Raw genomic sequence first — 72,089 nt, 5'->3', positions numbered from 1 at the left:
ATGCCTTATAGAAGAATTCCAGGGGAGGGTATTTTTACATAACTACTACATGGGTCTACTATACTTGTAGGAGGACTCAAGAAGCTGGAAATCACTGTAATAGACAATGATAGTACACTGCTACTACACCACTACTACAGAGCAACTACACTGCTACTATACCACTACTATACCACTACTAGAGCATAACTACACTGTTACTACACTGCTACTATACCACTTCTACACCACTACTATACCACTACTACAGCGCACACGGCGCGCTCCCGCACAGTGGCCAAATTCAAAGGCACGTAAGTCCCTTTGTAAATGTACATGAGGCGGGCGACAAATGGTTAAATTTGTTATTATTGTAATTTGGAAACTCGAATACATCCAACATTTCCGAATAATGATAAATGTGTCTGAATTACAATTCGGAACGAACCACCGAACACGTCTACCTTTTTTATGTTTTGATGAACCCTGGAAAATATTCAGGTGATTTAAACTTAAAGTTCAACTGAGCTTTAGCAAAGGTGATGTCACATGTGGGAAAAAAATTATGTCATGGGGGGGAGGGGGGGACAATCATTTCCTGGGACAAGATTTGTGGATGACGCTAAAAACTGGAACTGTTGGCAAAAATTGACATTTTAGGGGTTCCTGGTGATGTCTTGAAGGAGACTACTCCCTCCTACTCCCTCCTACTTCTTTCTTATATTTAAAAGTATTCGATTTTTTTATTTCTTTTTTGGTATTAGTATTAGATAATAATGCCTTGTACACACGATTGGAATTTCCGATGAAACAAGTCAGACGGAATTTTTTCATCGGAAATTCCGACCGTGTGTGGGCCCCATCGGACTTTTTTCCGTCGGAGTTAAGAAATAGAATGTGTTTTATTTTTTCCCGATGGAAATCGGAAATTACGATCGTCTGGGTCATCCTCACCCTAGCCCTAACCCCAACCCTCTAACCCTCACCATCACCCTAACCCCCTAACCCTCACCCTATCCTAACCCTCACCCTAGCCCTAACCCTAACCCTCTAACCTAAACCCTAACCCTAGCCCTCTAACCCTAACTCTCTAACCCTAACCCTCACCATCACCCTAACCCTCTAACACTAACCCTCTAACATAAACCCGAACCCTCACCCTAACCCTCTAACTCTAACCCTAACCCTAACCCTCACCCTTACCCTCACCCTAGCCCTAACCCTAACCTTCTAACCCTAACCCTCTAACCCTAACCCTCACCCTCGCCCTAACCCTAACCATCATCCTAACCCTAACCCCCAACCCTAACCCCCTAACCCTAGCCCTCACCCTAGCCCTAGCCCTAACCCCCTAACCCTCTAACCTAAACCCTCACCCTAGCCCTCTAACTAACCCTCACCATCACCCTAACCCTCTAACCCTAACCCTCTAACCTAAACCCTAACCCTAGCCCTAACCTTCTAATTTTAACCCTCACCCTACCCTAACCCTCTAACCCTTACCCTAACCCTTACCCTAACCCTAACCCTCTAACCCTAACCCTAACCCTTACCCTAACCCTAGCTCTAGCCCTAACCCTCTAACCTAAACCCTAACCCTATCCCTAACCCTCTAACCCTAACCCTCTAACCTAAACCCTAACCCTTACCCTAACCCTAGCTCTAGCCCTAACCCTCTAACCCTAACCCTCTAACCTAAACCCTAACCCTAACCCCCTAACCCTTACCACTTTTGGACTGGCATCTTAAGAATCCTTAAACGTGTATAAGTGAGTACATTGAGAGGTTTCCTCCCCTGGTGCAGTGAGACCCAGAGAGGGGCACCAGGAGGTGGAAAGTGTCCTAATTTTTAGTTAGGCTTATATAAAGGAACTTCTTTTTTTCTTATGAATTCATTCTATTAATTTGCTCAACTTCTGATGACTAAAGAAAATCTTATTTTTGTTATTTTTTTTTCAGCAGACTTCTACCGGGTTTAATATGTATCGGAATGTACCGAATTATATATTTTTTTTTCTGAAGAGAAAAACTTACACATTGTAGATCTGTAGAAGGGAAGACTGTGATGGGAACAGAGGCCAAAAATAAATAACATGATAAATAAAAGGGAGATGAAGCGCGTCTATACTGTGATAGGAAAAGCTGATATTTTCCAGCCTGGGGGAGGGGTAAACACCTTCATGTCAATAGGTGAGCGCGTTTGATTGAAACAGGCAAATGAGGCCGATGGAACGTACAGGCAGCGGGCGGCTTTCTAATTAATTGTTATTTAAATTGGTTAACTTAATAGCTGGAAAATGCAAACGATCGGCTTCAGAGATCGCATTTGATGCCGAAGGCAGGACTCATTAGGGAAAGTATGGAGAGAGCAAACACCCGCTAGGCACCTGGACGCTCTTCTGGTTGATGTTTATCTAAAAGCCATAAATGTTTTCGTTTCAGAAAGGGTTAAAACCCATCAGATTTTTTTTTTTTATACCCCATAGGGAAGATGTCCTGTTCCAAAGACACATCAAGAAGTGAGCGGAAATCTTCTCTAAGACAGTTGTCACCAAAACTAATGAAAGGATTCTTCTCCAGTGGTAGAGCTGGGCCGAAGAAAAATAATTTTAATGCCTATGTGATACAAACGGGTTCTCCTTTGGTGGAGGAAAATCCTTGCAGATCTGGTATGTCTGCTACCTCTATAGTAGATGTATCACTCACTTGGTGCTTCTTTAAAAATATATTGGATGTTCTTAATCAATATTTTTTTTTTTATATCTGACAAGTTTGAGGGAAAAGGCCTCCCACTTCTTTAGATCTAACAATTAAAGGGCAGACAAAAAGTATAGAAGTGCCCCCTTAGGTTAGAGGTCAGTATAAACATTCCCCCTTGAGTTGGTGGTCAGTGTAGACGTGCCCCCTTGGGTTGGAGGTCAATGTAGGCATTCCCCCCCTGGGTTGGAGGTCAATGAAGGCATGCCCCCTTGGGTTAGTGGTCAGTGTATATATGGTTGATGCTAAGTGTAGACGTGCCCTCTTGGGTTGGTGCATAGTGTAGACGTGCCCTCTTGGGTTGATGGTATGTGAAGACATGCCCTCTTGGGTTGATGGTCAGTGGAGACATGCCCTCTTGGGTTGATGGTAAGTGTAAAAGTGCCCCCTTGGGTTGGTGGTCAATGTAGACATGCCCCCTTGGGCTGGAGGTCAGAGTATACATGGTTAAAGCTAAGCATAGACGTGCCCCCTTGGGTTGGTGCTTAGTGTAGACGTGCCCCCTTGGGTTGGTGGTCAGTGTAGACGTGCCCTCTTGTGTTGATGGTAATTGTAGCTGTGCCCCCTTGGGTTGGTGGTCAGTGTAGATGTGCCCCTTGGGTTGGTGGTCATTGTAGACGTGCCCCTTTGGGTTGGTGGTCAGTGTATACCTGGTTGATGCGAAGTGTAGAGCCGCCCCTTGGGTTGGTGCTTAGTGTAGACGTGCCCTCTTGGATTGATGGTAAGTGTAAACGTGGTCAGTGTGGATGTGCCCCCTTGGGTTATGGTTAGTGCAGACATTCCCCCTTGGGTTGGTGCTTAGTGTAGACATGCCTTCTTGGGGTTGGTGGTCAATGTAGACGTGCCTCCTTGGGTTGGTGGTCAATGTAGACGTGCCCCTTTGGGTTGGTGGTCAGTGTATACCTGGTTGATGCTTAGTGTAGACGTGCCCTCTTGGGTTGATGGTAAGTGTAGACGTGCCCCCTTGAGTTGGTGGTCAATGTAGACATGCCCCTTTGGGTTGGTGGTCAGTGTATACCTGGTTGATGCTTAGTGTAGACGTGCCCTCTTGGGTTGGTGCATAGTGTAGACGTGCCCTCTTGTGCTGATGGTCAGTGTGGATGTGCCCCCTTGGTTTGGTGGTCAGTGTAGACATTCCCCCTTGGGTTGGTGCTTAGTGTAGACATACCTTCTTGGGTTGGTGGTCAATGTAGACGTGCCCCCATTAGATTGGTTGTCAGGGTAGACATGCCCTCTTGCATTTGTGGTCAGTATAAAATTGCCACCTTAGGTTGATGAAGCTGAGATTTATGTAAAGGATTGCTCCGGGGCACTAAATCTGAACCAATGTGCAGCTAGAACATTCAAGTGACAATTAGGCAACGTAATGGTTAAATGCCTGTCCGGCCCGGGTTCTTAGTGCCTATACAGCCCTATTTAAAGCTCAGCACAATAAAGGAGAACTGCTGAGTGGTCGTCAGCTCTTGTGACCTGACCCACATCTGGCTTGCTCCTTGACCTTGCTATATCCTCATCTCCTGTTACTGACCTTGGCTTGTTTCCTGACTTCATCCTCCACCTGCTGTCTTCATACTTCTGCTGCCCACTGATAGTGAACCCGGCCTGGCTTCTGACCCCGCTGTCAGGAACAGCAGTCAAGCTAATGGTTGGCCAAGTAAATATGTGCCCTGTCTGGCCAAGGCACGTGCACATTGCTGCATGCGTAGAAGACAGACTGAATGTACAGTACATCATTGATCAGAGATATGAGCGCGCACATGTGCATACTTGCACCAGGGTGACCACATTTCCGCGCTAGCCCCAAAAAAGATGATTTTTTATTGCCCCCCCCATTTGTCAGTCTCATTTTTTATTGCCCCCCCCCATTTGTCAGCCTCATTTTTTTATTCCCCCACTTGCGAGGCCTCATTTTTTTATTGCCCCCCATTTGTCAGCCTCATTTTTTTATTGCCCCCCATTTGTTAGCCTCATTTTTTTATTGCCCCCCATTTGTCAGCCTCATTTTTTTATTGCCCTTCACTTGTCAGCCTCATTTTTTATTGCCCCATTTATTACTGTACTGTCCCCAGCCCCAGTGCCCCGACTTGTCACCTTGACCTGCTCCAATCAGGTTCCATTTACTCACCTTCTATTCTGGACTTGTGGTGTGGTGAGCAGTTGAGCGCCGGTCTTTGTTCCCTGGTCCAGGTGTGGGGTGCCCCCATCAGGCAGTCGGGTGGCTCAGGCCGCGGGCGGGAGGAGGAGAAGACGGGCAATGCGCTGAGGGAGTCGGGACGGGCAGCCGAGCCGTGGATCTAAGCCAGCGCTGCAGAAATCTCGGAAACCCGCCGGGAGGTCGCTGAAGACTGGAGGAGTCAGGAGGAGACACACTGAAGACGCTCTGGCTGCTCTCTCTGGGTGCTGTTGCCACGGCCAGAGAAGGAGAGGAGGTGGGTGGACTTGGAGCGCAGGGCAGCACCGGGTAAAGGCCTTGCTCCTCTCGGCCTCGCTCTGACACTCTGCGAATGTGACATCACTGGTTGCTAGACGCCAGGCGAGGCGGCCCTAGCAACCAGTTTGGCAATCCTCTATTAGGGTGGCTGTGTGTCCTCATTTCACTCCGGGACACTGTATTGTCCCGGGATAAAAGTGCCCGGGACACGGGACACAAATACAAATTGCGGGACAATCCCGGGCAATCCGGGACACGTGGTCACCCTACCTGTGTAACAGGGTGACAACGCAGGAGTGCCATTGGGAAACAGGGAGGGAGCGTTGTCACCCTACACCAGGAAGTGCCTGAACAAGGACCATCTATGGCAGGATTGCCAGGGATTATTTTAATGAAAGCTGCAGATTTAATAATAATAAAATCTGTTATTATATTATTATTTATATTATTTTTATAATATTAATTTGAAGCTACAATTACATGAAATTAATGATATGATCGTTTACTGATCGAGTTTTAGTGCAAACCAGCTTTCTTTTCCCCCGGGCCCCCGAAGCCAGGGAACAACCTGTACTTCCTGCCATCCCGGCACGCCGAGCCCCTGCTTTTCTATTGGTGATGGAGAATCCAGATAAGCGGACCGATCGGATATCAGAACTAGGAGGGAGCAGAGGAGTCAATGTAGCGAGTTGTATCTTCGTCTAATTATAATGCTGCCTTTCCCGAGGGTTGCCAGGGGAACGCGGCAGCGGGTTGTTAATAAGTAAACCATCTCGTCATTTCTGCGGCGGCGGCGTCCTCCCCTCCTCCTACTGTTCTTTTCATGATTTAAATTTCAGCATCAGCTGTTTTTTTTTTTTTTTTTTATTCTGCTCACCGGCTCTTCGTAAATAGCATAACACCTGCGTCTCCCTGGGGGGTCCAGGGCCTTGAGCTTGTTCCCGTGCAGCCGGTGCTTCTCTGCTCACATCTGTGGTGGTCCAATCAAGAGGCTCAATGTGCCCACTGTGCCCATCAATTGCAGCCACTGTGCCCATCAATTGCAACCACTGTGCCCATCAATTGCAACCACTGTGCCCATCATTTGTAGCCACTGTGCCATCAATTGCAGCCACGGTGCCCATCAAATGCAACCACTGTGCCATCAAATGCAGCCACTGTGTCCATCAAATGCAGCCACTGTGTCCATCAAATGCAGCCACTGTGTCCATCAAATGCAGCTACCATGCCCATCAAATGCAGCCACTGTGCCCATCAATTTCAGCCACTGTGCCCATCAAATGCAGCTACCATGCCCATCAAATGCAGCCACTGTGCCCATCAATTTCAGCCACTGTGCCCATCAATTGCAGCCACTGTGCCCATCAAATGCAGCCACTGTGCGCATCAAATGCAGCTACCATGCCCATCAATTTCAGCCACTGTGCCCATCAAATGCAGCCACTGTGCTCATCAATTGCAGCCACTGTGCCCATCAAATGCAGCCACTGTGCCCATCAAATGCAGCCACTGTGCCCATCAATTGCAGCCACTGTGCCCATCAAATACAGCCACTGTGCTCATCAATTGCAGCCACTGTGCCCATCAATTGCAGCCACTGTGCCCATCAAATGCAGCCACTGTGCTCATCAATTGCAGCCACTGTGCCCATCAAATGCAGCCACTGTGCGCATCAAATGCAGCTACCATGCCCATCAATTTCAGCCACTGTGCCCATCAATTTCAGCCACTGTGCCCATCAAATGCAACCACTGTGCCATCAATTGCAGCCACTGTGCCCATCAAATGCAGCCACTGTGCCCATCAAATGCAGCTACCGTGCCCATCAAATGCAGCCACTGTGCGCATCAAATGCAGCCACTGTGCCCATCAAATGCAGCCACTGTGCGCATCAAATGCAGCTACCATGCCCATCAATTTCAGCCACTGTGCCCATCAATTTCAGCCACTGTGCCCATCAAATGCAACCACTGTGCCATCAATTGCAGCCACGGTGCCCATCATTTGCAGCCACTGTGTCCATCAAATGCAGCCACTGTGTCCATCAAATGCAGCCACTGTGCCCATCAAATGCAGCCACTGTGCTCATCAAACGCAGCCACTGTGCCCATCAATTGCAACCACTGTGCCATCAATTGCAGCCACGGTGCCATCAATTGCAGCCACTGTGCCCATCAATTGCAGCCACTGTGCCCATCATTTGCAGCCACTGTCCCATCAATTCCCGGTATTGAAGGGGTTAAACAGTCCTTGAAAATTTAATGAAAGAATTTTCCTTTTTTTAAGCGGAAAGCTACAAGTCTCGTATGAAATGGGGACATGTCACCCTCGCCTGCTGTCACCCTCGCCTGTTGTCACCCTCGCCTGCTGTCACCCTTGCCTGTTGTCACCCTCGGCTGTTGTGACCCTTGCCTGCTGTCACCCTCGCCTGCTGTCACCCTCGCCTGCTGTCACCCTCACCTGCTGTCACCCTCGCCTGTTGTCACCCTCGCCTGTTGTCACCCTCGCCTGTTGTCACCCTCGGCTGTTGTGACCCTCGCCTGCTGTCACCCTCGCCTGTTGTCACCCTAGCCTGCTGTCACCCTTGCCTGCTGTCACCTTCACCTGCTGTCACCCTCGCCTGTTGTCACCCTAGCCTGCTGTCACCCTTGCCTGCTGTCACCTTCACCTGTTGTCACCCTCGCCTGTTGTCACCCTCGCCCGTTGTCACCCTCGCCCGTTGTCACCCTCGCCTGTTGTCACCCTCGCCTGTTGTCACCCTCGCCTGTTGTCACCCTCGCCTGCTGTCACCCTCGCCTGCTGTCACCCTCGCCTGTTACCTCGCCTGTTGTCACCCTCGCCTGCTGTCACCTTCGCCTGCTGTCACCCTCGCCTGTTCCCTCGCCTGTTGTCACCCTTGCCTGTTCCCTCGCCTGTTGTCACCCTCCCCTGCTGTCACCCTCACCTGCTGTCACCCTCGCCTGCTGTCACCCCACTGTGCCATCAATTGCAGCCACGGTGCCCATCATTTGCAGCCACTGTGCCATCAATTGCAGCCACTGTGTCCATCAAATGCAGCCACTGTGTCCATCAAATGCAGCCACTGTGCCCATCAAATGCAGCCACTGTGCCCATCAAATGCAGCCACTGTGCTCATCAAACGCAGCCACTGTGCCATCAATTGCAGCCACGGTGCCATCAATTGCAGCCACTGTGCCCATCAATTGCAGCCACTGTGCCCATCATTTGCAGCCACTGTCCCATCAATTCCCGGTATTGAAGGGGTTAAACAGTCCTTGAAAATTTAATGAAAGAATTTTCCTTTTTTTAAGCGGAAAGCTACAAGTGTCGTATGAAATGGGGACATGTCACCCTCGCCTGTTGTCACCCTCGCCTGTTGTCACCCTCGCCTGCTGTCACCCTCGCCTGTTGTCACCTTCGCCTGTTGTCACCCTTGCCTGCTGTGACCCTCGCCTGTTGTCACCCTCGCCTGTTGTCACCCTAGCCTGCTGTCACCCTTGCCTGCTGTCACCTTCACCTGTTGTCACCCTCGCCTGTTGTCACCCTCGCCTGTTGTCACCCTCGCCTGTTGTCACCCTCGCCTGTTGTCACCCTCGCCTGTTGTCACCCTCGCCTGTTGTCACCCTCGCCTGCTGTCACCCTCGCCTGCTGTCACCCTCGCCTGTTACCTCGCCTGTTGTCACCCTCGCCTGCTGTCACCTTCGCCTGCTGTCACCCTCGCCTGTTCCCTCACCTGTTGTCACCCTTGCCTGTTCCCTCGCCTGCTGTCACCCTCCCCTGCTGTCACCCTCACCTGCTGTCACCCTCGCCTGCTGTCACCCTCGCCTGTTCCCTCGCCGGTTGTAACCCTCGCCTGTTGTCACCCTCGCCTGCTGTCACCCTTGCCTGTTCCCTCGCCTGTTGTCACCCTCCCCTGCTGTCACCATCGCCTGTTGTCTCCCTCGCCTGTTGTCACCCTCGCCTGCTGTCACCCTCGCCTGCTGTCACCCTCGCCTGCTGTCACCCTCGCCTGTTCCCTTGCCTGTTGTCACCCTCGCCTGTTGTCACCCTCGCCTGTTGTCACCTTCGCCTGTTGTCACCTTCCCTTCGGGTTAATGAGAAGGTCCTAAACGAGTTGCCAGGAGACTCGGGTTATTTCCTGCGGACGGAATATGATATACGGGAACATCTGGTGCTGGGCGGTTGTGAAGGTGATCAATGGGGTTTCTATTGGTTTATTGATGGAGAGCCTCGGCCCAGCTGAGCACTCCTCGCCTCCCCTGCAGCAGCTTCTGTTTGATGTGTTTTCTTTCTCTACCTATGGGGGGTGTGCGGATAAAAGAGACACGTGGAAATAACAGAGAGTGATCATTCCAGACCTCTATAAATACAGCATGGCCATGAGAACATCAATGGCCGACGTCGGCGGGTTCAAAGTCCAGCGCTGTCCCCCGTCCTGCTGTCATTACCACCTTAGCAGAAGAGTCGCCGCCCCTCCCCCGCTGAACCCTCCGGTGGGAATTCCCTGGGAACGGGTTGTAATGACGGGTTGAGACTGGACGGAATTAATGTTTACAGCCGGTGGAACTCAACTCTGGAACCAGCAGGATCAATAATGAGGCTGAGGCTTAATTAGTGCTTTTGAACTTCATCCGACGCGGAATTTTTCGATGCCGGGCGGAAATATCATTTAGATGGAAAGATCTATGAAGTCATAGAGAGAGAGGAGTTGACTTTGACCTGTTTTTTTGGCTGGGATCCTTGACACGGGTACCCTTTGGTTCCGTTGGCACCATAGTCAGTGGCGGCTGGTGCTCAAATTTTGTTTTTGGGGGGGGGCGGGGGGCGCAGATTCTGAAAAATAACACCCATCAATTGCATTCTCACTGTGCCTATCAATTACAGCCACTGTACCAAACGCTGCCACTGTGCCTATCAAATGCAGCCACTGTGCCCATAAAACGCAGCCACTGTGCCCATAAAACGCAGCCACTGTGCCCATAAAACGCAGCCACTGTGCCCATAAAACGCAGCCACTGTGCCATCAAACGCAGCCACTGTGCCATCAAACGCAGCCACTGTGCCATCAAACGCAGCCACTGTGCCATCAAATGCAGTCACTGTGCCATCAAACGCAGCCACTGTGCCCATCAAACACAGCCACTGTACCAAATGCAGCCACTGTGCCCATCAAATGCAGCCACTGTGCCCATCAAATGCAGCCACTGTGCCTATCAAATGCAGACAATTTTCCCATCAAATGCAGTCACTGTACCAAACGCAGCCACTGTGCCATCAAACGCAGCCACTGTGCCATCAAACGCAGCCACTGTGCCATCAAACGCAGCCACTGTGCCATCAAACGCAGCCACTGTGCCCATCAAATGCAGCCACTGTGCCCATCAAATGCAGCCTCTGTGGCCATCAAATGCAGACACTGTGCCCATCAAATGCAGACACTGTGCCCATCAAATGCAGACACTGTGCCCATCAAACGGAGCCACTGTGCCCATCAAACGGAGCCACTGTGCCCATCAAACGGAGCCACTGTGCCATCAAACGCAGCCACTGTGCCATCAAACGCAGCCACTGTGCCATCAAACGCAGCCACTGTGCCATCAAACGCAGCCACTGTGCCCATCAAATGCAGACACTGTGCCCATCAAATGCAGACACTGTGCCCATCAAACGCAGACACTGTGCCCATCAAACACAGCCACTGTGCATATCAAATGCAGTCACTGTGCCCATCAAATGCAGCCACTGTGCCCATCAAACGCAGCCACTGTACCCATCAAACGCAGCCACTTTGCCATCAAATGCAGCCACTGTGCCATCAAACGCAGACACTGTGCCCATCAAACACAGACACTGTGCCCATCAATCGCCTCTACTGTGCCATCAAATGCCGCTAGTGTGCCATCAAAGGCAGCCACTGTGCCCATCAAACGCAGCCAGTGTGCAAATAAAACGCAGCCACTGTGCCATCAAACGCAGCCACTGTGCCATTAAATGCAGACACTGTGCCCATCAAATGCAGACACTGTGCCCATCAAACAGCTCTACTGTGCCATCAAACGCAGCCACTGTGCCATCAAACGCAGCCACTGTGTCATCAAACGACACTGCTGTGCCATCAAGTGCCGCTACGGTGCCATCAAACGCAGCCACTGTGCCCATCAAATAAAGCCACTTGGCCCATCAAACGCTGCCACTGTGCCCCAAATGCTGCCACTTTGCCCATTAAACGTTGCCACTGTGCCCCAAATGCTGCCACTGTGCCCCCCCTGTCTGCCCAACACTTACCTTGTCTCAGGTGGGCAGCGGGTGACAGCGGCGAGCGGTATCCTCCATTTCTTCCCCAACCCTCTGCTATAATTGGGCGCCTGATGGTTGACCTCGGCAAACATCGGAAAGGCTTGGGAACGGATTATTTGCGATCGACGGCGTTCGGCTCCGCTCGACTATGGCGCCACCCCACCTCAGGCCAAAAGCGGTACTGCACACCGCTTGGGCCCGAATCCTGCTGGTATTGCGAGACAACACTCGCAAACCAAGTTATGATTTTTTAATCACTGGGATGCCATTAAAATTCATGTGCGTGTAAAGGCAGGCGTCCCAATACTTTTGGCAATATAGTGCAGCTTAGGAGGTCAGGTCTGGTATTATGGTTAAAAAAAATGTGCCAAAGTCTGAATCGTCACACAGAGAGGAAGTGTAAAGAAAATGCGTCAGCGCACTTCAGCGCACACCATGCGGCCTGAATGCACCTTACGCCATTCCCAGGATTAATATTGCGCCACTTCCTTGTCCCATTTGAGGTTTTTGTACACGAGTGCAAAATGTCCAATCAGCACCTGCGCCGTGATGAACTATGACGGCTCCATAATTGATCTAACTGGGTTACACGCTGGTATCAGCTGCGCCACCCCGAGCCCCCATTATGTTCACCACAAGTTATGACTTCGATGTTCAGCTTCACCGGGCTAATGAGTTCAACCCCCGCTATAGTTCTTCCCAGTCAGCGCTCTTGTTTCGTTTTTTTGATGTATAACGCAGGTGATGGTGGCCAGTTTGTAGGCTTGTACATAGGGTTCCTACAACCCCGACGCGTGCTGCCCTACATAGAAAGAATAATACATACATTACAAACAAGGGGGTAGATTCTGGTAGGGGCGCGCACTGATACGGCGGCGCAGCGTATCGCCTTTACGCTACTCCGCCGTAAATTACAGGAGCAAGTGGCGAAGAGTAAAAGGGGCCGGCGTAAGCGCGCGGAATTCAAATGATCCAGTAGGGGGCGTGGATCATTTAAATTAGGCACGTTCCCGCGCGGAACGTACTGCGCATGCGCCGTCCCTAAAATTTCCCGACGCGCATTGCGGTAAATGACGTCGCAAGGACGTCTTTGGTTTCGACGTGAACGTAAATGGTGTCCAGCGCCATTCACGGACGACTTACGCAAACTACGTAAAATTTTCAAATTGCGACGCGGGAACGACGTCCATACTTAACATTGGCTGCGCCTCCTAATAGCAGGAGCAGCCTTACGCCGAAAACGAGTTACGCAAACAACGTAAAAAAACTACTGCCGGGCGCATGTACGTTTGTGAATCGGCGTAAGTATGTAATTTGCATACTCTACGCTGACAACTACGGAAGCGCCACCTAGCGGCCAGTGTGAGAATGCACCCTAAGATACGACGGCGTAAGAGACTTACAGAAAATAGATACGCCGGCATAGCTTTGAATTTACGCGGCGTATCTATGGATACGCCGGCGTAAATCGTTCCTGAATCTACCCCAGGGATAAATGCTATATTACATTAATAGCACGGTGGCTCAGTGGTTAGCACTTCTTCAGGCCGCCGGCAAATAATGATATCTGAATGATGCCTCTAGCCGCACCCATCATTCAGATATCCCCCCACAAAGTCCAGGACGTCATATGACGTCCACCCAGGATGGTAGATCCCATCTGTGGACGTCATATTACTATGGGCGGGTATTGAAGTGGTTAAGGGCTCTTTAAACACTTGCCGGCCGCCACACACACATTTACGTCGGCAGAAGGGTTCGTAGAGGCAAATGGACTTACCTGTACGTCCCTTTGAATTTCCCGCCGTGCGGGCGCACGCGTGCCCGACGCACGTGCACCCGCCGCACAAGCAGAATTCCTCCCAGTGATGGGGCAGAATTCCTCCCAGTGATGGGGCAGAATTCCTCCCAGTGATGGGGCAGAAGTCCTTCCAATGATGGGGCAGAATTCCTCCCAATGAAGGAGCAGAATTCCTCCCAATGAAGGAGCAGAAGTCCTCCCAGTGACGGGGCAGAAATCCTCCCAGTGACGGGGCAGAAGTCCTCCCAGTGATGGGGCAGAATTCCTCCCAGTGATGGGGCAGAATTCCTCCCAGTGATGGGGCAGAAGTCCTTCCAATGATGGGGCAGAATTCCTCCCAATGAAGGAGCAGAATTCCTCCCAATGAAGGAGCAGAATTCCTCCCAATGAAGGGGCAGAAGTCCTCCCAGTGACGGGGCAGAAATCCTCCCAGTGACGGGGCAGAATTCCTCCCAGTGATGGGGCAGAATTCCTCCCAATGAAGGGGGAGAAGTCCTCCCAGTGACGGGGCAGAAGTCCTCCCAATGAAGGGGCAGAATTCCTCCCAATAAAGGGGCAGAAGTCCTCCCAGTGACAGGGCAGAAGTCCTCCCAGTGACGGGGCAGAAGTCCTCCCAGTGACGGGGCAGAATTCCTCCCAGTGACGGGGCAGAATTCCTCCCAGTGACGGGGCAGAATTCCTCCTAATGATGGGGCAGAATTCCTCCCAATGATGGGGCAGAATTCCTCCCAATGATGGGGCAGAATTCCTCCCAATGATGGGGCAGAATTCCTCCCAATGAAGGGGCAGAATTCCTCCCAATGAAGGGGCAGAATTCCTCCCAGTGACGGGGCAGAATTCCTCCCAGTGACGGGGCAGAATTCCTCCCAGTGATGGGGCAGAATTCCTCCCAATGAAGGGGCAGAAGTCCTCCCAGTGACTGGGCAGAATTCCTCCCAGTGACGGGGCAGAATTCCTCCCAGTGATGAGGCAGAATTCCTCCCAGTGATGGGGCAGAAGTCCTCCCAATGAAGGGGCAGAAGTCCTCCCAGTGACGGGGCAGAAGTCCTCCCAGTGACGGGGCAGAATTCCTCCCAGTGACGGGGCAGAATTCCTCCCAGTGATGGGGCAGAAGTCCTCCCAATGATGGGGCAGAATTCCTCCCAGTGATGGGGCAGAAGTCCTCCCAGTGACGGGGCAGAATTCCTCCAAGTGAAGGGGCAGAATTCCTTCCAATGAATGGGCAGAATTCCTCCCAGTGACGGGGCAGAATTCCTCCCAGTGACGGGGCAGAATTCCTCCCAGTGAAGGGGCAGAATTCCTCCCAGTGATGGGGCAGAATTCCTCCCAGTGACGGGGCAGAATTCCTCCAAGTGATGGGGCAGAATTCCTCCCAGTGACGGGGCAGAATTCCTCCCAATGACGGGGCAGAATTCCTCCCAATGAAGGGGCAGAAGTCCTCCCAATGACGGGGCAGAATTCCTCCCAATGACACCAATAATGGGGGATTTTGTACTCCTGATGGCCACAGTCCGGCCCCCTTGAAGTCTGGAGGACAGTAATCCGGCCCTTTGTTTAGAAAGTTTGGAGACCCCTGGTCCATCACATAAAATCCCAAAACACATTTACGTTTTTGGTTGTAACATGACAAGATGTGGAGAATTTCAAGGGGTATGAATACTTTTCCAAGGCCCTGTATATATGTTTGTGTGTATTATTATCCTACATAATAAGGATTACTGAGTATGTCAGAGGCACAATATAAGGAAAGGTTGGCAAGGACGATGACACGGGAGAGATGTGAGTGAAAACCTCCGGATCCCGCGCTTCTCTCGGCTCGAGTCACATTATCATGCAAACCCAATTTTTCTTTTACAGACAATTAAACAATCATTGATTTCCCTTCCTCCGCAGAGACTGAGAGCTTCTCAGTAAACACGCCGAGCCTGTTAATGTCTCTTAGACAAACAGACAAAGTGGAGAATCTACAAACCTCGTTTGTGTGGAATTAACTATCGTTCTCTGATACCATTGTTTTCTTTGGAACAATAAATAATCTCTTTTTTTTTAATTTATTTTTTTGTTTTGTTTTGTTACAGATATCTTTATTGACATAAAAAATATATCAAATGAGTTTCGGCTTCCTCTAGTCAGACCGCGTGTGTACGTCGAAACGTAATTGATTGTCTAGGACAGGGGTCTCCAAACTTTTTCAAACAAAGGGGCCAGTTTATCCTCTTTCAGACTTTAGGGGGGCCGGATTGTGGCCAACAGGGGGCAGAAAATGTCGGGGGGCGATATGGGGAATATATAGGGGGAAATATGAGGAGAGATATGGGGAAGATATGAGGGGAGATATGGGGGATATATAGGGGAAGATATGGGGGATATATAGGGGGAGATATGGGGGATATATAGGGGGAGATATGAGGGAAGATATGAGGGGAGATATGGGGAATATATAGGGGAAGATATGAGGGGAGATATGGGGGATATATAGGGGAAGATATGAGGGGAGATATGGGGGAATATATAGGGGGAGATATGAGGGGAATATATAGGGGAAGATATGAGGGAAGATATGGGGGATATATAGGGGAAGATATGAGGGGAGATATGGGGGATATATAGGGGGAGATATGGGGGATATATAGGGGGAGATATGAGGGAAGATATGGGGAAGATATGAGGGGAGATATGGGGAAGATGAGGGGAAGGTATGGGGGATATATAGGGGGAGATATGGGGGAGATATGAAGGGAGATATGGGGAAGATATGAGGGTAGATATGGGGAATATATAGGGGAAGATATGAGGGGAGATATGGGGAATATATAGGGGAAGATATGAGGGGAGATATGGGGAATATATAGGGGAAGATATGGGGGATATATAGGGGAAGATATGAGGGGAGATATGGGGAATATATAGGGGAAGATATGAGGGGAGATATGGGGGATATATAGGGGAAGATATGAGGGGAGATATGAGGGGAGATATGGGGAATATATAGGGGGAGATATGAGGGGAATATATAGGGGAAGATATTAGGGAAGATATGGGGGGAGATATGGGGGATATATAGGGGGAGATATGAGGGATATATAGGGGGAGATATGAGGGAAGATATGGGGAAGATATGAGGGGAGATATGGGGAAGATGAGGGGAAGGTATGGGGGATATATAGGGGGAGATATGGGGGAGATATGAAGGGAGATATGGGGAAGATATGAGGGTAGATATGGGGAATATATAGGGGAAGATATGAGGGTAGATATGGGGAATATATAGGGGAAGATATGAGGGGAGATATGGGGAATATATAGGGGAAGATATGAGGGGAGATATGGGGGAATATATAGGGGGAGATATGAGGGGAATATATAGGGGAAGATATGAGGGAAGATATGGGGGATATATAGGGGGAGATATGGGGGATATATAGGGGGAGATATGAGGGAAGATATGGGGAAGATATGAGGGGAGATATGGAGAATATATTGGGGAAGATATGAGGGGAGATATGGGGAGGATATAAGGGAAGGTATGGGGAATATATAGGGGAAGATATGAGGGGAGATATGGGGAAGATATGAGGGGATATATGGGGAATATATAGTAGAAGATGAGGGGGATATATAGGGGAAGATATGAGGGGAAATATGAGGAATATATAGGGGGAGATATGAGGGGAGGTATGGGGGATATATAGGGGGAGATATGAGGGGAGGTATGGGGGATATATAGGGGGAGATATGAGGGGAGGTATGGGGGATATATAGGGGGAGATATGAGGGGAGGTATGGGGGATATATAGGGGAAATATGAGGGATATATAGGGGGAGATATGAGGGGAGGTATGGGGGATATATAGGGGGAGATATGAGGGGAGGTATGGGGGATATATAGGGGGAGATATGAGGGGAGGTATGGGGGATATATAGGGGAAGATATGAGGGGAAATATGAGGAATATATAGGGGGAGATATGAGGGGAGGTATGGGGGATATATAGGGGGAGATATGAGGGGAGGTATGGGGGATATATAGGGGGAGATATGAGGGGAGATATGAGGGGAGGTATGGGGGATATATAGGGGGAGATATGAGGGGAGGTATGGGGGATATATAGGGGGAGATATGAGGGGAGATATGAGGGGAGGTATGGGGGATATATAGGGGGAGATATGAGGGGAGATATGAGGGGAGGTATGGGGGATATATAGGGGGAGATATGAGGGGAGGTATGGGGGATATATAGGGGGAGATATGAGGGGAGGTATGGGGGATATATAGGGGGAGATATGAGGGGAGATATGAGGGGAGGTATGGGGGGATATATAGGGGGATATATAGGGGAAGATATGGGGGATATATAGGGGGATATATGAGGGGAATATATAGGGGAAGATGAGGGGAAGATGAGGGAAGATATGTTGGTAAATTCATGAATTTTGTTCTATCGCAGGGCAGATTTTGAGGCTTCAGAAAACAGCACAACAATATAACCTTATAATAAAACTTCATTTTTTTTCTTTCGGCCAGATGATGACATCACTTCCTGGATGCGGAGATTACAGGTCATTAAATCTGCTGTGTTCATGTAAAAATAGCTCTTTAATAACTCCGTCCATTTCTTTAAATACAGCATCTGCTATAACCTGATTAACAGAAGATTTGTGATCTGTTGGGAGGCCGGGGTTTGGTTACAGAGGATTGGCTGGGTGATGCTCGGACTTCTGCTCACATGGAGGGAAGAGGAGATCATGTCGGGGAAATTGTGATCATTTCTGCAGAAAAATAGAAGAAGAATCTACAGATATCATTGCTTTTATTGTCACCCGCTGCTGTCTGAGCATGCGCACTCACCCCCTTCTTGTATTTTATGCCCAACGTGCAGGAGATAACTTTTTTTTTAATTTGCATTTATTTTTGTCCATCAGCAGAGTACTTTAGTACAATGTATCCATCTGTCTCTGTTTGGGGGCTTCTTCTAAGGTCACCAGAATCTGAAAATTAAGTCTGAGGACACCCTGACCATTCCCATAACATCACACCTTCATTTGTAGCAACATCAAATACACAGAGCTCCCCCGCCTCCCAGAACCCCCCCCCAATACACAGATCTCCCCCGCCTCCCAGAACCCCCCCCCAATACACAGATCTCCCCCGCCTCCCAGCGCCCCCCCCCAATACACAGATTTCTCCAACTCCTAGCACCCCCAATACACAGATCTCCCCAACTCCTAGCACCCCCAATACACAGAGCTCCCACCCCCCCCCCCCCAATACACAGATCTGCCCAACTCCTATCACCCCCCAATATACAGATCGCCCCCGCCTCCCAGCACCCCCCCCCCCCAATACAAAGATCTCCCCAACTCCTATCACCCCCTATATACAGATCACCCCCAATACACAGATCTCCCCCAACTCCTAGCAGCCCCCAATACACAGATCTCCCCCAACTCCTATCACCCCCTATATACAGAGCTCTCCTTCACCTCCTAGCCCCCATATACACAGAGCTCCCCCCACACCTCCTAGCATTCAAAGTACACAGAGCTCCCCCTATCACCCCCCAATATACAGATCGCCCCCGCCTCCCAGCACCCCCCCCCCCAATACACAGATCTGCCCAACTCCTATCACCCCTCAATATACAGATCGCCCCCTCCTCCCAGCACCCCCCCCCCAATACAAAGATCTCCCCAACTCCTATCACCCCCTATATACAGATCTCCCCCAACTCCTAGCAGCCCCCAATACACAGATCTCCCCCAACTCCTATCACCCCCTATATACAGATCTCCCCCAACTCCTATCACCCCCTATATACAGATCTCCCCCAACTCCTAGCAGCCCCCAATACACAGATCTCCCCCAACTCCTAGCACCCCCAATATACAGATCTCCCCCAACTCCTAGCACCCCCAAGATACAGATCTCCCCCAACTCCTAGCACCGCACAATATACAGATCTCCCCCAACTCCTAGCACCCCCAATACACAGATCTCCCCCAACTCCCAGCACCCCCCTAATACACAGATCTCCCCCAACTCCTAGCACCCCCCAATATACAGATCTCCCCCAACTCCTAGCACCCCCAATATACAGATCTTCCCCAACTCCTAGCACCCCCAATATACAGATCTCCCCCAACTTCTAGCACGCCCCAATATACAGATCTTCCCCAACTCCTAGCACCCCCAATACACAGATCTCCCCCAACTCCTAGCACCCCCAATATACAGATCTCCCCCAACTCCTAGCACCCCCAAGATACAGATCTCCCCCAACTCCTAGCACCGCACAATATACAGATCTCCCCCAACTCCTAGCACCCCCAATACACAGATCTCCCCCAACTCCCAGCACCCCCCTAATACACAGATCTCCCCCAACTCCTAGCACCCCCCAATATACAGATCTCCCCCAACTCCTAGCACCCCCAATATACAGATCTTCCCCAACTCCTAGCACCCCCAATATACAGATCTCCCCCAACTTCTAGCACGCCCCAATATACAGATCTTCCCCAACTCCTAGCACCCCCAATACACAGATCTCCCCCAACTTCTAGCACCCCCAATACAAAAAATCTCCCCCGTTTCCTATCGCTTCCAATACGCAGAGCTCCCCAAAACTTCCTAGACCCCTGGCACACAGACCTCCTCCCACCTCCTAGCAACCCCAATACACAGAGCTCTCCTTCACCTCCTAGCCCCCCATATACACAGAGCTCCCCCCACACCTCCTAGCATTCCAAGTACACAAAGCTCCCCCTAGCACCCCCTCAATACACAGAGCTCCCCCAACCTCCTACCACCTCCAAAAATACAAAGCTCTTCCCCACTTCCTAGCCCCCAAATACACCCCAAATAACTAGCACCCCAATAAACAGAGCTCCCCAACCTTCTAGCAACCCCAATATACAGAGCTCCCCACATCTCCTAGCTGCTAGAACCCCCAATACCTAACTCCCCAATACAGAAAGCTCCCCCCAGCTCCTAGCACCCCCCCAACCTCCTAGCACCCCCAAAATACAGAGTTCTTCCCCACCTCCTAGCCCCCAAATACGCAGAGCTCCCCCACCTTCTATCACCCCAGAAAACTGAGCTCCCCAATCTCCTAGTAACCCCAATATACAGAGCTCCCCCCATCTCCTAGCTGCTAGCACCCCCAATACCTAACTCAATACACAGAGATCCCCCCCACTGCCTAGCACCCCCCCCCCAATACACAGAGCTCCCCCCACTGCCTAGCACCACCCCCAATACACAGAGCTCCCCCCCACCGCCTAGCACCCCCCCAATACACATAGCTCCCCCACCCTCCTAGCACCCCCAATACACAGAGCTCCCCTCATCTCCTAGAACTCCGAGTACACAGAGCTTCCCCCCCACCTCCCACATCCACCCAGTTCAGCGCTACTGCAGAACGCTCCATGCCTAGCCTCCTGGCAGCTGCTTCACCTGAACTGAGGAGGCGCTGTCACTGGAGGTGCACTGTGTCTTATGTAAACACAGTGATAGCAGCCGGTGATCTGCCGATATGGTTCCTCCTATCTGTATGGATCCCCCTTGACTGCGCAGGCGCAATCCGAGCCAACGGAAATCACCGAACATGATCAGCTGTAGCAACAGGTCCAGGGCGACGTGGAATTCGCTGTAAGTGGCCAGTCGGCCTCACGTCCTCGCTTCGCTCGGGCGGCTCGCTTCGCTCGCTCGGCCTCCTGGCTCTTATTTTTACATCCTCCAAGTCCACGGGGATGTTAAGGAATGAGCCTGGATGCCGCGCATGCGCCGTGTACAGCTGATCAAGTTCTGAGATTTCCGTGGGCTTCGACTGTCAAGCAGGGAACCATATCGATAGGGGAACTAGCTCGACAAGACACCGGCGAGGGGCACAGGGTTAGTGTTGGAGGTGGCGGTACTGTGCTCCGGACGGAAAAGATCCCTTTTTACACTGCAGTCACTCCTGCAAGTGAGGGGCAGAAAGAGAGGAGCTCCCAGTGCACCTCCCACTGCACATACAGCCAGCGCCCGGGGCAGGTGTTCCCTTTGCCCCCCCCCTCCCCCCTTTGTCCCGGGCCCTCACAGTAATGGTTGGCTGACCCATGCATGAAAACTCTTTTCTCATCCATCCAGACGTCATCTAAGGTCTATCGCCAGCCTCAGGTTTGCCCGAAGATTCCGCCGCATGACCCGAGATAACATAAAACCTTCATCTCTCCTCGGGAGGCACAGGAAGGAACCTCGTTTATTGCCAAGTTAATCATTTTAATGTTCAGATCTGAATCCCTCCCCGTCTATTAAGCTCTTTAGACAGCTGCAGAGCATCGACTTCTCCGCTATTTTTGGAAGGTAGTCTCTGTACAATCGCAATGAGAACATCGCGGCCGCAACAAACCCCGTTCCTTCCAAATTAATGCATTTCGGGTTCTTCTGAAGTCTCCTGAATGCATTGAACAGTCAGTGTGGATTGTATGGAGAACGGAGTAGATATAAACCCAATCACTAAAATCTCATAGAAGCTCAGGGCCATCTTAATGCAAGGGAACTGCCCAAGGGCCCCAGGTACGTGGGGGGCCCCCACAATAATCTTGCATTACGTCATACTTGCCAACTGTCCTGGATTTGCTGGGACAGTTATGCTTTTTACTAAAAAGTCCCGATAGGGTCGTGTGCCAGGAAGCGTCCCAGAACCTCTACTGTGTACTCCTGATCCCAGTGTTGTACCCTTCTGACCCCCCCTATACTGTGCCCCTCTGCACCCCCCCTGTACTGTTCCCTTCTGCACCCCCCCTGTACTGTGCCCTTCTGCACCCCCCCCTGTACTGTGCCCTTCTGCACCCCCCCTGTACTGTGCCCTTCTGCACCCCCCCTGTACTGTGCCCTTCTGCACCCCCCCTGTACTGTGCCCTTCTGCACCCCCCTATACTGTGCCCTTCTGCACCCCCCCTATACTGTGCCCTTCTGCACCCCCCCTGTACTGTGCCCTTCTGCACCCCCCCCCTGTACTGTTCCCTTCTGCACCCCCCCCTGTACTGTTCCCTTCTGCACCCCCCCTGTACTGTGCCCTTCTGCACCCCCCCTGTACTGTGCCCTTCTGCACCCCCCCTGTACTGTGCCCTTCTGCACCCCCCTATACTGTGCCCTTCTGCACCCCCCCTATACTGTGCCCTTCTGCACCCCCCCTGTACTGTGCCCTTCTGCACCCCCCCCTGTACTGTTCCCTTCTGCACCCCCCTGTACTGTGCCCTTCTGCACCCCCCCTGTACTGTGCCCTTCTGCACCCCCCCTGTACTGTGCCCTTCTGCACCCCCCCCTGTACTGTGCCCTTTGTGTTGACTAGTCTTTGATTCATGGAATGTTTTCCTTTTTGTAAAATCGATTTTATTGAAAGTACTAATGGATACATGTTTAATTCTATCAACTATTTATACTTTATTTCTTGAAAGTAGGTGTGTAAATTGGGGAAAGCTGGTAGGGGCCCCAGTGCATCACTTCGCCCAGGGGCCCATGATGCTATAATTAAGACGGCCAAGTAGAAGCTCCAACATGTTCAAAAGCTGCTCCTAATATTTGTATATCTACTATTTTCATTATAGCACCGGGTGATCCTGCCATGGAGGTCCTTGTTCAGGCACTTCCTGGTATTTGGTGACAACGCTCTGTCCCTGACTGCTAGATGTGTTCCTGCGTTGTCACTCTGTCACATGGGATTCTGATGGGGCGTTTTCAACACATAATATCCAGACATGGTCCACTGTTGTCACCATCAGCCATAGGAGTGAGCCGAGTGAATTTGGAAGAATGGAAAGAATTACGTTGTCATCAGTCTGCTGCAGAGCTATTTTTGACTTTTTTGGTGAATCGGTAGGGGTACAGTGTACCCCATACTCATTCACATAGAAGGAAGCTGGGATGTGGGGGACCCCTTGTTAAAGGGGGCATTCAGATTCCAATAAGCTCCTGCCTGCAGACCCCCACAAAAACAGCTCAGGGTTGTCGGGAAGAGTGCCAACAAGGTGCTTTGGGGTGGGGGGGCTGAGCCCCCACCACAAAGCAACCCCCTCATCTTGAGGGCATGTGGCCTGTATGGTTCAGGGGGGGGGCGCTCACTCGTCCCCCCTTATGCTAACCTGCCGGGCTGCATGCTCGGATAAGGGTCTGGTATGTTTTTTGGGGGGGGGGGGGGCATATGCCATTTTTTTTAAATTGTGGCGTGGGGTTCCTCTTAAACGTCGTAACTTTACTGCGTCGACCGCGCGTATGTTCGGGAATTCGCGTATTTTGCTAATTTGCATACTCGACGGGGAAACCGACGGAGGCGACACCTAGCGGCGAAAAAAAAAATTGCATTTAAGATCCGACAGCGTAAGAGCCTTACGCCTGTCGGATCTAATGGATATCTATGCGTAACTGATTCTAAGAATCAGTCGTATAGATACGACGGCCCAGATTAGGACTTACGACGGCGTACATTGCGTTGCGCCGTCGTAAGCCCTTTGAGAATCTGGGCCAGAGTACTTTATTGGGACCTGGGGGGGGGGGCCTCTCTGATGGACACAGAGAGGGCTTCTGTTAGAGAGTCTGTTAGATGTTCGGCGCCCCCACCTCTGCAGGCGCCTGGGTGCAATGCACCCTGTGCACCCTGCCTAGGATCGGCCCTGGTGTTCGGCCCAACTCTACCTAAATTGAACTTGTCAGTCCAGCTGTCTTTTGTTCGGGTGCCGTATTAACGTAGGGGCTATTGGAGCGCCGGGCCCCTACCATAATAAAGGCCCAATGAAGTGACACTGAACGCAATCGCCGGCCTTCACAGAATGTCGCCTGTGGTCAGCGGGCTTGCATTATCTTCGCCTGGTTAGCGCTCGGGTACCGCGGACTTGTTATACATAAAAGCAGCAGAGGGCTTTGGACTCGGGGGCCGGTAAAGACATAATCACTCCAATGAATCGGCTTACATGCAGTATGTACTCCCCGGAAAATCCTCTCTGAATATCAAAATGAATTGCCTATTCTTCGGAACAATGGGCCTTTATTGGCGCGGTCTGTGTGGGATATTTGTTCGAAGGACGCTAAAGCATTTCTGTCAAGCAGAACAGAGACAGCAGTGTGGTGCGTTAACCTCTTATTAATCTGTTGCCTAACCGAGAACAAATTGATATCATCTTCGGTGAAAGCTTCCCGAGAACCTCGCTAAGCCCTCGATCTGATGACACAACCTGAGTTCAAGAGGTGGCATGGCGGGTACTCTTTATTAAATGACCAGGAGGTGGAGGGTGGCTTTCATGTGCAATGGGACCCTGGGAAGAGGCAGCGACTGTAGGGTTGGCGATGGCAGAGAAGGTCAGGAGCTGGGGTCAACTAGGAGGAAGTTGGTGACCTGATAACATTAATGAAGAATCAGTGGCCTAGATCTATAAGGATGTAAGAAGAATTGACCCCCTAGGGCCTATACCTCAAGTTGGCAGGGCTGTCTTAATGAGAGGGCAGAATAGAGGGGGAGGGGGGAGATAGGGGAATTTGGGACTTTATATGAGGCCAAGGACTTGTAGGTCCGATGTCTCCATCCCTGTATAGCAGTTATGCTGAGAGAGAAGTTTGCACTGAACCCCAATGTAGAATAAGGTTTGCACTGAACCCCAATGTAGATGAAGGTTTGCACTGAACCCCACTGTAGATTAAGGTTTGCACTGAACCCCGATGTAGATTAAGGTTTGCACTGAACCCCCAATGTAGAGAGAGGTCTGCACTGAACCCCGATGTAGATAAAGGTTTGCACTGAACCCCAATGTAGATGAAGGTTTGCACTGAACCCCACTGTAGATTAAGGTTTGCACTGAACCCCCAATGTAGAGAGAGGTTTGCAGTGAACCACCAGTGTAGAGAGAGGTTTGCACTGAACCCCGATGTAGAGAGAGGTTTGCACTGAACCCCGGTGTAGAGAGAGGTTTGCACTGAACCCCAATATAGATTAAGGTTTGCACTGAACCCCAATGTAGATTAAGGTTTGCACTGAACCCCGATGTAAATGGAGGTTTGCACTGAACCCTGATGTAGATAAAGGTTTGCACTGAACCCCCAATGTAGAGAGAGGTTTTCACTGAACCCCAATGTAGAGAGAGGTTTGCAGTGAACCGTCCCCAATGTAGATTAAGGTTTGCACTGAACCCTGATGTAGATGAAGGTTTGCACTGAACCCCCAATGTAGAGAGAGGTTTGCACTGAACCCCCAATGTAGAGAGAGGTTTTCACTGAACCCCTAATGTAGAGAGAGGTTTGCACTGAACCCCAATGTAGATGAAGGTTTGCACTGAATCCCAATGTAGAGAGAGGTTTGCAGTGAACCCCAATGTAGAGAGAGGTTTGCAGTGAACCCCAATGTAGATGAAGGTTTGCACTGAACCCCCAATGTAGAGAGGGGTTTGCACTGAACCCCAATGTAGAGAGGGGTTTGCACTGAACCCCAATGTAGAGAGAGGTTTGCAGTGAACCCCAATGTAGATGAAGGTTTGCACTGAACCCCCAATGTAGAGAGAGGTTTTCACTGAACCCCAATGTAGAGAGAGGTTTGCAGTGAACCGTCCCCAATGTAGATTAAGGTTTGCACTGAACCCTGATGTAGATGAAGGTTTGCACTGAACCCCTGATGTAGATAAAGGTTTGCACTGAACCCCCAATGTAGAGAGAGGTTTGCACTGAACCCCCAATGTAGAGAGAGGTTTTCACTGAACCCCTAATGTAGAGAGAGGTTTGCACTGAACCCCAATGTAGATGAAGGTTTGCACTGAATCCCAATGTAGAGAGAGGTTTGCAGTGAACCCCAATGTAGAGAGAGGTTTGCAGTGAACCCCAATGTAGATGAAGGTTTGCACTGAACCCCCAATGTAGAGAGGGGTTTGCACTGAACCCCAATGTAGAGAGAGGTTTGCAGTGAACCCCAATGTAGAGAGAGGTTTGCAGTGAACCCCAATGTAGATGAAGGTTTGCACTGAACCCCCAATGTAGAGAGAGGTTTGCACTGAACCCCGATGTAGAGAGAGGTTTGCACTGAACCCCAATGTAGAGAAGGGTTTGCAGTGAACACCATCTAGCCTTCTGCAATCTGTAGATCAGAAATGACTTGAGGGGTTCCCCAAGATCTGAACATGCTTTTAGGGGTTCCTCCAGGGGGAATGCATTGAGGAAGACTCTCCCTGAACGCGTTCTGTTCCTCTCTCTCAGAAACGTCCCATTATTTGCCGCTCTTCTTTTGTCAGTCTTGGTTTTTTTTCCGCTCCTGTAATTAAAGAGAAAAATCTTAAGACTTTACAAGACGTTAAAATGCAGCAGAACCGGCCGGATTGTGGATTTCATGCCGATCCTTCAGGCCCATCCTTTTTTTTTCTGTAAAAGAAGAATTTGGCGTGAAATTATTTTACCGTCGGCTACATGATTGTGAAACTTAAAAGGTGAACTGTAGACAGCTTAGAAAAACACACACAACGCAACGAAGCTCCGCATTTATTGATGTATCACAAAATATATATTTTTAAGGCCAAGGAACCTCGGATTACGAGGATAATCCGTTCCAGGAGAATTCTCGTAATCCAAAGCGCTCGCATATCAAAGCGAGTTTCCCCATAGAAGTCAATGGAAACGAAAATAATTTGTTCCGCATTGACTTCAATGGAATGCAATACCGCATGTGGCCAGAGGTTGGGGGGGGAGGCGCCGGAGAGCCTCGGAAACACTCGGAAAGGCCGGGGACAGGTCGGCTGACCTCGGAAACCCTTGGAAAGGCTCGGAAACACCCGGGAATGGATTATTTCAGAGTATTTTCGAATGTCTCAGAATGGCTCTGGCACCCCCGCACCGCAGGCCAAATGTGGTACTGCAAGCCCCATTAGCTTGAATTGTGCTAGTTTTGCAAGACAACACTGGCAAACCGAGTCAGATTTTTTATTTTTTTCAAAAGTTGCTTGTCTTTCAAAAGGCTCGTCAACCACGTTACTCGTAACCCGAGGATCCGCTGTACCTGAATTTGACTTGTTAAACCCCCAGTACAGCAGAGCTCTGCCTGGAAGAGAGGGAAGTGCAGCACAAGGAGCCAATCAATTCATGTGCTGATTAGGAGAAGACTGAATACAAGAGAAATGAGATTATCACCGTCCTGCATCCCGTTTTCCCCATCAAGTGATGCCAGTTTGCCCCATCAAACGCCGCCAGTTTGCCCCATCAAACGCCGCCAGTTTGCCCCATCAAATGTCGCCAGTTTGCCCCATCAAACGCCGCCAGTTTGCCCCATCCAATGATGCCAGTTTGCCCCATCAAATTATGCCAGTTTGCCCCTTCAAACGCCGCCAGTTTGCCCCATCAAATAATGCCAGTTTGCTCCATCAAATGATGCCAGTTTGCCTCATCAAATGATGCCAGTTTGCCCCATCAAATGATGCCAGTTTGCCTCATAAAATGATGCCAGTTTGCTCCATCAAATGATGCCAGTTTGCCCCATCAAACGCCGCCAGTTTGCCCCATCCAATGATGCCAGTTTGCCCCATCAAATTATGCCAGTTTGCCCCTTCAAACGCCGCCAGTTTGCCCCATCAAATAATGCCAGTTTGCTCCATCAAATGATGCCAGTTTGCCTCATCAAATGATGCCAGTTTGCCCCATCAAATGATGCCAGTTTGCCTCATAAAATGATGCCAGTTTGCTCCATCAAATGATGCCAGTTTGCTCCATCAAATGATGCCAGTTTGCCCCATCAAATGATGCAATTTTTCCCCATCAAATGATGCGTTTGCTCCATCAAATGATACCAGATTGCCCCATCAAATGATGCCAGTTTGCCCCATCAAATGATACCAGTTTGCCCCATCAAATGATACCAGTTTGCCCCATCAAATGATACCAGTTTGCCCCATCAAATGATGCCAGTTTGCTCCATCAAATGATGACAGTTTGCCCCATCAAATGATACCAGTTTGCCCCATCGGATGATACCAGTTTGCTCCATCAAATGATGCCAGTTTGCTCCATCAAATGATGCCAGTTTGCCCCATCAAATGATGCCAGTTTGCCCCATCAAATGATGCCAGTTTGCCCCATAAAATGATGCCAGTTTGCTCCATCAAATGTCGCCAGTTTGCCCCATCAAATGATGCCAGTTTGCTCCATCAAATGATGCCAGTTTGCTCCATAAAATGATGCCAGCGCCTGTCGCTTCAGCCAATCAGGTGACCAGTAACCAGACCCGGTGCACCTGATTGGCTGAGAGGTGGGTCAGTGTTAAGGAAGTGACTCCCTAACACAGCACTACGTAAACAGCAAACGCACAGCAGTGCGCCCGCCGCCTAACAATTTGGAAGCCTATTGGAGCCCACAGGCTATAATCAGGAAGCCTATTAGAGCCTCTGGCCACCGCTGTAATTCAGATGGCCGGCGATCAACAAGGGTCCAGACACCTGAATAGAGGGCGGCAGCGGTGACAATTCATGAATCTATCTATTGGAGATTGACGGGTGCAGGAGAGAGGAGGCGGCGCTCCTGCGCCCTTTATGGACGCGCCGCCACCGTTTGGCAGGTCCCAGGGGATGCCAATCACTTGGTTACAATGGCGTCTTCTGGGAAGTCCTGCTAAGTGACATTCATACATACAGTCCCAGAGTGGCGAGTAGAAGCTTAGCTGAAAGTTGCGACGTTCCGCTCCGGAATACTAAGCGCGCTGAGAGGGAGCGGCGCGGCCCCCCGATTTAAAGAGGCGACAAATTCAAGGACAAAACCTCCCCGAGGCGGCTCCTGGGTTTAATGCTGATCTTCTGTCTTTTGTTATTACAAGCAAAAGAAGATTCGATATTTAATGTGCGTGGATTTACCAGAACTCTGGGCGCGGTGCACCAGCCCAACCCCCGACGACTGCAGTGCGCTTCGCTTAACCTGTTATTGGTTTAACCACTTCAGCCCCCCAGACCATTTGGCCGGCCAAAGACCAGAGCACTTTTTTAGCGAATCGGCACTGCATCGCTTTAACTGACAATTGCGCGGTCGTGCAACGTGTCTCCCAAACAAAATTGATGTCTTTTTTCCCCCCACAAATAGAGGTATTTGATGACCTCTGCGGGGGGTTTTTTTTGCGCTATAAACAAAAACAGAGCAACGATTTTGAAAAAAAAACAACAATATTTTTTTACTTTTTTGCTAAAATAAATATTCCCAAAAAATATTTAAAAAAACGATTTTTTCCTCTTAGTTTAGGCTGATATGTATTCTTCTACATGTTATTGGTAAAAAAAAAAATCGCAATAAGCGTTTATTGATTGGTTTGCGCAAAAGTTATAGGCCCGGATTCACAGAGATCCTTAGAATCATTTGCGCTTGAATTCGGCCAAGATACGAGCGGTGTAAGTCCTCCTACGCCGTCGTATCTTGGGGTGCATATTTCCGCTGGCCGCTAGGGGCGCTTCCGTAGATTTCCACGTTGAATATGCAAATGAGCTAGATACGACGATTCACAAACGTACTTGCGCCCGGCGTATTAAAATACGCTGTTTACGTAAGGCCTCCGACCGGCGTAACTTTACCCCTCATAAAGCAGGGGTAAGTCATGTTAGGTATGGACGTCGAAAACGTCGGAACAGCGTCGTATTTTACATTGTTTGCGTAAGTCGTACGTGAATGGGGATGGGAATAGGTTACGTTCACGTCGACTAAGCATTGAGCCGGCGTAATTTACGGAGAAAATTTGACGTGATACTAAGCATGCGCGCGCAGGCAGGCGCCGGATGGCAACCCCCCCTTTTTTTACGTATTTTTTAGAAATGTTTATTTATTTATATATATATATTTTTATTTATTTTCTATTAAAGGGCCCAGAGGTTTCTTTTTTCTTTTTATTAAAGGGCCCAGAGGTTTCTTTTTTCGTTTTATTAAAGGGCCCAGAGGTCCCCAGGGCCCTGGATGGCTACCCCCCTTTTTTTATAATTTATTTTATATATATATATATACTTCTCTTTATTTCTTCTTTTTTTTTTAAAAGCCCCCACCCGCTTCTCAAATTGCAGCCCCCCCCGCTTCTCTGCTCCAGGGGGCCCATGCGGCTCTGTGCGAGCTTATGAGGAGGAGGGGGTGAGAGAGAGAGCACAGCCTGCACCTCCTCCCAGCTCTCTCTCTCTCTCCTCTACTTGCTGCTTCCAGCACTTCCTGACAGAAGTAGTCATGCCGCTGTTACTACTCTTGTCAGCCTTATAGTGGACGGAATTTTCCCATCCCTACAATACACGCTGCGCCCAGGGCAGCCGCCCATTCTGCACACCCCTTGTCCCAGGACCTGCACAGAATGATAATGCTGCTGTCCAAAGGTGGCTCCATTGCTCCTCCATCCAGAGTGGAGGCAACATAAGACAGGAAGTGTGTTACTGGCTGAATCGCCAGGTGAAATAGAGTGGGAAAAAAATCCCCCAAAAAAAGAAAACGAATGCAGCCGCCCCGTCTAACGATCGGTAAGCTGCAAAAGGTGACAATTTTTTGGTTTTGGGTTTAATAGCGCTTTAAGGTTTTTTTAAGATTACGGCTCGAGAACCACTTGGGGGTCGCGTCACGCGCTCTCGGTTTGGGCGCAGCAAAGTACTTCCATCAGCAACGGTCCGGGATGAAATCTCATTAGCGGAAAGCTGAAAGAATTGCTACATTATGTAACGAACGTAAGGAAAGCTTTTCCTGCTTACAAGTGACATAAGTGGTGGCTCAGCGCGGAGTCACATCTGTGCGCAATTTGTGTCCCGCAGATGTCCCGGCCTTTGCAATCTTCTCCTAATACCGTAATCAAGTCTGCGTCTAATTGTGGGCAGGAGATCAGCGGCGAACGTTTCCTCGCACAGCGGCCCGGCGAGAACGCCATGTGCAGGGGGGGCGCTCGCTTCGCTTGTGTCTTCTCCCTCCCTTCGGTGAAAGACTCCGCGGGTTATAAAGGGAGCACCCAAAACTTACAGCCAGGGCTGGGACACAAAATGTGGCCCTGGACTTCATCCAGACCGGCCCACTTCAGTGTCCCCCTTGCATCAGAGTCCCCCTCACATCAGTGTCCCCCTTGCATCAGAGTGTCCCCCATCAGAGTGTCCCCCATCAGAGCCCCCCTTGTATCAGAGTGTCCACCATCAGAGCCCTCCTTGTATCAGAGTGTCCACCATCAGAGCCCCCCTTGTATCAGAGTGTCCCCCATCAAAACCCTCCTTGTATCAGAGTGTCCCCCATCAGAGTCCCCCTTGTATCAGAGTGTCCCCCATCAGAGCCCCCCTTGTATCAGAGTGTCCCCCATCAGAGCCCCCCTTGTATCAGAGTGTCCCCATCAGAGCCCCCCTTGTATCAGAGTGTCCCCATCAGAGCCCCCCTTGTATCAGAGTGTCCCCCATCAGAGCCCCCCTTGTATCAGAGTGTCCCCCATCAGAGCCCCCCTTGTATCAGAGTGTCCACCATCAAAACCCTCCTTGTATCAGAGTGTCCCCCATCAGAGCCCCCCTTGTACCAGAGTGTCCACCATCAAAACCCTCCTTGTATCAGAGTGTCCCCCATCAGAGCCCCCCTTGTACCAGAGTGTCCACCATCAAAACCCTCCTTGTATCAGAGTGTCCCCCATCAGAGCCCCCCTTGTATCAGAGTGTCCCCCATCAGAGCCCCCCTTGTATCAGAGTGTCCCCCATCAGAGCCCCCCTTGTATCAGAGTGTCCCCCATCAGAGCCCCCCCTGTATCAGAGTGTCCACCATCAGAGCCCCCCTTGTATCAGAGTGTCCACCATCAGAGCCCCCCTTGTATCAGAGTGTCCCCCATCAGAGCCCTCCTTGTATCAGAGTGTCCCCCATCAGAGCCCCCCTTGTATCAGAGTGTCCCCCATCAAAACCCTCCTTGTATCAGAGTGTCCCCCATCAGAGCCCCCCTTGTATCAGAGTGTCCCCCATCAGAGCCCCCCTTGTATCAGAGTGTCCCCCATCAAAACCCTCCTTGTATCAGAGTGTCCCCCATCAGAGCCCCCCTTGTATCAGAGTGTCCCCCATCAGAGCCCCCCTTGTATCAGAGTGTCCCCCATCAGAGTCCCCCATCAGAGCCCCCCTTGTATCAGAGTGTCCCCCATCAGAGCCCCCCTTGTATCAGAGTGTCCCCCATCAGAGCCCCCCTTGTATCAGAGTGTCCCCCATCAGAGCCCCCCTTGTATCAGAGTGTCCCCCATCAGAGCCCTCCTTGTATCAGAGTGTCCCCCATCAGAGCCCTCCTTGTATCAGAGTGTCCCCCATCAGAGATCCCCCTTGCAGAGAGTCCCCCTTGCATCAGAGTGTTCCCCTTCAGTGTCCCCCCTGAGCATTAGAGTTTCCCCCCTTGCATCAAAAAAATAATCAAATAATGGAGTTGCGCTCCCTCGTGAAATAACATATAAACCTATATATGTTGTTAAAAACTTGGCAGACTGCCGGGATTTTTTCTTTACACACAGAAGTGTATCCCTTTGATCTAAGAAGGAAGTGTTAGTTACAATGTTTCATGCTAAAAACTTGGCAGACTCTCCACTTGTTATATGAAAGAATCGGCAAACTCTGCAATCGAGATCGTCAGGGGGGGTTGAATTGAGATCACATTTTTTTTAACGATTAACTGTGCGGCTCTACACTGTAGTAGCGCCAACTTCTGCAGGGATTCTTCGCTTCTACAGCAGCCCATCAGGTATGGGATGTGTATACTTACACCGTGCCAAGCTGGACCAAAGTAATAATGCAGAAAAATCCATACCTGGAGTTCAGCCCTCCCCGCCGCCCTCCCCGCCACTGGGGGGAGTTTGCGTCGTAAACCAGCGTCGGGTATGCAAATTAGGAGCTACGGCGATTCCCGACGGATTTTCGCGTTCGCTACGTCGCCGCTAGTCTAGTTTCCCGTCGCAAAGTTAGTCGGTTTTTTTGTGCCTTAACTTTACACAGCAATCGTATTGCTGTATAAAGTATGGCCGTCGTTACCGCGTCGAAATTTAAAAAATAACGTCGTTTGCGTAAGCCGTCCGGGAATACGGAATTACGCTACGCGCGTCGCCGTTCGAAAAAATGACGTCACTTCGCGCAAAGCACGGCGGGAGCTCAGAAACGGTGCATGTGCGGTAGGTCCGGCGCGGGAGCGCGCCTAATTTAAATGGCACACGCCCATTTAAATTGGCCCGCCTTGCGCCGGAGGCCGCCGGCGTAGGTTTTCATCACAAGTGCTTGGTGAATCAGGCACCTGCGATGAAAAATTGCGGCGGTGTAACGTCGCCTCTGCCCTACGTGAATCTGGCCCTGTGTTCTTGGAATTCAATTTATTTTTTATCTTTCATGCCAATCTTAATGAAGCGCTGTACAGAAACGTGACTCATAATTTTTTAATATAATCTTGTTTTCTTTTTTATTTGCTTCATTCCCACAACAGACTGTCGTTGATTGTCTTATTACTCTGGGACCCCCTCGTCTATTAGCTGCGCAGTTTAAGACGGGTCCCGAGCCGCGTCTTTGTAGAATGCAGCGATGTGGAGGGATCTCCGATCGTCTCACTGCTTATGTCGGAGGATCATCTGAGGCTTCGGAATGACACTTGCATGGCTATCAAGTCTGGCGGACTTCCCGCTCTCTGCACCGTCGCTGCCCCTGGGGCGCGGGCGGCTTCTATCTGCAGGCTAATGCTGCGTACACGCCATCGGAAATTCCGACAAGAAAAGTTCCATGTGAGCTGTTAGTGGGAAATTCCGACCGTGCGTAGGCTCCATCGGACTTTTTCTGTCGAAAATTCCGCCAACAAAAATTACAGGTGTAATGCAAAAAAAAAAAAAAAAAAAGGGAGGGGAGCCAGCTGGGCCTGTAAGGGGCCCCTGGGGACCATCGGGCCCCTTACAGGTGTAATGCAAAAAATAAATAAAAAAAAGGGGGGGTTGCCACATGGGGCCCTGGGGACCCCCGGGCCCTTTAATAATAATAATAATTATATATATATATATATATATATACAGTGAGGAAAATAAGTATTTGAACACCCTGCTATTTTGCAAGTTCTCCCACTTGGAAATCATGGAGGGGTCTGAAATTGTTATCGTAGGTGCATGTCCACTGTGAGAGACATAATCAAAAAAAAAAATCCAGAAATCACAATGTATGATTTTTTTAACTATTTATTTGTATGATACAGCTGCAAATAAGTATTTGAACACCTGAGAAAATCAATGTTAATATTTGGTACAGTAGCCTTTGTTTGCAATTACAGAGGTCAAACGTTTCTTGTAGTTTTCCACCAGGTTTGCACACACTGGAGGAGGGATTTTGGCCCACTCCTCCACACAGATCTTCTCTAGATCAGTCAGGTTTCTGGGCTGTCGCTGAGAAACACGGAGTTTGAGCTCCCTCCAAAGATTCTCTATTGGGTTTAGGTCTGGAGACTGGCTAGGCCACGCCAGAACCTTGATATGCTTCTTACAGAGCCACTCCTTGGTTATCCTGGCTGTGTGCTTCGGGTCATTGTCATGTTGGAAGACCCAGCCTCGACCCATCTTCAAAGCTCTAACTGAGGGAAGGAGGTTGTTGCCCAAAATCTCGCAATACATGGCCCCAGTCATCCTCTCCTTAATACAGTGCAGTCGCCCTGTCCCATGTGCAGAAAAACACCCCCAAAGCATGATGCTACCACCCCCATGCTTCACAGTAGGGATGGTGTTCTTGGGATGGTACTCATCATTATTCTTCCTCCAAACACGGTTAGTGGAATTATGACCAAAAAGTTCTATTTTGGTCTCATCTGACCACATGACTTTCTCCCATGACTCCTCTGGATCATCCAAATGGTCATTGGCAAACTTAAGACGGGCCTTGACATGTGCTGGTTTAAGCAGGGGAACCTTCCGTGCCATGCATGATTTCAAACCATGACGTCTTAGTGTATTACCAACAGTAACCTTGGAAACGGTGGCCCCAGCTCTTTTCAGGTCATTGACCAGCTCCTCCCGTGTAGTCCTGGGCTGATTTCTCACCTTTCTTAGGATCATTGAGACCCCACGAGGTGAGATTTTGCATGGAGCCCCAGTCCGAGGGAGATTGACAGTCATGTTTAGCTTCTTCCATTTTCTAATGATTGCTCCAACAGTGGACCTTTTTTCACCAAGCTGCTTGGCAATTTCCCCGTAGCCCTTTCCAGCCTTGTGGAGGTGTACAATTTTGTCTCTAGTGTCTTTGGACAGCTCTTTGGTCTTGGCCATGTTAGTAGTTCGATTCTTACTGATTGTATGGGGTGGACAGGTGTCTTTATGCAGCTAATGACCTCAAACAGGTGCATCTAATTTAGGATAATAAATGGAGTGGAGGTGGACATTTTAAAGGCAGACTAACAGGTCTTTGAGGGTCAGAATTCTAGCTGATAGACAGGTGTTCAAATACTTATTTGCAGCTGTATCATACAAATAAATAGTTAAAAAATCATAAATTGTGATTTCTGGAATTTTTTTTTTTTGATTATGTCTCTCACAGTGGACATGCACCTACGATGACAATTTCAGACCCCTCCATGATTTCCAAGTGGGAGAACTTGCAAAATAGCAGGGTGTTCAAATACTTATTTTCCTCACTGTATATATATATATATGAAAAGAAAAATAAATAAAAAAAAAATATTTTTTAAAAAAAAAGGGGGGGGGGGGGGTTGCCATCCGGGGCCCTGGGGACCTCCGGGCCATTTAACCACTTAAGGACCGCCTCCTACACATATGTCGGCAGAATGGCACGGCTGGGCACAAGCACGTACCTGTACGTCCTCTTTAAGTGCCCAGCCGTGGGTCTCGGGCGCGCGCCCGCGGGACCCGCGAACCCGATCGACGCCGGAGTCCCGTGATCGGTCCCCGGAGCTGAAGAACGGGGAGAGCTGTGTGGGTAAACACACCTTCCCTGTTCTTGTGGCGCTGTCATTGATCGTTCGTTCCCTGATATAGGGAAAGGCGATCAATGACATCACACGTCCAGCCCCGCCCCCCTACAGTTAGAAACACATATGAGGTCACACTTAACCCCTTCAGCGCCCCCTAGTGGTCAACTCCCAAACTGCAATTGCCATTTTCACAGTAAACAATGCATTTTTATAGCACTTTTTGCTGTGAAAATGACATTGGTCCCAAAAATGTGTCAAAATTGTCCGATGTGTCCGCCATAATGTCGCAGTCACGAAAAAAATCGCTGATCGCCGCCATTAGTAGTAAAAAAAAAAAATATTTTTATAAAAATGCAATAAAACGATCCCCTATTTTGTAAACGCTGTAACTTTTGCGCAAACCAATCGATAAACGCTTATTGCGATTTTTTTTTTTACCAAAAATATGTAGAAGAATACGTATCGGTCTAAACTGAGGGAAAAAAAAGTTTTTTTTATATATTTTTGGGGGATATTTATTATAGCAAAAAGTAAAAAAATATTGCATTTTTTTCAAAATTGTCGCTCTATTTTTGTTTATAGCGCAAAAAATAAAAACCGCAGAGGTGATCAAATACCACCGAAAGAAAGCTCTATTCGTGGGGAAAAAAGGACGCCAATTTTGTTTGGGAGCCACGTCGCACGACCGCGCAAATTTTCAGTTAAATCGACGCAGTGCCGAATCGCAAAAAAGGGGCCTGGTCCTTTTTCTTGCATTGTGGTCCGGGTCTTAAGTGGTTAATAATAATAATAATAATAATAATAATAATAATAATAATAAAAAAAAATATATATATATATATATATATATATATATATATATATATATATATATATATATATATATATATATATATATATATATATATATAAAATAATAAAAAATAAAATAATAAAAAATAAAAAAAAATTATAAAAAAATTATAAAAAAAGGGGGTTTGCCATCCGGGGCCCGTGTGTACCCCTTACAAAAAAAAACAAAAAAAACCTCCAGGCCCCTTACAGGTGTGCCCCCCTGATGGCGGCCCTGCGTCCAGCCTGCTGGCAAAGGGGAGATGAAGGGTAGCAGCTCTCATCTTTCTCGCTGAAGGACAGGTATCCAATTTTTTTTTTTTCTTACTGGGAATATCATGAAAAAAAAGAAAACATGAAAAAGTTTCCCGTTACTTTCTCAATTGTTTTCATCTGCTCCACTCTGAGATCTCTGAAAGTGAGTCACAGATCCGGAGAGACCGGCCCTGTACTCCCAACAGCAGCGATGTGGTCCTATAGAAGTCGGTGGAGCTTCATTATTATTTATCTGTCTAACCCTTTGAAATGTTTTATTATTTTTTTCTTTCAATCTAATCGTAATTCACAGAAGCGTGACTCATGTTTGGCATGGAAACTGCGGATTCGCTGGAAGTATGGATCAGTTACAACGGGAAGGACAAAGCAAGCTTGCCTATTTCCCGGGAAAGTAATGTGTTTTTTTTATTCAATTTTATTTCACATCGAATGTTTCTCACTATTCATGGAAAATGTTTAAGCAGGACTGCGGTCTCAAATCTCTCTGCATAAGCGGGCCACTTGCGTCTTGGTATTTACATTTACAGTGGAACCTCGGATTGCGAGTAACGCGGTTAACGAGCGTTTCGCAATACGAGCGCTGTATATTGAAAAATCCTAACCCGGTTTCGCAAAACGAGTAGGATTCAGGCCTATGTGCTATGTGCTATGTGCAGGGTTCAGGAGTGTGCAATGTGCAGAGTGCAGGGTTCAGGAGTGTGCTATGTGCAGAGTGCAGGGTCTAGGGGTGCGCTATGCAACGCTTCCCCGCATCTCTCTCTCCTACCTGGCCTTGCTCTAGTACCTCCCTGTGTAGGCGGCTCTGCCTCTCTCTCTCTTTCAGATTCTGAAAATATCTCCCTGCCATGCCCTGCTACGAGGGCGTGCGGGGATCTGTTAGTTCCGGGAGCTGCTGTGTTTGCAAGTGACAGTGTAAAGCAGGAGCAGAGGGTCAGAGCTAGGGGTAGTGAAATGTTCCACCATGTTCCGGCTGAAAAACTGGGTGCGAGGGCCACTTGACAAGGCCTGGAGGGCCAGGTTCGGCCTGCGGGCCCTTGTGTTTGACATGTGTGGTGTAGAGGAACCTGAGTGTCCTGCACAGAGCCCTGACCTCAACCCTACTGAAAAACCTTTAATTCTTGGCAGTAAAATAGTTACTTACTCAACGTAATTATATGATTTGGTGACATGACTCACATAATGCGTCAAATGAAATAATAATCTTGCTTTATTATGTGTAGCAAAGGCATGCTGAATAAAAGGAAAGCAAAAAATAAAATAATCCCCCATGTGATCGGGGGGGGGGGGACCTCCTGCAGCTGGCCCGGCCTTACAGTAAGTGACTTTGGAGGTCGAAGAATAATGTAAATCGGGGTTAACGGTTGGGGGTTCAGGTCGACGTCATCGCAGTAATTGAGTGTTCCTTAGCAGTAGGGTGCCCCCGGTGGTCATCCGAGGGGAACGGTAGAACCAACGATCGGTGGTTGACGTGAGCGGTGATGCAGGAATATTAAGGAGCGGGCTTTGCCTACGCCAAAGCCAATTGGCCCCGTGCCACTTGCAGGAAATATTTATAGTTGATGTGATCTTTCCCATCAACCTTTTCATTGCAAAGCAAAACAGACGAGAAAGCAATAAAAAAAGAAAAAGAAAAACTCAGCGTGGGTTCGCGAAATAACTCGTAATCTGCGTTAATAATGTTTTAGTCCATGGAAGGCAATTACGTGCTTAAAGTTTAATGTAAAGGGCTATTGAAATAAATGACAAATTGTATGTAAAAAAAAAAAAAAAGCAAAGCAGCAAAATACAGAGGAAATGCATACAGTACAGTGCCTTGAAAAAGTAATCATACCCCTTGAAATTTCCCACATCTTGTCATGTTGCAACCAAAAACGTAAATGTATTTTATCGGGATTTTATGTGATGGACCAACACAAAGTGTCACATCATTGTGAGGTGGACGGAAAATTATAAAAGTTTTTTATTTTATTTTTTTTACAAATAAATATGTGAAAAGTGTGAGGTGGGCATTCGTGTGAAGGGGGAGGAAGTAAGGGAGGGATGGAGGCAGGAAAGAACGAATCAAAGATGGAATTAATGAAGGAAGGAGAACAAAAGAGGAAGGAAGGAAGGAGTAGGGGGGTAAGGAAGAGATGAAGGAAGGGGGGGAGGAAGTAAGGGAGGGATGGAGGCACAGGAAAGAATGAATCAAAGATGGAATTAAGGAAGGAAGGAGAACGTAAGAGGGAGGAAGGAGGAGGGGGGTAAGGAAGAGGTGAAGGAAGGGGGGAGGAAGTAAGGGAGGGATGGAGACAGGAAAGAACAAACCAAAAATGGAATTATAGAAGGAAAAAGAACGTAAGAGGAAGGAAGGAAGGAGGGGGGTAAGGAAGAGATGAAGGAAGAGGGGAGGAAGTAAGGGAGGGATGGAGGCACAGGAAAGAATGAATCAAAGATGGAATTAAGGAAGGAAGGAGAACGTAAGAGGGAGGAAGGAAGGAGTAGAGGGGGGTAAGGAAGAGATGAAGGGGGGGAAGTAAGGGAGGGATGGAGGCAGGAAAGAACGAATCAAAGATGGAATGAAGGAGAACGTAAGAGGGAGGAAGGAAGGAAGAAAGGAGGAGGGGGTAAGGAAGAGATGAAAGAAGGGGGGAGGAAGTAAGGGAGGGATGGAGGCAGGAAAGAACGAACCAAAGATGGAATTAATTAAGAAAGGAGGAAGGAAGAAGGGAGGGGGTAAGGAAGGGACAAAGGAAGGGGGGGTAAGGGAGGGATGCAGGCAGGAAAGAACGAACCAAAAATGGAATTAAGGAAGGAAGGAAAATGTAAGAGGGAGGAAGGAAGGAAGGAAGGAAGGGGGAGGGGGTAAGGAAGAGATGAAAGAAGGGGGGGAGGAAGTAAGGGAGGAATAGAGGCAGGAAAGAATGGAATTAATGAAGGAAGGAGAATGGAAGAGGGAGGAAGGAAGAAGGGAGGGGGTAAGGAAGGGACAAAGGAAGGGGGGGGTAAGGGAGGGATGGAAGAAGGAAGGATGTAGAGGCAGGGGGAAGAATGGAGGAAAAAGGGGAAGAAGGAAGTACTGTAATGAGGGAAAAAGGGAGGGAACGATGAAGGAAAGGAGGGAGAGAGCAAGGGAAGGATGGAGGAAGGAAGGAAGAGAGTGAGGCAATGAGGAAGAAAGAAAGGAGGAAGGAAGAAATTAAGGGAGAAGAGAGTGAGATGGAGGAAGGAAGGAAAGAACAAGTGAGGGAAGGAAGGGTAGAGGAAGAATGGAGTAAAAAGGGAGGAATGGAGGAAGGATGGAGGGAGGGATGGTGCATGGTAGGATGGAAGTAAGGACAAAAAGAGAGAAAGGGAGAGATAGGCTGAAGGAAGGAAGTAGGAAGGAAGGATAGAAGAAGGGACGGAAGGAAGACACAATAGCTAACTGGACATTATCATTGCCCTTTGCCCTCCTTAATAAATAATAAGAAGAAATATTATTGCAGTGATGAGAAGAACGTAGATGAAGCATCTCTTGGTATTTTGTGGTCTTTGTGTTCCGTGACCACCGGCCGATTTTCTCCTGATCTGCAAAGTTTTGTCCCTCTTCCAGCCTCCGAGTCTTACGTCCCTTGACATTCCCTTTTGGGTTAATCTGGACTTTTAATCAAGGGAATGACATTGAGAATTTACTCTGAACTAGTGCTGAACGATAAATCCTCATATCTGGGATATTAATGTAAAGTACGCTGAATTTTGGCTCCGTCCCAACAGAAACCGCGTCCTAATTCTCATCCGCGCTCGCCATTTGTTGTCTTATTTTTTCTATTAATTTTCAATATTTTCGGCCTCATTTAACTGTGCTGGAGATGCCCAAAGAATGCGCATTCAGGTCTCCCTTTTTTTTTTATAATTTTTTACCTTTATTTTAATTTTTTTTAAAACCACAACAACCTATAAACAAACATAACATTGAAAGCAAAACAAAAAAAACATACACAAACCAAAATAAATAAATAAAATAAAGTGGGAGGGGCTTTTAACCCACAGGTCTCTTCTAAGAGAACACATTTATATAAGTTAACAAACATGTAAAAAAAATATATAATAATTCTAATAATGATTATTATTTTTTTTATTAAAGTTGAACTCCAGACCGATACAAAAGGCACAAAATAGAGCGGGGATGAAATCAAGAATACATTCATCAATTTATTTTGTTTAACCCTTTCGCTGCCAGGGCTTTTGTTGCCTTCTTTTGCATTTATTAATATTTTATTTAAAAAGTTACCTTTGTTCTATCCTGCCCGGGCGTTCCCATCTTACTTGTGGGCAGGCGAAGCCCACCAGCATAAACGTCCGGGATACGGTGCTGCTGTATTCCCAGCATGCACCCGCCCGTCCTCGCGCAGGCGCAGTAGGACCGCGAAGCGGCGCAGGAAACTTCACAGGTTGCCATCACAACGGGCGGCGGTGGCGGAACGTGCCCGCCCCGTTGTCATGGCAATGTAGAAATCTAGCCCTCGGCGCTGCCCACTGACTCCTGGGAAATGATGACACACATCTCCTACTAGCGAGCACAGGCGCCGAGGAAAATGACGTCAGGCGCCACGGAGACGAAGGGGCGGATTACAAGGGACCACATAGCAACAGGCATGAAAAAGTAAGTACATTTTTTTTATTTTTTCCAAATGTCATTGGTTATGTTTATTGCTGCTGCATAATGTGAAGTTCATTTTATGGGTGGAACTCCACTTGAACCACTTGCCAACCAGCCGCCATTGTTCTACGGCGTTAGGTCGACACAATCCCGCGAACCGCCCTAGGTGTACGTCAGTCCCTTTAAGTGGGATAGCAGGTGCGTGCGCGCCCGATGCATTGCGGGGGTGCCGATGCTCGTGACCGCCGACCGCGAGCACGAGAGGCAGAACAGGGACGTGTGTGTAAACACACATGTCCCTGTTCTGTGAGGAGAGACAGATCGTGAGTTCCTAATAGCTAGGAATCACGATCTGTCGTTTCCTCTAGGTCAGTCCCCTCCCCCTTAAGTTAGAACACACACCAGGGAACACAATTAAAGCAGGGGTTCGCCTGAAATTTTTTTTTTTAAAAGCCAGCAGCTACAAATACAGCAGCTGCTGACTTTTAAAAAATGAACACTTACCTGTCCAGGTCGCCCGTGACGTCGGCAGCCGAGGGCGAGCAACCGCTCGGCTCCCCCCCCCCGCCGCCATCCTCGGTGAGGGAATCGGGAAGTGAAGCTCTGTGGCTTTACTTCCCGGTTCCCTACTGCGCATGCTGCACCGTCCTCACTGGCTTACTGTTCCCCACTGTGTTCTGGGAGCTGTGTGTTTCCCAGAACACAAAGGGGGGGTGATGCGAATGGGCGGGACTCCCGCGGTAGTCTATACCCGTAAGTGGTGCAAATACCTGTATTATACAGGTATCTGCACCCCCTCCCCCCCTGAAAGGTGCCAAATGTGACACCGGAGGGGGCGGAGGGTTGTTCCGAAAAGCATAGGTTCACTTTTGGGTGAACCTCCACTTTAACCCCTTGATCGCCCCCTAGTGTTAACCCCTTCCCTGCCAATGACATTTTCACAGTAATCTGCATTTTATTAGCACTGATCGCTGTATAAGTGTCAGTGGTCCCAAAAATGTGTCAAAGGTGTCCGATGTGCAAAGCAAGAATCATTCAGCTGGGTGTGTAGTCTGAGCTTCAGTTTTGTTTTTCAGCAGATTACCCTGTGTAAGGGGTCAGGGGTCACCGACGTTTACGATATTCCATTCCACCAACCCAAGACTGCTTCCGACACTCCACAATCCAGCAGACAGGACCCATTGGATTTCCCCCCAGAATAACGAGACACAAGCTCTGTTCTCTGGTTCCAAACGAATGAATACTTTAATGGTAAACTCAGCTTGTTATATACAGTTCGAAACCAAATCTGGGCAATGACTCAACTCCACCCACAACATGACACAAGGAACTTCAATACACATTACGTTAGATAATGACATTCAGATGAGCTAATTACTAATCATTACCCAGACGTTCTGACTCCGCGATAAGTTATTCTCACCTGCTACATAATACACATTCCTTTAGTAAATATAATTGACATGCTAATCCACTACACCTGAAAGGTCAGACCTTTCAGACTGCCAACACATATCTATCATCAATAGAACTTTCACACAATACAGTGTCATTAGCATCACACAATGAGAGGTCCTTCGGAAGCCAGACTTAATTAGCACCTCAACAGTCTATGTTCCACATTGAAGGAGACACTCTCCTATTGACCTGTTGGGGTCAGAATTAACAACTTGTAATATTTTAAGATATCCTGCAATACATTGTGAATTATCATTACTGTCCCATCTCATGTAATTCATGATATCATTTCTCAGTCATCCTATGCCCCTATTGGATATAGGATGACCCTAGACCCAAGAGTCATTAGTGAAGGTGGCACAGGAGTACCCCGCATCCTTCAAAAGTCTCTGGGTATCACGGGCCACTCTGTTACACCCTAGTATGCAGCACGCAAAAAGAAGCTTAGAGCGCCACCTGTTGGCTGCAAATTATATAAGAAAATGTTCTAATTTTATTTAGCTACAAATTAAATTGAATATAATGCTAAATGTAAAAAAAATATATATATATTGCAAAAACTCTCTTAAGAAAGCGAGTTTGCCTGTGCTGGAATACAGGCCGAATCTATAAATATGTCTGTGTATACATTATCGGCACCTGCACTCATTTCCCCGAGGATGTGCGACAGGCCATGTGTTGAGGTCACGGGGCAGCGGAGATTAAAAGGTCCCAGCGATAAGATCTTGCGAGTCAGTCCCAGCTGTTTGTGAGCTTTAAAGCATCACTAAGGCCGCTGTGCTGCTGACTAATCCAAATAGAGGAAGCTCTGCAGAGGCCAGAACTTTTGATGCAAGGAAATTAGCAGCTTGATTTTTATTATGCCGCGTTTTAAACAGGATGGCCAGAACAACAACAAGCGGCGAAAACAACAACATTTCATTACCAGCGACTGAACTCTTAAAGGGGGCTTTCCACATTACTACACTCGCCCCGGGATTGGCTGATTTGGAGGAGCGCGTGTCTTGCTGCTGTCTTTTTGAATCAGCGTTCAGTCCAGGGGCGGACTGACAACTCATGGGGCCCCCGGGCAATAGAAGATTATGGGGCCCCCGGGCTTACAGATGGCCACCAAGCCAGGAAGCAGTACAGAGGCAGTGCAGCTGAAATCTCAGGATTTTCACATCAAAAGCATGTCGGTTTTGGACATATCAGGGACAGATGTAAAAAAAACACACATTTTAACATACTGTCCCTGGTTTTACTGAGCCTGGCAACCCCAGTGGTATGGGGCCCTCGGGCACAGTGAGGCTTCAAATGGGCACAGTGAGGCTTCAAATGGGCACAGTGAGGCTGCAAATGGGCACAGTGAAGCTGCAAATGGGCATAGTGAGGCAGCAGATGGGTACAGGGAGGCATGCAATGGGCACAGTGAGGCATGCAATGGGCTCATTGAAGCTGCAGATGGGCACAATGAGGCATGCAATGGGCACAGCGAGGCTACAAATGGGCACAGTGAGTCAGGCAATGGGCACGGTGAGGCATGCAATGGGCACAGTGAGGCATGCAATGGGCACAGTGAGGCATGCAATGGGCACAGTGAGGCATGCAATGGGCACAGTGAGGCATGCAATGGGCACAGTGAGGCTGCAGATGGGCACAGTGAGGCTGCAGATGGGCACAGTGAGGCTGCAGATGGGCACAGTGAGGCATGCAATGGGCACAGTGAGGCTGCAATGGGCACAGTGAGGCTGCAAATGGGCATTGTTGACCCTCTTTTCCAGTTACAGTAGCTGCTGCATTTCCAACCCTAGGCTTATACTCAAGTTAATACGTTTTCCCAGTTTTTTTGTGGTAAAATTAGGTGCCTCGGCTTATAATCGGGTCGGCTTATACTCGAGTATATACGGATATATAAAAATATATATACAATTCTTTTTTTTACATACTGTCAGCATTCAGTGTATTCGGATTATTTATTTGCAACATTTTATAACAGAAACAAAGTAAAAAAAAAAAATTTCATGTCTGATATTTTTTCGTGTATATAGCAACAGAATTTTTTTTTTGAATTTTCCACCTACAAGAAGATCAGATGTATATAGCAGAGGACCTCCGCTGGGGACTATATATATATATATATATATATATATATATATATATATATATATATATATATATATATATATATATATATATATATATATATATATATACACCATATATATAACACATCTCCGAACCTTTCCATCTCTGAAGCTCGTGGCCTCCATAGACCATCCATCACGTGGCGGCTGCTGACTAACCTCTGACTCTTCTGTATTTTTATCCCTGACACTCTCTTCCGAACCTCAACAAGATCTGATAAACACTCTGCCAGTCATACGTAGAGACCAGTCCGCAGGATATAACGGGAGCTGATGGCTTCTTACAATAGCCCCGTAATGTTTCCAAATGTCACGTCTTATTACAGAAATGGCAGACGTCCCTAATGGTGCCCCTTCCCGACAGCAGAGGGGGGAGGGGGAGGCATCAGGACAGCCTAGCCAAATATTATCCATGTATTCCAGTTTATTGTGAGGCTTAAAGTCGTAGAACCTGCAGATCTATCTGGCCTTCAAATCAGACGTACAGTATAGAAATAACCATTATTTTTCTTTTTTTTAGTTGTTTTGGATTAAAAAGATCTGGGTTACAATGTATCTCCAACGGGGGTCACAGACAGCTATAAAAACATGACAGGGGTTCTAATCCATCTCTAAAATGGGAAAAATAAGTTTTGCCTACATTAATGCATATTCACTAGAGTAACTATTCTCAGCCACGGATCCTCCAGAGGTTGATAGAGGTTCATCGAGCTGTGACTGGTTGATCTCCCATTCTTCCCACTGATCACCAATGTAAGGAACATTCTTCCCACTGATCACCAATGTAAGGGACATTCTTCCCACTGATCACCAATGTAAGGCACATTCTTCCCACTGATCACCAATGTAAGGCACATTCTTCCCACTGATCACCAATGTAAGGGACATTCTTCTCACTGATCACCAATGTAAGGAACATTCTTCCCATTGATCACCAATGTAAGGGACATTCTTCTCACTGATCACCAATGTAAGGGACATTCTTCTCACTGATCACCAATGTAAGGGACATTCTTCCCACTGATCACCAATGTAAGGGACATTCTTCCCACTGATCACCAATGTAAGGAACATTCTTCTCACTGATCACCAATGTAAGGAACATTCTTCTCACTGATCACCAATGTAAGGGACATTCTTCCCACTGATCACCAATGTAAGGAACATTCTTCCCACTGATCACCAATGTAAGGGACATTCTTCTCACTGATCACCAATGTAAGGGACATTCTTCCCACTGATCACCAATGTAAGGAACATTCTTCCCACTGATCACCAATGTAAAGAGTATTCTTCTCATTAACCATCAATGTAGTGGGGATCTTCCCACTGGTCCCCAATGTAAGTGGCATTTTCCACTGTGACCACCAATGTAAGGAGCTTTTCTACTGACCCCCATTGGCTACCAATGCTGCCCGAGGGTCCCATAATCTCCTATTGCCCGGGGGCCCCCTACTCTCCTATTGCCCGGGGGGCCCATAATGTCCTATTGCCCGGGGGCCCCATGAGTTGTCAGTCCACCTCTGGTGCCGCTCCACCTTGGGTGTGGTCAGCTCCTCAATGTCCGGTTCCCTTTAAAGGGTCAGTCTTGCCCTCCAAAAGCAAAAAAAAACAAATTTTATTTTTAATATCTTCCATTCTGATTATCTAAACTTAACAGCTCAACCTACAGTATCCATTTCATTCAATCCTCTTCTGTATAAAGCCATACATGAAAATAGAAGAGTTTATTGCCCCCATGAAGAGCCAAGTGGAAAAGAGATTATTTTAGGGCGGGGGTGGGAATCCTGTCCAAGTGCCCGGTTTATATTAATAAACAATTAATTGCTCTGCCTCTTGTTATATTCTGTAAATTGCTTTGCGGTTGACCTGCTATTCGCGTCGGGCGGAGATATCTGCGCTCCCAGGGGGGTGGGGGGGGTGTTCGGATTTCAGCCTGAGCCCCATTCGGGAAGGGTCCTCTATGGCAGATGTGAATGATAGCGAAGGACAGGTCTATTTGCAGATGCAGAGTCGTGTTATTATCGCTCGCGGTCTTGTGTTACTGACAGTTGAAATGCCCCGGCCTTGGAGAGAAGTGGCTGAACTCTCCGTGACTTTCCACTCTAGAGATTGGAAAACGCAAAGAACAATGGAGGACCGAACGTCCAATCTGACAATTAAAGAAGGCCCGGCTACACCGGTTACATGGGCAAGTGGACAATTCTTAGTACAAGAAATAAAAATAATAATTAAAATGATAATAATTAAAAAAACTTGAAAAAAAAATACTATTATTATCATTTCTGCATCCTTCTAAGACCCTTTCACACTTGTATGCAGGGCCGCCATCAGGAATTATGGGGCCCCTTACACAGCTTCAGGCATGGGCCCTCTAGAGCAGAGAACGGGGGGGGGGGGGGTGCTGCTGCCTTAAATTGAGAAGGGGGGGGTGCCACGAATTGGGGGGGGGGGGGGGTTGCCCTGGGGACCTCTGGGCCCCTTACAAAAAAAAGAGAGAAATAAAAAAATATATATAAAAAAACGGGGGGTAGCCATCCGGGGCCCTGGGGACCCCCAGGCCCTTTAATAAAAAGAAAAAAAAATCAACGTTTTTTTATAAAAAAAAAGTGGGGGGTGGCACTGATGAGGCTGCACCCATGAGGTGCCACTGATGGGCACTCATGATAGGCACGGATAGGCGGCACTGGCAGGCCAGACTGGTGTGCAGTATTGATAGGCGGCACTGATGATAGGCACGGATAGGCGGCACTGACAGGTCACACTGGTATGCAGCAGGGCTGTCTCAATTAGAGGGCACACCTGGGCACTGCCCAGGGGCCCCAGATGCATTGGGGCCCCTGCACTTTCCCCAAAGCAGCTGGTCCTTGAGCCCACGCTGCCCCGAAATTGGGGGCCCCATGATGGCACTGAGAGTGATAGATGCACAGGGGAGGCAGTCTGCCTCCTACCTACTTGATGTCTGTTTACCTGCACTGTCATCATTGTAGGGGCCCCAGAGCATTACTTTGCCCAGGGGCCCATGATGCTATTAAGATGGCCCTGGTATGCGGTATTGATAGGCGGCACTGATGGACACTGATGGGCATCACTGATAGGAAGTCACCTGGCAGGCATTGGTAATGGGCACTAATTGGCATATTTTGGGCACTGTCTGTCATCCCTGGTGGACATGGGTGGCATTCCTGGTCATCCATCCATTGTGTACCATCCCTGGTGGTCCTGGTGGCATCCCCGGTGGTCCAGTCTAGGCATCCGTGGGGGGGGGGGCTGCGCTGATAAGCGCAGACCCCCCCGATACACGGCTTTTCCTGTTTACGTGATCAGGCGTGATTGGACATGGCTGATCACGTGCCAAGATCGGTGTATCGGTGTGTCAGACTGACACACAGCACCACCGATCGCCACACTGCGCGCCCCCACGGGAGCGCAACAGCAGTTATCCTGAAAGACGTCCAGTCGGGATAACTGAACCACTGCCCTTTGTTATAGGCCGGGTGGGAAGTGATTTAACCAGCCAAGTAATTTTTTGCCTTTATTAAACATATTTCACAAAAAAAAAAAAAAAAATGAGAAAAACGAATCAATGTGTTTTTTTTCATTTGAAATATTTAGAAAAATCCCCAACTTTCCTAACTTATTTCCAGGATCCTCCTGTCGTCTTGTCGAGCCCCCCACAGGTGTATGTCAAGGTCTGGGTGGATTTGATGGCCGTGCGATGGATGAATTTTGGCAAATGATTCGGCTCAAATCCTAGGGGGAATTTGACTCGGCGGAAGCAGCGATTGGGAAAGAAAGTTACCGGTCCTTCCACCAGCGTAACTTAACAATAACACTGCGACATAAAACGCTGCGATAGGATGTGGGCGGGCTTTTCACTCGCCAATTATTCAAGTTTCTCAAAGGACTTGAGACTTCCTGAGGATACATCTGAGCGTTCGGCGTTACCCACTGTTACCAGCACGCCGACTCCGCACATTTCCAGCGCAAAGGGAGATTGTCAGGAATCGGAAACGTAATCCATCCCAATGTTTGGTGGCAAAGTGGTCATTTTATCCCCGATCCCAAGAGAAAATTAGAGGAGGATGGATCATGGGACAGAGTCCCTGAGATTTTATTCTTCCTAAATCCCAGGAACTTTTTTTTTTTTTTTTCCTAACTTGGCCTCAGTTCCACATATTATACTTTTTTAGCATTCGTAGAACACCCTAACACGTTTAACTTTAGCATTCCGCTACACACTCTATAAAAGTCTCACAAATGTGATATATTCATAATTAATAAATAGTAACAAATCAGAAAAAAAAAATGATGAATTTCTACTGTAATTTTTTCCCCAAGGCAACATTTGCTTACCCCTATATAACAGTCTCACAAATGTGATATATTAATAATTAGCAGGCTTTTTATTTATTTTTTATTTTTTTATTTGGGTTAAATATATAGGGGTAAGCAAATGTTGCATTGGGGAAATATTACAGTAGAAATTCATAATTTTTTTCTGATTTGTTACTATTTATTCACAATAAATAAGTAAATCTAAATAAATGCAGTTCAATTTGGTACCAAATGAAAGTCCTATGTATCCTTAAAAAAAAAAAGATTGTATGTAATATTTTTTTTTTTTTTTTAAGGATAAAATAGGACTTTCATTTGGTTTCAAATTTAGATGCATTTATTTTGATTTACTTATTTATTGTGAATAAATAGTAACTCATTTGAAAAAAAAAAATGATGAATTTATACTGTAATTTTTTTCCCAAGGCAACATTTGCTTACCCCTATATAAAAGTCTCACAAATGTGATATATTAATAATTAGCAGACTTTTTTTATTTTATTTTTTATTTTTTTATTTGTGTTAAAAATATAGGGGTAAGCAAATGTTGCCTTGGGAAACAATTAAATCAGAAATTCATCATTTTTTTTCTGATTTGTTACTATTTATTCACAATAAATAAGTAAATCAAAATAAATGCATCTAAATTTGAAACCAAATGAAAGTCCATTTTAATCGTAAATATATATATATATATATATATATATATATATATATATATATATATATATATATATATATATATATATATATATATATATATATATATATATATATATATATATATTAGTGCTGTCAAACGATTAAAATTTTTAATCGCGATTAATCGCATTAATGTCATAGTTAACTCACGATTAATCGCTCTAATTTATGACGAATTTCCCCACAAATATCGCACAATTCTGCAAGTGATTATAATTTATTATCGCTGTTTTCTAGCTGATCTAAAACCATTTTTGACATAAAGGGACACTTTTGGACAATCTACAGTTTTTCAGGCAGAAAGAATAGTTTTTATTTTATAAAAGAATATGTAGGGCACTGGGCAGACCACTAGGGACAAGGGGGGTGTGTATTTTTTACATACAGTACTGTAATCTATAAGATTACAGTATACTGTGTGTATTGTGTTTGTTTACTTTTTTAAATTTGGCGCCGTTCTCCGCTCCCGTGCGTCGTAACGTCGCAGGGAACGGAGCTCGGCGGCACACAGGCACTGTGAATCGAGCGAGGAGGACCCGCCAAGCGAGGAGGACCCGCCAAGCGAGGAGGACCCGCCAAGCAAGGAGGACCCGCTCGATCACACAGCGGGGTGGCATCGCTGGATCCAGGGACAAGGTGAGTAACTTGTCTGTGAATCCAGCGAAAAGGTAAGCCGCGCCGCACCGCTGCACACTCTGCATGTCCACCCCGAGGGCTCCTGCGTTAATCGCGCGACAAAAATATTGACGGCGTTAACATGGGTTTGCGTTAACGCCGTTAATATCGCGTTTAACGCACAGCCCTAATATATATATATATATATATATATTTATTACATACAGTATGTATGTAATATCCTTTTTTGTTAAGGATAAATAGGACTTTCATTTGGTACCAAATGTAACTGGATTTATTTTGATTTACTTATTTATTGTGAATAAATAGTAACAAATTCGAAAAAAAAAAAAGAATTTTTACTGTAATTTTTTCCCAAGTCAACATTGGCTTACCCCAATATATTCAACCCAAATAAAAAAATAAAATAAAATAAAAAGTCTGCTAATTATTAATATATCACATTTGTGAGAATTTTATATAGGGGTAAGCAAATGTTGCCTTGGGAAAAAATTACATCAGAAATTCATCATTTTTTTCTGATTTGTTACTATTTATTCAAAATAAATAAGTAAATCAAAATAAATGCATCTAAATTTGAAACCAAATGAAAGTCCTATTTTATCCAATTTTTTTTTAAATATTACATACAGTATGGAAAACAATTTTTTTTTTTTTTTACCGTTATTTTTCCCTAGGCCACATTTGCTTACCCCCCATATATTTAACCCAAATAAAAAAATAGAAATAAAATAAAAAGTCTGCTAATTATTAATATATCACATTTGTGTGTAGCGGAATGCTAAAGTGAAAAGTGAATGAATGTGTTTTACTTTGGTGGGCACTGATAGGCGGCACTGGTGGGCATTGAGAGGCGGCATTGGTGGGCACTGATAGACGGCACTGGTGGACATTGAGAGGCGACATTGGTGGGCACTTAAAGGTGACACTGAGAGGTGGCACTGAAGGGCACTGATAGGTGGCACTGAGAATTGGCACTAATAGGTGGCACTGATAGGTGGCAGTGATGGGCACTGATAGGTGTCAGTGATGGGCACTGATGGGTGGCAATGATGGGCACTGATCAGCACTGGTAGGTGAGATTGATAGGCAGCACTTTTAGTCTCAGTGACTCGGTGATCACAGCACGCTGCGCACACCCTGCAGGGGCTGCGTGCAAAGGGGAGGACGTCTGTTGATGGCCTCCCGGAAATTCGGGTCTGCGCTGTAGCCGCCATTCGGCTATGGCGCGGACGCCTCGTGGTTAAACCAATGAATCAAAGATAAGGCAACCTTCAAAAAGCATTGACAGATCGATCGCAGTGTTCCATTGCCCAATCGCATTCCCACCATCATTATTATGTTGCGGTGGAATGAATGAAAGAATCTGATTGGATGGCACTGGAAATGGGAACCATTCTTTACCCCCTGGCGTTCTATCACCAGGCCCCCGCCGCCCGTGTCTTCAGGGTCAAGCGAGGCCCTAGATTCTACCAGCTTCCGAAATAAAAAATAAATAAAACCTTCGCCCGACATTTTTCTACATTTTCAGGCCTGCGAGGAGCGATAATACTTCTTTCACTTCCTACTGTCAGCCTATAAATTACAGATCTGGCGCCCATTCTAGTCCAGTTTTCCGCCAGTCGCGCGCATCATTAATTGCGGTTCCCGATGAGGCCGTCGTGAACCAGGTTATGTTTTGGAACGTCCCAGGCACCTGTTATGTCTGAAGTTATTATCTCGTTGCCCCAGCCCCGCTGAATAAACGCACGGAACGGATGCTGAGCCGCAAAAAATTTAAGATTGATGAAAAAAAACGTAGAGGTCGTATTTTGTCAGCCGTGATAAACATGTTATTCAGACTGCGGAGGTCATGATAACATTCTGATGTGTATGGAAGGGTGGGGGGAGGGGGGGGGGTCTGCTCGTTATCCACAACATTTATAGAGTTGAATGATTAGAATACGGAGAAGATTTACGTTTCCCGCCAATCACGTGTTACATTTATAGACATCGGAAATGTGTCAGGATTTTATGGTATAAAAGATATTCGCGTTGTCCACCAATTCTTATCAGGACTAATAAATGTGGTCTGGAGAGGAAGAAAGGTGAGCCAACGTGGTGTGTCTACGGGGCGTGATGGCGCCATCATATGTCTACGGGGCGTGATGGCGCCATCATATGTCTACTTACTGAAGAAGAGCCCATTAAAGGGTCACCTAAAAGAGATTTTACATTGTTAATGGAGAGATAGTATAAGGAGCTTTCCCCATCCCTGTGCTGAGTTCCCGGGTCTGTACACCCGCTGTGCCCATTATGAGGGGTTCCCACCATCCCTGTGCTGAGTTCCTGGGTCTGTACACCCGCTGTGCCCATTATGAGGGGTTCCCACCATCCCTGTGCTGAGTTCCCAGGTCTGTGGCCATTATGAGGGGTTCCCCCATCCCTGTGCTGAGTTCCCGGGTCTGTACACCTGCTGTGCCCATTATGAGGGGTTCCCCCATCCCTGTGCTGAGTTCCCTGGTCTGTACACCCGCTGTGCCCATTATGAGGGGTTCCCACCATCCCTGTGCTGAGTTCCCAGGTCTGTGGCCATTATGAGGGGTTCCCCCATCCCTGTGCTGAGTTCCCGGGTCTGTACACCCGCTGTGCCCATTATGAGGGGTTCCCCCATCCCTGTGCTGAGTTCCCGGGTCTGTACACCCGCTGTGCCCATTATGAGGGGTTCCCACCATCCCTGTGCTGAGTTCCCGGGTCTGTACACCCGCTGTGCCCATTATGAGGGGTTCCCACCATCCCTGTGCTGAGTTCCCGGGTCTGTACACGTGCTGTGCCCATTATGAAGGGTTCCCACCATCCCTGTGCTGAGCTCCTGGGTCTGTACACGTGCTGTGCCCATTATGAAGGGTTCTCACCATACCTGTGCTGAGTTCCTGGGTCTGTACACCTGCTGTGCCCATTATGAGGAGTTCCCACCATCCCTGTGCTGAGTTCCTGGGTCTGTATACCTGCTGCAGAGGTGGCTCTAGGCTTTGTGAGGCCTTAGGCAAAACTTAGACATGAGGCCCCACTCACAGCCCATAATGGGAAAAATAATTCAAGCGATTAAAAAAAACAAATAAGGCCAATTTTTACAAGGCATCAGAGTCCTCCCTACCACCTCCTGGCGGGTTCAGCAGCAGCCGGCAGCTCCGCCTCCACCTCTACAATTTGTCTACAGCAGGCAGCGCTGTATACGAAAGACGGTGATCCTTTACCAGCCCGGCCCGCTCACCCTGCCCGCTTGGGGACACTGACCAGGGGCATTCGCTCCCATTCTATCACATGCATCATGCAAATTAGTCGGCCGTGAGCCCCCTGAAAGCGCAAGGCCTTAGGTGACCGCCTTCTTTGACTAATTGGAGAGCCGCCTCTGACCTGCTGTGCCCGTTATGAGGGGTTCCCACCATCCTTGGGATGAGTTCCCAGGTCTGTACACCTGCAGTGCCCATTATGAGAGGTTTGCTCCTTGTGTTGATTCCCCTGTACAGTCTAATCACTGGGGGAGGGGAGACTAGGAAATGCTTCCCCCTCTTTCTACAATCTTACAATGTACAGTTTGATCACTGGGGGGAGGGGGAGACTGAGGAAATGCTTCCTTCTGCCTGCAGCAGTCTGATGATATTATCTCAGCCTAGGCACAGTCACCGGACTGGAGCGCAGGGACAATATTTTATTGTAATATATGTTTTCTGAATAATAATACTGGGCCAGATTCACAGCAGAGATACGCCGTCGTATCTCTCAGAGTATCCATGCGACTGGTTCATAGAATCAGTTACGCATAGATAGCCAGAAGATCCGACAGGTGTAATTGTTTTACACTGTCGGATCTTATGGGTAGATTCACGTAGGGGCGCCTAAAATTAGGGCGGCCTAGCCTAGTCTTTTTAGGCTACACCGCCGAAAATTATTTAGGTTAGAAGTGATTCTCAAACCACTTACCTTCAAATTTTCGGCGGCGTAGCCTAAAACGAGCAGGGCGTAAGCGCGCCTAGTTCAAATGACTGGGAGGGGGGCGTTTTTTGACGTTTTTTACACTGCGCATGTGCCGGGCGACTACATTTCCCAGTGCGCAATGCGGCTAAGTAGGCCGCACGGGCCTATTGATTTCGACACGTACGTAAACGACGTAAATCCCGATTCACGGACGACTTGCGCAAACGACGTAAAAAAATTCGAACCTCGCGGCGGGAACGGCGGCCATGCTTAACATTGTTATTCCACCTCATAGGTGGAATAACTTTAGGCGGCCTATCGCGTACGGAAACGACGTAACTCGACGGTGTAGGCCCGGCGTACGCTCGTAAATCGTCGGGAATCGGCGTATCCCCTCATTTACATATTCTAGGCCGGCCGCAATGGCAGCACCATCTAGCGGGCAAAAAGAACATTGCAACCTAAGATAGAATGGCGCAAGCCATCCTATCTTAGGTATGTTTAAGTGTATCTCTGTTTGAGAATACACTTAAACAAACGCCGGCTTAGATTCAGAGTTAGGTCGGCTTATCTGTAGATATGCCGGCCTAACTCTTTGTGAATCTACCTATTAGGATGCAGTACCGCGGCCGCCGCTGGGGGGAGTTCGCGTCGTATTCCAGCGTCGGGTATGCAAATGAGGTTTTACGGCGATCCACGACGGTTTTTCGCGTTCGCTACGTCGCTGCTAGTCTAGTTTCCCGTTGCAATTTTAGTCGTCGTTTTCCCTGCCCTATAACTTTACACAGCACACGTATGTGCTGTATAAAGTATGGCCGTCGTTCCCGCGTCGAAATGTAAATTGTTTTTTTCTTGCGTAAGACGTCCGGGAATACGAAAGTACGCTACGCACGTCGCCGTTCGAAAAAATTATGTCACCTTGCGCAAAGCACGGCGGGAATTTCAAAACGGAGCATGCGCAGTAGGTCCGGCGCGGGAGCGCGCCTAATTTAAATGGCACACGCCCCTTTGAATTACGCGGGCTTACGCCGGCGTAAGTTTTCATGCAAGTGCTTGGTGAATCAGGCACTAGCGATGAAAACTTGCGGCGGTGTAACGTATCTACGTTACGTTACGCCGCCGCAGTTCTATGTGAATCTGGCCCACTGTTCCTGAATACCATGAAGAGCCATAAATGTATTCATGTGATCCTGTAATGTTCCTGAAGCCTGGAGCTGACCGTCCCACGCCGGGAAACGCCTGCAGCAGAATAGCAGTGGATGTGTCTGTAAGGAGGATCCTTTGTTGGAGAGGATTCTCAGTTTTTTCCCTCGCAGACAATACCAGACTCCGGCAGCCTCCCCTCCACATCCCATTGGGGATCTACAAGTTCCAGCATGCCCATGACCTGGCACAGGGACGCCGGCTGGCCGACGCGGCGGCGGCGGAGACTCCTGAGCTGTATGTCGCCCGTGTCTTCATCAGACGCCTTCATCCAAGATGCCGACACACCCTGATCTATGTTTTTCCCTGAGTGCCCGGGGTCCAGACGGTGCTTAAATCTTTCCAGGCCGGCGATCGCCGAGGGAAGAGAAGAGAAGACGCTTTTTTGGACGCATAGACAGGAAAATGATGTGACTGCTACTGTGCGGGAGAGCGGCTTCCTCCGCGGCAAACCCCAGATTAACCAGCAAGAGGCATAGAGGAAGGAAGGGGACCAGCGTCAGCTAGGATGAAGCTTACATTTAACCCCTTCAATAACAGGCATTTTTACCCCCTCCCCCCCTTTCCTGCCCAGGCCAAAATTGGGTCACCTTTATTCCTATTCAAATGAATGTAAACATCCCTTGTAATAGATAAAAAGCATGACAGGTCCTCTTATATATGAGATCCGGGGGTCAAAAAGATCTCACATCTCATATTTGGACTTAAATGCAAAAAAACACACACACACATTTTTGGCATTTGAAAAAATGCAAAAAAATAAAATAAAAAATGGCCCTTTAACCACTTAAGACCCGGACCATTATGCAGCTTAAACACCAGGCCACTTTTTTGCGATTCGGCACTGCGTCGCTTTAACTGACAATTGCGCGGTCGTGCGACGTGGCTCCCAAACAAAATCGGCGTCCTTTTGTCCTCACAAACAGAGCTTTCTTTTGGTGGTATTTGATCACCTCTGCGGTTTTTCTTTTTTGCGCTATAAACAAAAATAGAGCGACAATTTTGAAAAAAAAAAAGCAATATTTTTTACTTTTTGCTGTAATAAATATCCCCAAAAAATATATAAAATTTTTTTTTTCTGCATTTAGGCCGATACGTATTCTTCTACATATTTTTGGTAAAACAAATCAAAATAAGCGTTTATTGATTGGTTTGAGCAAAAGTTATAGGGAATAGATTTATGTCATTTTTATGGCATTTTTATTTATCATTTTTTTTTTTACTAGTAATCAGCGATTTTTATCATGACTGCGTCATTATGTTGGACACATCGGACACTTTTGACACCATTTTGGGACCATTGTCATTTACACAGCGATTAGTGCTATAAAATGCACTGATTATTGTAACCTGTACCTCTGGACCCTTTAACGTTACACAGCACCCTACACCTCTGGACCCCTTTACATTACACAGCACCCTGCACCTCTGGACCCCTTTACATTACACAGCACCCTACACCTCTGGACCCCTTTACATTACACAGCACCCTGCACCTCTGGACCCCTTTACATTACACAGCATCCTGCACCTCTGGACCCCTTTACATTACACAGCACCCTGCACCTCTGGACCCCTTTACATTACACAGCACCCTGCACCTATGGGGCCCCTTTACATTACACAGCACCCTGCACCTCTGGACCCCTTTACATTACACAGCACCCTGGACTCCTTTACATTACATAGCACCTCACCTCTGGACCCCTTTACATTACACAGCACCCTGCACCTCTGGACCCTTTTACATTACACAGCACCCTGCACCTCTGGAGCCCTTTACATTACACAGCACCCTGCACCTCTGGACCCTTTTAGATTAAACAGCACTTTGCACCTATGGACCCTTTTACAATACACAGCACCCTGCACCTCTGGACCATTTTACATTACACATCACCCTGCACCTTTGGACCATTTTACATTACACAGCACCCTGCACCTCTGGACCCCTTTACATTACATAGCACCTCACCTCTGGACCCCTTTACATTACACAGCACCCTGCACCTCTGGACCCTTTTACATTACACAGCACCCTGCATCACTGGACCCCTTTACATTACACAGCACCTCTGGGCCCCTTTACATTACATAGCACCTCACCTCTGGACCCCTTTTACATTACACAGCACCCTGCACCTCTGGACCCTTTTACATTACACAGCACTCTGCACCTCTGGACCCTTTTACATTACACAGCACCCTGCACCTCTGGACCCTTTTACATGAAACAGCACCCTGCACCTATGGACCCCTTTTACATTACACAGCACCCTGCACCTCTGGACCCCTTTACATTCCACAGCACTGCACCTCTGGAACCCTTTACATTACACAGCACCCTGCACCTCTGGGCCCCTTTACATTACACAGCCCCCCACAGTTTGTTACACAGACACCCCCTAACAGTTCTGGACCCCCTGGGGGGAGACGTGACATGCGGGCCGTGGTATATGCCCGGCATGCCCTATGGCTATTCCGGGCCTTGACGTACCTTCCCTCCAATCTGCCTGCCCGTGCAATTTTGTCGATGTAAATAGTCGTGCGGCGGTCGGCAAGGGGTTAATATTATCTTTTTTTTTTTTCATCTACATCTAGCTTTTTGTTTTGGGCGCAAATGGGAAATGTGGGGGAAGAAAATGGAAGAAAACCCGCACGTGATTGGGCCTGCCAACAGCTACAAAATCCTGGAAGTTGGGTTTTGCTCTGAGTCGGCCTTTAAATGACGTCGCGTAGGAAAGGAGCGGCGGTCCGGTGTAAATCTGTGGTGTGGCGTCCGTTCTTCGCTCGGTAATCCCTCTACTGTCACTTTTTTACGGCTCCTGAGTGGACGAGGTTATTAAGGCTTTGTGATGGTCCTACCAGATGTTACTTTTCCAGACATTTATTGTGGTGGCCAGCACCTGTTCATGGAAAATAAGATACAACCCGATCCCCTCCGCTGTCAGCGACAAGCCCGATTTAGACGTGGTGACTGCAGCGTCTCCGCTTCGACCGGCCGTAACGCCATTCCACCCCGCAAACGCCAAGGCTCCAATTAATGAGGAATTAGCTGGATGTGAAGGCTCCTTTGTCAGCAGTTTATTAGAACTGGACAAAACGTTGCCTGCGAAAGTTCCCGAAGTGCGAAATAAACAGCGGGGGGGGGGGGGGGGAGAGTCAGGAGAGATCACAATACATCGTCAGCACTTCCACAAAGTCTCAGCAAGAGCTGACCTCGTTTCTTATAAGGGTGAACCCCCGGGAAACAAATATAAAAATATATATATTAATTTTTTTACTAATTTAGTCATTTCGTTTTTAATAATTCATGCTTGTGCATTGCTGGAATGAACGCAAATCACGTGCATTCCTGCAACGTGCAAAAGTTCACGACCCTTTTGCAGGTGTGCAGCCGTGCCAGCTACCCCCACTTCACTTGCTGGCATGCGGGTGTAAAATGCAAGTACCATGCAGCTTGGTGCAAGGCTTTGCCCAATCAGGGCAAGGTGAATAGCTGGCTGTTAAGGAAGCGGTGAAGACGGCCGCTGCGTCCTTATCATCGGATGAGTCATCAGCTGTCAACGGGCTTCCCCACTGACAGCTGAATGAAAAAAATTAATTCTGGCAATACAAAAACCCCCCATGTCGAGGGCATGTGGCCTGGCATAGGCATGTGCCAGGTGTGCCTGGGCACACCCTAATCACCCTGTGTGGTGCAGATTGCATTGAAATATACTGCGTTAAACGTGCACTAACGCACAGAAAAATACAACAATTAACGGCACATCACACACCGAAATATACAGCGATAAACGTGCAGGAATGCACAGAAATATACTGCGTTAAATGTACAGTAACACACTGGACTATAGTGCATTAAAAATGAAGTAATGCACAGAAATATACTGCATTAAATGTACAGTAACACACTGGACTATAGTGCATTAAAAATGAAGTAATGCACAGAAATATACTGCGTTAAATGTGCAGTAACACACTGGACTATAGTGCATTAAAAATGAAGTAATGCACAGAAATATACTGCATTAAACGTACAGTAACACACTGGAATATAGTGCGTTAAACATGCAGTAATGCACATAAATATACTGCGTTAAACGTACAGTAACACACTGGAATATAGTGCGTTAAACATGCAGTAATGCACATAAATATACTGCGTTAAATGTACAGTAACACACTGGAATATAGTGCGTTAAACATGCAGTAATGCACAGAAATATACTGCGTTAAACGTACAGTAACTGTCAGGGCCAAAGCGCTGTACTTCCTCCTTTAACACACCAGCGTAGTAGATTGGCTTCCCGGCGGCTAACTGGGCACTTTAGGCGTGTGCGCATACGCATGTGACCTCTCGGGCCAATCACCAGCGTGACCGCCCTATTTAAACCAGCTCCTGTCAGTAGACAGGTTGCTGGTTTATCGTCAGCTACTTCCTGAACCTGTGTCTCTGGAAACCATTTCCTGTTGGAATTCCGTTCGACTCACCTCTCACCCGGAACCTGACCTCGGATTGCTTCACCACTCTATTGAACTCTTCTGACCCCGACCTCGGCTTGTGACCTGGACTCTGTTGTTGTTTCTCCTGCCCTTGAACCTCTTGGCTTGTGACCCGGATCTGCTGTCTTCTCTGCTCCCCGAACCTTGGCGTGCACCCCGGACTTTCCAGTTTGTTTCTTGGACTCTTTCAGTACCGGTTATCCGGCTTCAGTATTGTTTGTTCCTGTTTCCGTCTGCAGTCACCCAGAAGCACCTGTCATCTACAACCGTCACCGGTCAACGCTTCTCCACTGGCACCGGTACCGCCTCGTGCTTCCGCCACCTGTTCCAAAACTCAGTGGGCGGGCGCGCTTGGTCGTAAAGGTGAACCACCCTCGGCAGTTCGGTCTCGGTGAGTACTTGATTCCTGATAGTAACACACTGGAATATACTGCGTTAAACGTGCAGTAATGCACATAAATATACTGCATTAAATGTACAGTAACACACTGGAATATAGTGCGTTAAACATGCAGTAATGTACAGAAATATACTGCATTAAATGTACAGTAACACACTGGAATATAGTGCGTTAAACATGCAGTAATGTACAGAAATATACTGCATTAAATGTACAGTAACACACTGGAGTATAGTGCGTTAAACAACATGCAGTAATGCACAGAAATATACTGCATTAAATGTACAGTAACACACTGGAATATAGTGCTTTAAACATGCAGTAATGCACAGAAATATACTGCATTAAATGTGCAGTAACGCACTGGAATATAGTGTGTGTTAAACATGCAGTAATGCACAGAAATATAGTGCGTTAAACGTGCAGTAACACACTGGAATATAGTGCGTTTAACATGCAGTAATGCACAGAAATATACTGCATTAAACGTGCAGTAACACACTGGAATATAGTGCGTTAAACATGCAGTAATGCACAGTAATATACTGCATTAAACGTGCAGTAACACACTGGAATATAGTGCGTTAAACATGCAGTAATGCACAGAAATAGACCCCTGATATTTCACCAAAGCTCCCTAATGGGGCTCCTAAAATAAAATAAATATATAATAAAAATAAAAAACTACTGACACCATCCACTGCCCTACTGACACCGTCCACCGCTCTGCTGACACCATCAGTATACTGTATATACACATACAAATATGTTTGAGCTTTGGGGTGCACACCCTAATGCAAAAGGCTGCGCACACCTATGTGGCCTGGTATGGTTCACCCTCCCCCTTTCCTGGCCTGACAGGATCCATGCTGGCCTGCCAGGGTCTGGTATGGATTTCGGGGGGGGGCCCACGTCGTTTTTCTTTTTTTTTTTACATGGGGTTCCCCTTAAAAAAAAAACTTTGCCGGCAATACAAAAATGTGGGTCTGGTATGGATTGGGGGGGGGGGGGGGCATGCCATTTTTCCTCATGTTTTTGTTTTGCCGGAAATGTATTTTTTTTAAGGGGAACCCCATGCCAAAAGATTTAAAAAAAATGGCGTGGGGTCCCCCCTGAAATCTATACCAGACCCTGGTAGGCTAACATGGAGCCTGTCAGGCCAGGAAAGGGCAGGGGAGGGGGGGAATGAACCATACCAGGCCATATGCCCTCAACATGGGTGTACTTTGGGGCAGAGAGGGCACCATTTTTTTCTCCAATATTTGTATTGCCGGCAATGTTTTTTTTTTCATTCAGCTGTCAGTGGGGAAGCCCGTTGACAGCTGATGACTCATCTGATGTTAAGGACACAGCTGCCGGCTTCACCGATTCCTTAACAACCAGCTATTCACCGTGCCCTGATTGGGCAAAGCCTTGCACCTGACCCAGGGCTCCACCCCTGACTCCACCCCCTTTGCCCTTCCCATGAATATCCCACATTTTTAATGAAGTGCCCATTAAATGCAGCCTCACCAGCACCCATCAATGAATGTTTGCTTGCTTCCATTCATTCAGGAGTCGGGACGCAGACACAGTCCTCCGCTGCTGCTGCGCCTCTGACACTATGTGCGAATGGAGCGGCGGCTGCCTGCTGATGCTGAGAATTAGTTGCTTGATGCAGAGAGAAGAGAGTATGAACACCAGTGGCCGGGCGCCCTAGACAGCAGTGCACCCTAGGCGGCTGCCTAGTTTGCCTAGTGGTAGCACTAACCCTGACCTGACCAGCAGTCAGGTGTGTTGCTTCAGCCAATCAGGGCTTAGAATGCACTGTGCAGCGCGCAGCATATTGTGGGGGGCGCTCAGCGAACGCCATGCAAATATGGGTGTTTGCCAAATGAGCGCACGGGCAATGCTCGGTCTGGACTGCTCGCTTAACACTACCAAAAACACACGTGCTCCCCCAGTCATTCCCCCAGTGATCAGACTGTACATTGTAACTTTGTAGAAGGAGGAGGAAGCATTTCCTCAGTCCCCCCTCCCCCAGTGATCAGACGGTACATTGTAACTTTGTAGCAAATCACAAGGTGAGAGGCTGCAGCAGGGGGACTGTTACTCAATGAACAATAAATCTGGTGTAATTTATCTCTGTAATTCGGTGTTATTGGATACTTTGTATCGTTAGAAGGACAGATGGGAATTAAAGGAAAAATTCCCCATTATCTATTATCCTGGAATTTTTATCCTCGAGCCGCAATGTACATATTTCTCCACCGCGTCCTTCCCGGCACCCTCGTGGTTAATGGTCGCTTCCTCCTGGGCTCCGGCTGGCTGCAAATTTCCGACCCAAACAATGTAATTTGGGGATATTTTCAGCGTCCTGCCACAATTTACAAGGTGCGATCTTTCCAGAGAGGTGAATATGAAAATATTGGGTGGTTACGGCTCTCTGGAATTGTCCTCGGACTTTCCATTGTGCGCCGAGCGTCTTCACTTGTCTGGTCCTCCTAATAGATTTTTTATTTTCTCCGAGTATCTGTCTGCGCCGGGCCGTGCCAAGGGACGTTGTATCATCATGGCACAAGGTGTGAGCGTCTTTGTTTCTGGGCGTATTTTTAGCTGTCTATGAATACGGGCGTGGGTGGAAGGGAAGTCTCCCGGGCGTGGGCAGATAAGGGTCTTGGTGACCAGGGTAGGGGGGGGGGGGTGCAAAAAGGGGAACCCCTACCCACAAATTACTATATACACTCACCGGACACTTAGGCCCCCCTTGCTAATACCGGTTGGACCCCCTTTATAATTTCCACATTGCTACTACTGGGTGAGACCCCCTTTATAAGGTCCACCTTGCTACTATCGGGTTGGACCCCCTTTATGAGGTCCACCTTGCTACAACCGGGTTGAACCCCCTTTATAAGGTCCACCTTGCAAGTACCAGGTTGGACCCCTTTTATAAGGTCCACCTTACTAGTATCAGGTTGGACCACCTTTATAAGGTCCTCTTTGCTAGTAGCGGGTTGGACCCCCTTTATAAGGTCCACCTTGCCAGTCCCGGGTTGGACCCCCTGTATAAAATCCACCTTCTTAGTAGCGGGTTGGACCCCCTTTATAAGGTCCACCTTGCTAGTATCAGGTTGGACCCCCTTTATAAGGTCCACCTTGTTAGTAGCGGGTTGGACCCCCTTCATAAGGTCCACCTTGCTAGTATCGGGTTGGACCCCCATTATTATGAGGTCCACCTTGCTAGTATCGGGTTGGACCCCCTGTGTAAGATCCACCTTCTTAGTAGCGGGTTGGACCCTCTTTATAAGTTCCACCTTGCTAGTATCGGGTTGGACCCCCTTTATAAGGTCCACCTTGCTAGTATCGGGTTGGACCCCCTTCATAAGGTCCACCTTGCTAGTATCGGGTTGGACCCCCTTCATAAGGTCCACCTTGCTAGTATCGGGTTGGACCCCCTTCATAAGGTCCACCTTGCTAGTATCGGGTTGGACCCCCTTTATTATGAGGTCCACCTTGCTAGTATCTGGTTGGACCCCCTTTATTATGGGGGGCATGGGTTTTCCCCCAGTCCATTACCAGGCAATTTTTTTTATTTTTTTATTTTGGTTTGGGGATTCCCCTTAATATTCATACCAGACCCAAAGGGCCATAAGGTCCACCTTGCTAGTATCGGGTTGGACCCCCTTTATAAGGTCCGCCTTGTTACAACCGGGTTGGACCCTGTGACGGTATTGGTATGATATCCCCGTCAACGTTCCCTTCTTCCCATAACGAAAATCACCCCAATATTCCACGAGAAGGAATATCCCTGGAGTCGCCCAGAAAGCCACACATGCCAAGCTTACTGCTGGAACAACACAGAGTTTAATGTTATAACACACACAGCTTATATGTCATTTCCAAAACTGTTACAATGACAAATCTCCGCCCCCTCTTACACAGTGGGGGGTCTTCAATACAGCTCCTTTGAAATAAAGATATTTCTTTGAACTAATCAGTATCTAGCCGGTTCGGCACCGCATATAGAGAGATAATTACCACAATGAAGCAATCAGCATAATTAACATGAGCCACTTATCTAATCACAGTAACCAGTAAACACAGGGCTAGAACAATTAACATTTGAAACAGGACTGGCTGCAGAAGGGTAAATACCATTACAGCCTTAAACAAGCAGGGAGGATTAAACTGAAGCATATAGGTAAAAAGTCCTTCACAATGGCCCCCCTTTCTCCCTGCTCCGGCAAACCCGGTTGGACCTTCCCTGGTCCAGTAGGGTTGACGGGTTCAGAGCTTTTAGTCCGAGGTTAACTCCGTTTGGCGTGACTGACCTCCCTTGGCAACTGCTTCAGACTCAGGTATGCCACCGGGTCGTCAGATCACACGCCGTTCAGTCCCCAAGTCTTTGTGCGATCTGCAGAGTCACCAGAAGTCAGTGTGAAGACGGCGAATGGGTCTGTGCGCCGCCATCTAGGTGTCCCGCTATGGGAGGGGCAGGTTATGGCTCTGAAGTGACAGTCACAAGAGATTCATAAAAAGAAAGTTATATTTGTTGAAATGCTGTAGCACTGGTGCTCAGAGTCTGGGGGGGGGAGGGGACTCAGAGCCCCATAAGGTCAGCCACCCCCTGCTCCCTCCGCAGCCGCCGGTTCTCCTCTTTGAGCTGCTCCATCTCCAGTTCATGGAGCCTGGGGGGGTCAGCCCGCTGTGACCTCAGGTGGTTGTTATCCTCCTCCATGCGGCTTATGCACTCCTCCAGCTCTATGTACTCACGGATCAGATCCTGCTTGCTCATGTCCTGCAGGCTCTCCACGTGGTCCTTCATCATCAGGAACTGGGTGGTGGTGTAAGGGGCCACCGGTGGGCCCTTGGCGAACATCTCGGCCCGCATCTGGGGCGCCCGCTGCGATCCCATCTCCTCCAGTCGCTTCTTCTCCTCCCAGGTCCGCTGGTTATATGACTTCCAGGACCTCTTCTTCTTGGAGGGTAGCTGGCGGTGCCTCTTTCTGCCCAGCTCCCTCCAAGGCCCCTCCGGCTCATGGCTGTCGCCCATGACCAGCTGACAATGGTGTTCCCTGTTGTCCGTAATAACAGATTGTACCATGAGGGCTTCGTAAGGGGTGCCCAATGGTTCTTCCTGACCCAGCTCCTGGGGATCCCAAGCCGAGTCTACACAATGGGCTGCTGCTGGTGGGCGGTACCCATGTTGAGACCAATTTGACCTGGTGTTGTCACTCACGGGGCAATTCTGCTTGAAGTGACCGAGCTGTTTGCACCGGAAGCAGCGTTGTTCGTTGTCCTCCTGGCGTGGATAGCGAGGGCTCGATGTCATCGGTCTGTTAGGCGGTTGGTATCTAGCGGCTGGTGGGTGTGAGGGCGCCGTTGGTCGTGGAGGATGTACCCGTGGTGTGACCTGGTTTGTCTTGCGAGTATCCGCATATTCATCCGCCAACTTCGCGGCCTCTGGTAGAGTCATGGGCCTGCGATCTCTCACCCAATCTTTGACGTCCGTCTGGATGTGATTGTAAAATTGCTCCAGGAGCATTAGTTGCAAAATGTCCTCTGCGGTGGTGGCCTGGCTGCTGTTAACCCAGTTAGAGGCCGACAGGGATAACTGGCATGCCCACTCCGCGTAAGAGTCTTTTGTGGTTTTGCGTGAGTCCCTGAACTTCTGTCGGTGGGACTCTGGGGTTACTGCATAACGAGCCAGGAGCACTTCTTTAACCCTGGCGTAGCTATGGATATCCTGATCTGGCACGGTCCGGAAAGCATCAGAAGCTTTGCCTGACAGTTTGCCTGACAATATTGCAACCCACTCTCTTCTAGCTATTCGGTACAGGTTACATTGTCGCTCAAAATCCGCCAGGTAGTTATCAATCTCACAGTCCTTTTCATCAAAAGCTTTAAAAGCGCTAAACGGAATCTTCCTTGTGTCTGCTGTGCTGTACTCACTGTTCGGAGAAGGTGCGGCTGCTTGTTGGACTGCTGCCAGTTTTAACTGTAGTTCTGCGTCTCTTATTTCTTTATCCTTCTGTAGCTCTGCGTCTCTTATTTCTTTATCCTTCTGTAGCTCTGCGTCTCTTATTTGTTTAGCCTTCTGTAGCTCTGCGTTTACTAACAGGTCCATCACTTTCAGCACCACATCCGGCGTTGGGTTCGGGCCGAACCACGCTAGCTTCTCTCTCATTAGCTTGTTGGCTGGCGATTCCTCCTCCTGAATCACTGGTGTCTCCATCTCTTGTACTGCTGGCGTTGCTGCAATCCCGTCCTCCTGGTCTAGCTCCATTGATTCTGCTATGATGACCCGCTTGGTTTTGTTGCTAGCAATCCTTCCACGAACTTCCAGTAGTTCTTCCAGTGTCGGCTTGGAATCCGGGTGTGAAGGGGAGTAGAAGGGAAAATCCCGCTGCTACCAACCAATTGTGACGGTATCGGTATGATATCCCCGTCAAGCATTCCCTCCTCTCCATACAAGAACATCACAGGATCCCCCACACATGAGTCAAGACTGGATGCTGGAACCAAGACTGATTTATTGGCAGCTTGCTGCTGGTTATAAATAGTTTTACAAGCTAAATCCTTAATCAAGGAACAATGGGAGCTCCACCCCCTTTTCACCCACTCTGGAGTTCTCATACAGAATATAGCCAGACAATTCGGAGCCGACCTGAAAACACATTTTCTTTAGATAAGGACATCAGCGGAGTTAATTACTAGGTGTAACAGCCTGACCACAATGAAGCAATCAGAATAATTAACATGAGCCACTTATCTAATCATTGTAAACAGTAAGGCCGGTCTCCTTCCCACACACAATAAATCAATTACCATTTGAACTAGGGAGCTGGCTGAGGAAGGGTCATTAACATATCAATCAGCCTGTAACACATGAACCCTTTTTACCTCTAACACACACAATATCTCTAAAACAAGCAGGGAGAATTACATGCTTCACAGACCCCCTTTATAAGGTCCACCTTGCAAGTACCAGGTTGGACCCCTTTTATAAGGTCCACCTTACTAGTATCGGGTTGGACCCCCTTTATAACATCCACCTTGCCAGTCCCGGGTTGGACCCCCTTTATAAGGTCAACCTTGCTAGTATCAGGTTGGACCTCCTTTATAAGGTCCACCTTCTTAGTAGCAGATTGGACCCCCTTCATAAGGTCCACCTTGCTAGTATCGGGTTGGACCCCCTTCATAAGGTCCACCTTGCTAGTATCGGGTTGGACCCCCTTTATTATGAGGTCCACCTTGCTAGTATCGGGTTGGACCCCCTTCATAAGGTCCACCTTGTTAGTATCGGGTTGGACCCCCTTTATTATGAGGTTGCTAGTATCGGGTTGGACCCCCTTCATAAGGTCCTCCTTGCTAGTATCAGGTTGGACCCCGTTTATAAGATCCACCTTGTTAGTAGCGGGTTGGACCCCCTTTATAAGGCCCTCCTTGCTAGTATCGGGTTGGACCCCCTTTATAAGATCCACCTTCTTAGTAGCGGGTTGGACCCCCTTTATAAGGTCCACCTTGCTAGTATCGGGTTGGACCCCCATTATAAGGTCCACCTTGCTAGTATAGGGTTGGACCCCCTTTATTATGAGGTCCACCTTGCTAGTATCGGGTTGGACCCCCTTCATAAGGTCCACCTTGTTAGTATCGGGTTGGACCCCCTTTATTATGAGGTTGCTAGTATCGGGTTGGACCCCCTTCATAAGGTCCACCTTGCTAGTATTGGGTTGGACCCCCTTTATTATGAGGTCCACCTTGCTAGTATCGGGTTGGACACCCTTTAGATAAGTTATTGAAAAAAACGGCACGGGTTTTCCCCCAGTCCATTACCAGGTATTTTTTTTTTAAATATTGGTTTGGGGTTCCCTTTAATATTCATACCAGACCCAAAGGGCCTGGTAATGAACTCAGGGGGGGGGGGGGACCCATGCCATTTCTTTCAATGACTTTTATCTGTATTGCCAGGACCCGACAATTCATTAATAGCCGAGAGTAGTTTTAAATGACTTTTATTCCGTTACAAGTGTCATTTTGTGCGGGCGTAACGTATCCTATTTACGTTACGCCTCCGCAACTTTGACAGGCAAGTGTCGTATTCTCAAACCAAAGTTGCGGCGGCGTAGCGTAAATAGGCCGGCGTAAGCCCGCCTAATTCAAATGTGGAAGATGTGGGTGTGTGTTATGTAAATTTAATGTGACCCCACGTAAATTACGCTTTTTACGAACGCCGCATGCGCCGTCCGTGAAAGTATCCCAGTGCGCATGCTCCAAATTAACCCGCAAGAAGCCAATGCTTTCGACGTGAACGTAAATGACGCCCAGCCCTATTCGCGAACGACTTACGCAAACAACGTAAAACGTGAAAAATTTGACGCTGGCCCGACGTCCATACTTAACATTGGTACGCCTCATCTACGCCTCATATAGCAGGGGTAACTTTACGCCGGGAAAAGCCTAACGTAAACGGCGTATCTGTAATGCGACGGCCGGGTGTACATTCGTGAATTGGCGTATCTAGCTGATTTACATATTTCTAGGCGTAAATCAGCGTACACGCCCCTAGTGGCCAGCTTAAATATGCAGTTAAGATACGACGGCGTAAGAGACTTACGCTGGTCGTATCTTATACAAATTCTGGCGTATCTGATTCTTTGAATCAGGTGCCAAGATACGACGGCTCGGACTCAGAGTTACGACGGCGTATCTGGAGATACGCTGGCGTAACTCGTACGCGAATCCGGGTCTTTTTTTAGTTGTTGCGCAAAAAATAAAAATCGCAGAGGTGATCAAATACCACCAAAAGAAATCTCTATTTGTGGGAACAAAATGATAAAAATTTCATTTGGGTACAGTGTAGCACGACCGCGCAATTGTCATTCAAATTGCGACATCGCTGAAAGCTGAAAATTGGTCTGGGCAGGAAGGTGCGTAAGTGCCCCCCGGTATGGAAGTGGTTAAACCAAGACGGCTCAGTCTACAAAAAATAAAAAATAAAATTACACAGAAAATGGAAAAGAAACTGACAATTTTTTTTTTGTATTGGCGGAATCCCCTCCCTTTTTGTTTTTGCCACATTGTAACGAAAAAAAAAAAAAATTTGGGCTGCCTTTCACTTCCTCGTGGTCTTGATGTGGTTTCAACACTTCCACCCCGCGCTGTCGTCTTTCTTTAGGCAAAAGCGTTAAAAATAACCATTCCGCCCAGACATAAAAAAATAAAATAAAAAAAACCCCTTAAAATCCCAACTCATGAAAAGGAAATCTCACCATTTCTCTGCCATCAGACAAAACTTCACCTATAAACCGCCATATTTTCTTTTTTTTGGCGCCTGCCTCCCCGGCATTTCATTCTTAATCTCGGCGGGCCGCGGTAGAACATACTTTGTTGAAATGGAAATTTTAAAACATGATTACTTGGGGGAAAAAAAAAAAAAGAAGCGGGAGGTTGATTTGTGAGCGTCTAGGACGGAGGTGATAATTTTAGAGAAAAAAAAGGTTATTTTACCGACTAACAAGTCCCGTTTTATGGCTTTAGCGCAGACGGGAGATTTTTTTTTTTTTCCTGCTGCAAATATTTGGAAGAGTTGCCATTGTTCTTTCTTACAAGGCCCGTAAATCACTTTTCAGAGGAAGCAGGAAACAGCTGGGTCTGCGTCTCTTTCTGAACAGTCTGTCAGTTTTTCTGCGCCGGCTGCCAAAAGGAACACATTAGCGGTGTCACAAATAGCCGCCGACTGCCAAAAGTAAACTTAACGTTGCGTTTTTTTTTTTTTGGGGCGAGATGGACAAATATTGAGGTTATCGCTGTCAGCGGTTCTCACCTTTCGGAACGAGCTGTCTGTCTAAATTGGGATGGATGGATTGGGCCGGTGTGCCGACAGGTTAGGACCGCGGGGGGGTTGACACATAGGGCCAGATTCAGTAAGAGTTAGGTCGGCGTATCAGTAGATACGCCGACCTAACTCGGAATTTGCGCCAACCTAAGTTTAAGCGTATTCTCAAACAGAGATACACTTAAACCTATCTAAGATACGGCGGCTTGCGCCGTCCTATCTTAGGGTGCAATATTTAGGCTGACCGCTAGGTGGCGCTTCCATTGCGGTCGGCGTAGAATATGTAAATCACTAGATACGCCTATTCACGAACGTACGTCCGCCCGTCGCAGTAAAGATACGCCGTTTCCGTAAGAGATAGGCCGCCCAAAGATAAACATGCCCCCTAGGTGGCGTAGCCAATGTTAAGTATGGCCGTCGTTCCCGCGTCTAAACTTGAAAATTTTGCGTCGTTTGCGCAAGTCGCCTGTGAATAGGGATTTACGTCATTTACGTCCACGTCGAAACCAATAGGCCCGTGCGGCGTACTTTGCCGCAATGCACACTGGGATATGTAGGTGGACGGCGCATGCGCCGTTCCAAAAAAACGTCAATCACGTCAGGTCAACACAAATTAACATAGAACACGCCCCCTTAGCCTATTTTGAATTAGGCGCCCTTACGCCCGCCCGCTTTAGGCTACGCCGCCGTAACTTAGCAGGCAAGTACTTTGTGAATCATGTACTTGCCTCGCTAACTTATGGCGGCGTAGTGTAAACACGATACACTACGCCGCCGCAAAGTTAGGGCGGGCTATGTGAATCTAGCCCATAGAGGTTAAAGGGAACCTATCCTGAGCAGGGGCGTCTTAAAAGCATCACGAGCCCCTAGGCAAAGTAATGCTCTGGGTAGGGCCGATCCTCCCTATAGGCTCACTATGCAAGGCGCTTGGGGCCCCGCAAAGTTGCGAAGGGACCCCCAAATTACTAGAGGCCCCGCCTGGTGAGAAGTTATTTTCGCCCCCCTCACCCCGCTTCTCAACTCGCTGGCTGCATGGGAGAAGAGGTAAGAAGTCAGCACCCCCCCGCTTTT

This window comes from Rana temporaria, chromosome 12, assembly GCF_905171775.1.
Source record: "Rana temporaria chromosome 12, aRanTem1.1, whole genome shotgun sequence".
NCBI lineage: Eukaryota > Metazoa > Chordata > Amphibia > Anura > Ranidae > Rana > Rana temporaria.
The sequence above is the reverse complement of the archived record's forward strand: the minus strand, read 5'-3'. Positions refer to the sequence as shown.